Raw genomic sequence first — 70,633 nt, 5'->3', positions numbered from 1 at the left:
GTTTTGCAGTAACTCTGTGATTCCAGCAGGTATGCAAATTTTGATTCCATACCTCATGTTTTTATTTCGATGTAAATGAGATGTGGAACCAAAATTTTTAGCCCTGTTTGGCACCATATAACCTAAACTGTGTTGGTGCGCCGTAAAACCCAAATAAATAAATAGGGTTTTTATTATTTTTTTTTTTTAATATTTCTATATAAATGGTAACTCTCCAAAAACCAAAACTCTACTTCTGCTAATAAAATCTACATGTATCTATAACATATTTTAACGAAGAAAACTGTGAAAAGCCTCAATTGTAAAACTCTCGTGCATGCCTCTCTGGGATTTAACTTTTATAGTGTTCAACTGTAAAATTGTATATGGTAATTTCATAGGAACTTAAATGGAATCTCAAAAATTTAGTATAGGAGTTACTATATATTTTGATATATATATATAAAGATATGAGTTTCCTTCATCTTAACGACTTTCCTACAATTTCTTGTTTTCTTATTCTTATACTTATATTCGTAATTAGATTAACAGCTTCACAGATATGGTTAAACCAATAGAAATTTTAACGTCTATAATCACATTAACCCCACCCCACCCCCTTTAATGATGCAATATATGTCCAACTAACTAATTCAAAATTCAACCCGAAGGTGCTAACAATACGAAAAAACAGCCATGGTACTGAACATAACCACAATTTGATTGAAATCCCACCATTCGTTTGAGGGGAGTAGTCCGGACAAACTTTTGAGACAGAAAGACAGACAGACAGACAGACGGACGGACGGACAAGACAAAATCAACATATTTCCAGACATGTAGGATAACGTAAAATATGATAGTAATTGACTAAAAATCAAATTCTTAAGTCAGCAGTATTTCAAACCTGACAATACTTGGTATTAATTTAAATAATATAGGACTGACGATGACTGTAACGAATGTTGCCAGATAAATCAATGAATAAAAAATGCGATTAACAAGTAACCCAAAACTGTGAAATTATACTTTATTATAACACTAACTTGTGTGAAACCGGCCTTCTCCGAGCTCCCTGGTGCGTGCACGTCGCGGAGAGGGCACATATGGCGCTAACTGGGTCAGCGCCCTAACTAGGTCAACGCCTGATCTAGTTAGCGTCACATGACGAAAACCAGGGAGTGTGGCCGTAGAAAGGGGACATTCATCGGCTGAGCTTCATCTTGCCTACTTGCCTTCGTGTTGGACCTCTCTTCTACAACCGGGGTGCCGGGTCTGGTTGATCCCGGCCAACTCGATGCCGGATTACCATCTCTGAGGGATCTTCCGGTTTTGATACATTTCGGTTCGCCTATCGAAACGGTTGCTTGCCATTTAGCCGGAAAACTTCAGCTGGTTCATCGACGAGGTTGATGTTGGCTCAGAACCCCCGACTCGATGCCGGATTACCATCTCTGGGGCCTATCAATATTGACCACAGCTGGTTCATCGACAAGGTGGGACCTCTGGACCAGGCTTCCAGATGCGACACTTCGGGCAAGACAGTTAGTGGAGGCGACGTACAACGCGGGGACGACGGGCGAGATGGATAACAGCCGATCAGACCGTTAAAAACGTAGATGAAATAATAGCGATGACAACAACATTAAGAAGACACACACATAACAGATGCTACATAATCATGATGACACACATAACAGAAGAAACATAACAACGATGAAAATTAACTGATGTACTATAACGGGAGAGATGAAAAGACGATGTACGAGGAGGAGGAGAAGAATAATTGTAGATATGCTCGCCCATATGGTTTACCGGTGGCGAGGGTAAAGAAACTCAACACACACAAAATGAAACCGGCGATTTACTTATTTGCACGTTCTATAAAATAAGATCAACTCATCGTTTTTACCAATATAAACCGCCTATAGTAAATAAATTATTCAAATGCTTAGAAACGCGACGGATGATGGAAACCAGAAGTGATCAGTCACGGGGGTATACTATATAGTCTACAATACAGTCATTACTGAAAGAAGACAATTAATGAATATATTCATATACGTCAGTTTACAATGGGTCAATAATTTAATTTACCCAGGAGCATACTTTCTCGCAAGGTTTTGTATCACGTTTTTCGCATGTAACACGAACATGTCAATAGTCGACATTAAAGAACGAAACAAAAATATTTTTATTGACAGTATTATGTAGGATTTGAGCATTGTCCCTTTGCCACAAATTGCATAAAGAAACAATGTCAAGCAATAATAATTGACATCAAATGCATGATACAGGAGAGTGAGGTGTGAGGTGGGCCTCCGTGTCCGAGCAGTTAAGGTCGCTGATTTCGAACCACTTGTCGTCACCGATGTTGGTTTGAGCCTCGCTCGAGGCATTGAATTGTTGAAGTCTTCATGTGAGGAAGCCATTCAGCTGGCTTTAGGAGAGTCAGTGAATCTACCCAGGTGTTCGCTCGTGATGAAATAATGCACTAATAGGTACCTGGAGTCTTCCTTCACCACCATATTATAGCTAGACAGTCGCCATTGACCTATAATTGTGTCAGTGTGACGTTAACTCCTTCCCCCCCCCCCCCAACCCCCCCCCCCCCCCCCCCACCCAACAAAAAAAAAACCCATGAGAGTGAGAGAGTAATGCAATGTGCAGTAAAACATAAATGTGTAATTTATGGAAACGTTCGATGTTTATTTGTAATTCAAACGAAATTCAATGGAATGAACTTTTTGATCTTTCCCCTGTTCACCCAAAACTGAAATGCACATATAAGTATGTTGAATAAATAATGGCACTGGCACTGCAAATCATGCGGAAGTGCATGTCAATGCATTCCTTAACATTAAACTAACCTACGCATTTTAAGCGAAACATAATTTCTCTCAAAAATACATAAAAAGTGTGTACTCTCAAAGTGACTAGTGGTACAAACTTATTGACATAAGATATTACCCATATTTAAAAAAAGCATTTAACGTGTCAATATACATGTACAATACAATTAGCATAATTGGGAAAGTGTTTCTAAAAAAAAGCTTATTAGCTTACTTCTTGATCCTTTGCTTTTGTAAAATATTTTGTAATCACATGCTATTTGTTGAATAAAATATTGTTTAAACCAAATTTCCTGCATTTACACAAAAGTACATTCATTGTCTATAACGCTTTACCAATTAAATGCTCTTAGTTCAATACAAACTTTCCAGTATAATTAGAAATAGTACCAAGATAATAAAAATCATTAACTAGTTCGATTACTTGTCCATTATAGGTAAAAAAAAATCGGTAGATAGTAATCCTCCTCCTTTACGAAATTCGATAATTTTCGTATTTGATGTATTTACTTTAAGTCCTCAGTTATTACAATAAGAGTACAAAAGGTTTAAAAGTTCTTGTGTTTCACCTGGAGTTTTACCTATTATGGCCATATCACCTGCGAATTGCAAAAGTATTAAAACTATATCATCTAAAGAATGACCAGACTCGGCATCACTTAACATACTCCACAAAAAGAGAAAATGATAGAGGAGACAATATCTCCCATTGACGTAAACCGACAGCATATTGAAAATAATCAGAATAGGTAGAACCAGCTTTGACACAAGAATGCTCAAATGGAAGTTATACGGCAACAAAATGAAATACCATAATCCCTTTGAAATCGGTCATTTTCACTCTCTAGGATTTGTTCATAAGTCGAGCTACGCAATATTACAATTTATGGCTTATCAGTGATTGGTTTTGTGCAGAAATGGATACAAATATTTAGAGCAAATGGACATTTAAGCCGAGATCATCAATACATCGTTAGGACCAATATATTAGAAGAATATAAATTATTCAAATGTTCAGCTAGACATAGCGGAGTGATAAAAGCCAGGAATTAACAGCCACTAGAATAAACTATATATATATATGGCCTAGAACAGAATCCTTAATGAAAAAACATGACAATTAAATACATTAGTACAAAAGCTAAACAATATGGCTGACCCAGGGGTAAACGTTCTCGTATAAAATATCATCTTGAGCGGTAAAATGTTCTTTTTATGTCTGAAAAGAAACATTCATATATGAGCGCCTTTGTGCGGGCCTTCGTGGCTAAATATGGTTTCGAGCCTCTCTCTTGGCGTAGAATTCTTCATGTGAGAAAGGACTAAATTGACTTGCAGTCCAAAATAAGCTAAAGCATCAAAGTGTCAAATATCCATCTTTTCATTCTTCTTTCAGTATTAAATACCTTTAAAATGTCATGTACTTCAATAGATAAACTAAGAATGTACATATTTAATATGAAACTAAAGTGATATGTATAGACTGTTTCGATAAAAGAAAATCATTCAGAGTATTTTCTGACAATTGATACTTTCTTGCTATGTAATGCAGTCAAATGATATAATAACAAGTAAAAAAAAAAACTGTCACGCAAAGCCACAAAATTGCAGACTGTATTTAGTCAGACTGTATTTAGTTAGTATATTCAGTACTTTTGTAGATCTGATGAAAGCATTTATTATTAGAATTGATACAATCTGACCAGACTTGATAGATAACTTAATTGATGATATGCTGGATAGAAAGCAATTAATTACCAATGAATTACTAATTACTAAACCTGGGTTTCGCTGCTAGACACGCGATGCGAATATATTATACAAAATACATACCGGTGTTTGAAATCAAGGAGAGGATCTAAAAGGAATAGACATGAACCAAGGACAGAGTCCCTTTCCCACCCCATCCTAACTATCCCCACCCCATACACTAAAAACAAAAATATGAGTGGCATCGTGCGTAGTTCACAGGATAGTTTCACACAGAAAGTAATTTTTCTAACTGGTATCCTGAAGACATTTATGTTAATACTTTTTACATCTGAAAAAAAGTGTTTAACTTAACATTAGGTTTACAAACTGTCATGATTTTTCAGCAGCATGACATGATACTTAAACGTGACATGGTAGATAGATGTTTTATGCAATTGATTTTTTTCCCGATCCAGGTTCCTAAACCACAGACCCACCGCTCTCCTTAAGTAAAAGTGCCGGGAGTATTAATAACAATTGAGAGAAAAAATGGTAATTGTAGCAATTAATCACCATCTGGTTAATTACTTTCCTGTGAAATTGATCATTTACACTACAACAATAACTAAGTTGAACTTTCTAACATTATTGTACCTTGTCCTCAAGTATAAAAGGATACTAGGTCGGGCGACACAAAAGCATCATAGTTAATGAGTTATGTGACGTAACATATAGACAATTTTAGAACAAAAGGCATTGTGAGCAAGCAGAAAAAGAACATCATTGTAATCCTATAGTAGATAAATTATTCAAAATGTAGCTGGAAATGTGAGGTGTGATAAAGGCCAAGTGTAAGAAGCCACTGGGGGTAAACTAGAATCGTTAATGGAACAAGACCATTAAATAAATGTTAGAACAATAGCTAAATATTTTGGCTGTTTCTACGGTATAAATACCAAACTAAATGTTGCAGTTAACATAGTTCTCGTGCGTAAAAATGTTTTATCCTGAAATCCTATGAAAGTGATAGAGCAGGTATTGCGAGAGAAGCGACTTTTTAGATGGAATTATTGGAAGCTAGATTATTTAGCTACTAAAATGTATGTCACGGTAATTGTTTTAATTATTTGGCAAATGAAACCTTTCTGAAATTCATTACTGTCTAAATAAATTAAATCCGTTCAATTAACTTAATTGGCATCCGCTTCTGTTGCCATGAAAACAAAATGGATAATATTTTTGTTAAAGCTAGTAACTTCTTAATTTACGGGCAAGTTAGATAATTCTTGTATTAAAATACCTAGCACATATTTAACGGTATGTAAACAGACCGTCATCTTCCTAAATAGCGCTGTCTCGTATGTAAGGATCTGTGACGTCACTGACAATGTCTGCTATCTAAAAATAGCACAGGTCTCGATGTGCGGACAAACAACCGGTGCTTTTCCTGTATATTAGCATCAGTAATTCACAGATTTTGCATTTATCTCCTCGTGTATTTTAAAGTTGATGCATATCAAACGAATGTTTTTCACATAGCTTTCAATTTCTATATACTACGCCTAAATACTGAACAGTAAGAAATTCTTAAAAATGTTGACAGCACAGTTTTGAATTTTTTAAATCCACGTCAGTAATAACACATCGAATTGTCATCAGTATATGAAATGATGATGTTGTTCTACTATTTGTTTTACACATTCCAGTTACGGTCATATATCAATATAATTATATCCATTTGCTATTTACCTCATTCGCAAGTGTTCAAACATTTATCACTATTCTGCGTTTTTTGCAAAATGTAAATATATGATATCACATGATCACATCCTAGTAATCCGATTGAAATTTCGAAATGTCATGAACAATATGTATAACTGAAAGTCAGCAATATTTCATAACTTAGATCTATATATAGTTCTTCATTGAAACAATTAACATCTCTGTGAAATGCATCAGTATAATGATATGTTACAAATGACACTTTAGTGTGACATGTAGATATTTGACTTTTAGCAATGATATTTAGATGTGATCTGATAAAACATGGTGCTAATTTAATGCAGCACCATACAGTTCTACCTACGTCCTGTCATATTTTTTTTTCAATTATGAAGTATTTAATGGACCACGCTTTCAAGTACCTCGTATTGAGGCTCAGCGCGGTGTTGTGTGAACCAAATGTATGGAAAGAAGTACATGTGTTAATGATTGTGCTGATATATGCTTTGAAAATCATGAATCAAAATTATAATCTTGCACTTACTTTTTCGACCGCTGGTGTTTCGAATCCGAAAATATTGTATATTTGTGATAAAGATTTTAAGCCAGTCCTTCTGATGCTATACTTTATTGATGTAATTTGCAGAATATTGAGTAATTTGTATGCAATGTACTGTACTTTTAAAAAAAAATTATTTGAACACATCTTTTTAATGGCCCCGGTCTAACGAAACGCTAAAATAATATGTCTATTTATTTCCTACGTTTATTCAATATATATGCTTATTGATTCCTTTATTTAGCAGGTTTTCAAGGAATTTTGTGCAGGCAAAGTGAATTTTCCGTATTTTACTTTTTAAATTCTCTTCGAAGTTTACTGAAACGTTAATATAAAAATTTAGTACATATACGTTATATATAAACAACGGTCCCTTGTCCGCAATTCGCGCGTTGCATTATGGTATCTCTGCGGTGTGTTCTATTTATAGAATACGAGAGAGCGCTATTGCATGAAGAAACTAATAGATCAGTGCTAGCTTGTCTTGCAAATTGTTTGTTAGACTGTGATCAAAAGCACATCATTATGTAATTCTTATTTCTTCCGCGCCATATCACTTGAAGTATTTTACTTCCACTTTAATACGGAGATACTTTAAAAGTAACATGTGTCTGTCTTTTTTTCTGTTATCTACTCCAGAGTAAACACAATTACTGGGAGACTGACATGCTATATTGGACAATTGAATAATAAAATGATTAGTTTAAAGACACCAGTCAACCGTATTTAAAGCTTGGTGCAGTTTTTTGTGCTCTCCGTATATCCAGACGGTCAGATTAAGTTATATTTTACCTTGCTACCAAGATAAAGAGATTAGCTCTTACAATTTCTGTGTATAAAAAGGTACATTTACTTTTAAAGAGTTTATAAAGTTTAGAATTATCTTGTATAGTAGTAAATTACAAATGTATTTCAGTGAAACGTATCATTTAAATGAGCTGAAAAAAGTACAACTTCAGAGGCTCAAAATTAAATTCATCTAAAAAGTTTAAAGATACTAGTGCTTCAAACGAATTCTTCATACCATTGCAAATGAAGAAGTAAGTTTGTAGCTAATGCTAACTTGTTCTAAGCAGAACTGATTCAATGAAATACATGACTAATTTTTATACTCATTTTTCAGTGGATGCGCAGTTGTGCCTATATCTTACTGTTAATCTTTAATCATTCGTCATTTTTTCCACTTATAGTAAACATGTTACGTATAGTCAAGGTTAGCATCAATTTCTAACTTTTATATGTATAGGTACATTGTATATTGTTGAAATTTAGATGTGTTTCTTTGGATTTATTTCCATATGTGAAAAATAGACACTATTTGAATCTTTTACTTATTAGTTAACAGTTTCGTCTTTTTCAATATTATGAATGGCATTGTACTTTTTATGAATTTTGTATTTGAGCCGTGCCATGAGAAAACCAACATAGTGGGTGTGCGACCAGCATGGATCCAGACCAGCCTGCGCATCCGCACAGTCTGGTCAGGATCCATGCTGTTCGCTAACAGTTTCTCCAATTCCAATAGGCTTTAAAAGCGAACAGCATGGAGCCTGACCAGACTGCGCGGATGCGCAGGCTGGTCTGGATCCATGCTGGTCGCACACCCACTGTGTTGGTTTTCCCATGGCACGGCTCATTTGTATACGTGTGATTACATGCTGAATGATGAGAGTCGATTGATTATTGTTATAGTTGATTTTGAGATCTATAAACCTCGAGAGAGCGTCAAAAAAATTTTCATTGACAGAAAAAACGTTAGAAAATGCCGGCCGACCAATGTCTTTAAAGGTTAAAACCAGACTAAGATAATGAAGTAAACATGTGTTACTACGAAAGGAAAGCATCAATAATGCAATCAATTAGATCAAATCAATTATCTCACATCTATAGAAATTGTACAGTTTCCAACACTGACATAGCATAGGTTTTCTTTTGTTTCTTTTTTGTTAAATGAAGGTGTAGATACTTTTTTCCCCACAAAAACATGGCCAAGTGTCAGTAGAGATATGTGTAGTTAATTGCATCAAAGTTGACAAGCAGAAAAAGTATTTGTCATTTTCTGAAAAAAAAGCTGTCCGAGCCGAAAGAATGGTCAAGGGCAAACTATTTTGGAAAAATGGTGTTGAGTCGACTCCGCCTGAACTTTATTGAAGGCCATGGTGACAAGGTACTTCTCATCTCTTACCAACTCCAAAGTTTTACATCTCTCCCACTTACTTATATGTAATGATAATAATAATAATAATAATAAGAAGAAGAAGAAGAATATTTTGGTTAAACATTTTCAAATATTTGAGCGTGATGTGCTTCTGGCAGCACTTTTCCTTTTATCTATATTAACAGCCTATGGAAATTTCTTGTGGTTCAAGTTTCACCATAGCCTAAATGTATCCGTGACGACACGCCATCCTGACTATATCCGTGGCGGCATGCTGTGGCTAACGTCCGCTACAGAGATACTGCACGAGTTCTGCGTCAAGTTTGAAGAAGAACTGCAAAAAAAAATTAATTGGACCTTACACGGTTTGACAGACATGAAATGATCAGAATTATGGGAGACTCAAGCATCTGAGAAACCTTTTCTGAGCGACTAAATGTCGAAGTTATATTTTGAGACAGACTGCTCTTAGTATTTTATTTTTTTTTCAGACCATTGAAAGAAGCGCATGAGTGACAAAATACACAAACAATGCCACCAGAGATTCCTATCTGTAGAAATGTCAGGTTGATGTTAACAAATGAAAAATCTTTATTACCGACTTCGAATGTTTTCAGTCGAAATGCATCCTCTCATCCCAATTTTGAGAAACACTACTACACTGGTGTTAACAAAGTTTACTCAGGCAACTAAATGTATTTTCTTATAAATATTTGATTCTGGTTTGCTTTCGTTAGTTCTCATTGTTATTGAAATTTTCTTTATTTATTTAACAATTGAATTCGTTTTTGTTTTTATCGTTCAAAGTATTTTAAGAATAATAAATAAATTTCTATTTTTTTTTCTTCATGGAATTATTATAATTGAAACAGAAGAAAGTCGAAAAAACACAATAATTTTAATTCAACAGGACAGTGTTAGTATATATTTTCTTCTTTCATCTGGTCATTATTCCACCGGTAATTAGTTCATATAATACCTTGCAAAATTCAAATTCAATGTGTATACTGTCAAGAGACTGTTGAGAGACTTTCAACAAATCTAGATTATGAATATTCAGTATGAAGTTTACATAATGTTTTTGCAATCTTTCTTTTCATGGAAAAATGTTGCTTTTCATTTGAACCATTTTCAAGAACCTTGGTTTAATCAAATATAATTTTTATGATAAAAGCCATATGTTGCTTGTGTTATATTTTCTGGTCCTTTGGTATCATGGAATTTTGGCGGCTGTAAAGTCTCCCTGTACCCATTATATTTTATGGTCCTTTTTGCTCATGCCCTGCATTCAGATTAACAACAGGTAGCGTGAGTGGTTTTGCTCATTCCATTACCTCTCATGAACAGGCTCAACCATACGGAGTCTGCTATTATATTTGTTGCTTTATATTTTTCTAAAGGATCTTTTTATTTTCATAACTATCACAACAAAGTGCCATGTGACAGCTGTAAAAGATCTCCCCGTACATTAATTCAGTATTTTTTCCCTTTTCTGGTTCGTTTAAGCCGGTGCTAGGCGCCATCAGAGATACATGAACAGACTCAGTCAAATCGATGCTCTACTATTATTTTCCTTGTCTGTGTTCTTTGATTTCAAAGGATTTATTAGAAAAGATTTTAAGCATGCTAGACAGACCTCAATCTAAATAACACGAAGAACCTGTTTCGCAGACAGATTTTTCTTTTATTTATTGAATAAAAACTAACAGGGTAAAAAAGATGCTGACTACAAATATGTCACTTAATTCTATGGCAAAGCGTATCACAGGGAGATTCAGTGCCGAGCTCTGAGCCTCGACAACAGTCCATCCACAGCTACTGGGGATCCCTCCTTTCTATCCACAACATGTAAAGAGAAGAGGAGGAACATACCAAGGAGAAGAACCAATCAGCATCAGCCTTTCAGGTTGATGCATTGGACTGTGGAGGGTGTCTTCAACAAGAAGGCCGAAGTTGAGCATATATATCCACTGTTCAAGCTTCAACTTCACGAGTTTTGTTTTTTTCTAAATAAATGTAGCAAAATTTTAGTTTCATTACCTCCCGTCATCATGGTCATAAGCATTCCAGTTATATTTCTTCCGCTTTCAGGTATATGCCTTCAATCAGTGAATAAAGATTTTGATATTTTGAAACATTACAATTATCAGGTTGTGTTTCATTTAACTAATAACAAGCATGAAATAAAAGACAATAAAATCATAATTACATAACTTTTTACTTCTAGGGGTGTTTCTGATTCAAACTTCAGTATGATTTTTTAAGACTGACAAACAAACAAAAACTGTTCGTGTACCATCACGTGTTTTCGGGAATAGATTTATTTATTTTGAAACTTGGTAGGGGTTGTGTTTAGTAACAGATTTTAACACTTCATTGATGTTTGCCACTGCCCGCCCATGGTGTTCCTTCCTGTTCTCAGATGTATGTCTAGACTTGATAGAGAAAAAAATGCCGTATGATTTGTATTGACAGCAACTATTAGTTCAACATTCGTTTCCATGTTTACTACGTTTTGCTTTTCATTTTTCTAGCCATTACCGTCCCCATACTACTGCAATAATGTATACTGTTCATCAGTCGTATTCAGATGTTCTCAGACATCAGTAAATATTTAATATTATCATTTTGTCGAAGGTTTTCATTATTATCTACACATTTTCTTTGCGACTGCTGCTTACCACATCATACATAGTGGCATTACCTTTGTATAATTCTCTTATTATTTAACGTTATCTCATTTTTGTCATAATTTGTTTTTCAATTTGTTTTCTCAATCTATTTTTGATAGTTCAAGTATTTAAAGTTAAACAACTTTCGATTTCGCCTGCTTGAAAACATCAGTACTGGTGTCATATCATGAGACGGTGCTGTCGTGTCTTCCGGTTGAGTGGTGACACCTTAACCTTTAGCATGCTAGGTAAATTGTCGTCTGCTGCAAATGTTGTCTGCTCAAATTGTTAAGTTCATTCAATTTGCTCCAAAATTGAAAGATATATTGTCAGAGTAGCAAACAGCTTGGAACCTGATCAGACGCCGATTTAATCGGCGTCTGATCTGGTTCCAAGCTGTTTGCAAAGGCTGTTTAATTCGCCTGCAGCAGGCTAAGGGTTAACCTTTAGCCAGCTGTCGGCAAGTGAATCTGCCTTTGCAACCAGTGCAGACCAGGATGATTCTGAACATCGTGCAGGCTCATCTTGGTCTGTACTGTTCGCTATTCAGTCAGTAAAGTTTCAGTGAACACCCCTTCAAATAATAAATGGTACTGCCAAAATTGAATGATGGATCTGTCCATTTTAGAAATTTAGCAGGTTAAAGGTTAATCATTGTATCATTTGGGGGAAAATGAAGTAACAGGGCTGAAAGAATCAATAACATATGAAAAAACAGTTATGCTATTAGTAACAATTGATCATCAGCTGCCAACAAAACGCCACAGATACCATCGGTTATTTTCACTAACTTATGTTTCTTTTTTGTAATACAATCATCGCACTCTGCTCGCAGGAATAACTAAAAATACATCTTATCTAATCAGTAATGTGACTACAAACAAACAAGAGGGTCGTGGTGACCCTGAATCGCTCACCTGTGTAATATGAACCACATGTTTAAAATGGCAAACTGTTGCTAAAATATTAGAAAGTAGGTCAGTAGGTCACATTCATGGTCACTGAAATCAGTTTTAATATAGGTGTGCAAATCTGTACAAGTCATCCAAATTGTAATTCTGCCCAGTGGTTTTCAAGAAGAAGATTTTTTTAGAAAATGTTGACGGACGGACGGACGGAGGACGCACGACTGACGACAGACGACTGACGGCGGACATTGAACGGTCACAAAAGCTCACCATAAGCCTTTGGCTCAGGTGAGCTAATAAAAAACACCATAATACAAGCAGAAAAGAATATCAGCATAGTCCTAGAACAATGTTTTATTCAAATGTTTAGGCATAAATGTGCTGGGTGATAAGTTCACTAACTAATAGTTATTTTTGTAATAAGTTCACTGCATTCTGCTCGAAGGAATGACTCAAATTACATCTTAGCTAATCAGTATTTTGACTACAATTTTAAAACAAATAAAAAAAAGCAAAAGCATCATCAACCTAGTCCTATAATAAATAAATTATTCAAATGTTTAGCTAGAAACGTTCACTAACTAATTGGGGTTTTTTTGTAATAAATTCACTGCATTCTGCTCGAAGGAATGCCTCAAAATACATCTTAGCTAATCAGTATTGTGACTACAATTTTAATATAAATAGAAAAAAAAACATAATGCAAGCAGAAATGAACATCAACCTAGTCCTATAATAAATAAATTATTCAAATGTTTAGCTAGAAATGTGCTGGTTGGTAAGTTCACTAACTAATTTGTTCTTTTTGTAATAAAATCACTGCACTCTGCTTAAATACATCTTAGCTAATCAGTAATGTAACTACAATTTTAATACCATAATGCAAGCAGAAAGAACATCAACCTAGTCCTCTAACAAATAAATTATTCAAATGCTTAGCTAGAAATGTGCTGTGTGATAAAGTCCAGAAGCAATCAGTCACTAGGGTAAACTGTTTGATCCAGAATAGAATCGTTAATGAAACAAGGCCATTACGTGAATATACTGTTATACGTCTGTACAATAGCGGAATCATTTCGGCTGACCCAGGGGTAAACTTTCTCCGATAAAAATACCATAGTGAGTATTGTAGTCGTGCAGCCTAGTTAACAGGTCTTTGCGCAAAAAATATCAATACATATAATATCACCCTGAATTAATGACTTATATAGAAAATTAGGAAATATAACTTCATAATTTATGACAAAAACCAAAGAAGCCTTGCTTTCAAAACTCGGGTTGAACCAGTGAAATCATTGTTTTAATACCGTAACATGAATACTGTATATCGAATTTCATGTCTTCTTAATGTTTGAGATTTTCTTAAATTATTTTTTTAGTTGTTTTTGAGTTTATTGATGGATATTCAGTTGTACACAGGAAATTAGTCAAACATTTATTAGGTCATATAGCGACTTTTCAACCTGTAGAAGAAGACCCAGGTGCTTATCTGGGGATTTGTACTTAAATAGCTGAAAAAGTGGAAGAGACAACTGTAAATGAGGGAGGATATTCCTAGGAAACCACTTGTATCATACATAGAAATAAATTCCTCAGTGTGGTCAATAGATATAGCGTAGAAATATATAGACATGCAGATTTATTGATTAATCACAACATAACGTTGACAAACAACTGAAGGAAAACAAACCACATAAGGCAATAAATCTGTTCCTCATCCGCGGCACGAGTGAAACACACGTTTTTTCTTATTTTTTTTTTTTAATTTGTTTGTAACGGGATTTTACTTCTGTTGTTATTTTCCAATGTCAGAGACACTTTCTACATCAGATTATGGATATATGAAGATTTTTATAACACCAGCGAGCAGCTTTAAAATGAACTTTTATTAAATTGATACAAAGGTGTAGATACTTATTCTCTAATAATATACTCAAACACTTTACTTGACTTTCTAGCTACAACAAAATGATTCTGTTCTTGTATGTTTAATAATTTGTTTTTGTCTTAAAACAAATTTACCTTGTTTTTTAAGCTTTCCATAAATTCATGCGTCTTTGTTACTTTGTGGAAATGGCGTATGGTTGCAAATGACTAAAACTATCAAACGTCTTCAGTTCATTCATTGAAATTCCTTGACGACATTATTTTACAAATAAAATGAAATACTGGTCCCATGTTCTCAGCAAATATCACGAGACCTTCAAGGTTAAATACCGGTTTAGATTGACCACCAATACTGAATAGTCACTTGCAAAATCACCAATTTAACATGTACCCGTTAATTATCTGATATTGGAAGAAGTTTTAACATTGTAACATATTAAAACACATACAAACTACAAAGAATTTAAAGCAAATGCTTGTAACGCCCACGTCCGTCATTGTTCAATTGTATGGCATCCATGGTAAAAGTCCATAACTAACAAAAATGAAACGATTACTAGTAACAGGGCACGTTATACTTTGACTACACAAACAGTGTTTCCCACATTATAAATACCCTAGACTGGTAAACCATAGAACAACAACACCAGCCAACAAATCTCTTTGTTTGTATTCTTCCAAATCAAAATTAACTTGCCTAACCTAGGTCACCGTCACCTTACCCCTAAAAGAAACCTAAACTACATAATTCCACATTCCAGTACGCAATACTACTCCAATTCTTTCTTTACAAGACAGCCCCAGCATTCGTCTATATGCTGAGGGGATGGCTGCTGTACCCCTTATTTGCGGCAATTCTTTTGTTTTTATCCATAGCAATGTAGTCTTTTACTCTTTTAACCTTCCTCTTCGTGACATCTTTCTCAATTTTAACGACTGTTCCCATGAATAGTCTTAAAATCTTAATAGATTAATCATTCATATCGTAGTGAATTTTAATGGGACCCGCAAGTTAAGAATATCATTGAAAAGGTTAGAAGATACTGTTGAAGGTTAAAACGAAACATGTGCTAGTGTTAAATGGAAACATAAATAATGTAATCAATCAACTGGATGAAATCATATCACACATCTATAGGAATTGTACGATTTTAACACAGATGTCGCACAAGATTTCAGTAAAATGAACAGTAAACTCATTCAAGTGGTGAGATTTGTTTTCAATATTTATATACACACTTACAAAAAAATGGTAAAATAGTTTTATCATAAAATGCAGTCACTGTTACGGCATGAAATATGGGATAAAATTTAATGTATACTGAATTTTCAGATTTTGTAACATGAGTACCTTTTTCCTCAGTGAAATGCATATTGGGGTTTCAATTTTAGAAAAATGAAGTAACAGGGCTGGAAGAATTCATAAAAGATGTAAAAGCAGTTATACTATTAGTAACAATAGATCATCAGCTGCCAACAAAAGGCCACAGATACCATTATTTTCACTAACTAATGCTTCTTTTTGTAATACAATCATCGCACTCTGCTCGCAGGAATGACTCAAAATACATCTTAGCTAATCTGTAATGTGACTACAATTTTAAAACAAACAAGAGGGTCATGATGACCCTAAATCGCTCACCTGAGTAATATGAGCCACGTTTAAAATGGCAAAGTGATGCTAAAATGTTAGAAAGTAGGCCAGAAGGTCACATTCATGGTCACTGAAAGTCAGTTTTAATATAGGTGTGCAAAACTATACAAGTCATCCAAATTGTAATTCTGCCCAGTGGTTTTCAAGATTTTTTTTAGAAAATGTTGACGGACGACGCCCGACGCACGACTGACGACGGACATTGAACGGTCACAAAAGCTCACCATAAGCCTTTGGCTAAGGCGAGCTAATAAAAAAAAAACACCATAATACAAGCAGAAAAGTCAGCATAGTTCTATAACAAATAAATTATTAAAATGTTTAGGCAGAAATGTGCTGGGTGATAAGTTCACTAACTAATAGCTCGAAGGAATGACTCAAAATACATCTTAGCTAATCAGTATTTTGACTACAATTTTAAAACAAATAAAAAAGCATAATGCAAGCAAAAACGAACATCAACCTAGTCTTATAATAAATAAATTATTCAAATGTTCAGCTAGTAATGTTCACTAACTAATTGTTCTTTTTGTAATAAATTCACTGCATTCTGCTCGAAGGAATGCCTCAAAATACATCTTAGCTAATCAGTATTGTGACTACAATTTTAATATAAATAGAAAAAAACAACATAATGCAAGTAAAAACGAACACCAACCTAGTCCTATAATAAATAAATTATTCAAATGTTTAGCTAGAAATGTGCTGGGTGATAAGTTCACTAACTAATTTGTTCTTTTTGTAGTAAATTCACTGCATTCTGCTCGAAGGAATGCCTCAAAATACATCTTAGCTAATCAATATTGTGACTACAATTTTAATATTAATAGAAAAAACAACAACAACATAATGCAAGCAGAAACGAACATCAACCTAGTCCTATAATAAATAAATTATTCAAATGTTAAGCTAGAAATGTGCTAGGTGGTAAGTTCACTAACTAATTTGTTCTTTTTGTAATAAAATCACTGCACTCTGCTTAAATACCTTTTAGCTAATCAGTAAACTACAATTTTATACCATAATGCAAGCAGAAAAGAACACAAGACCATTACGTGAATATACTGATATATGTCTGTACAATAGCGAAATAATTTCGGCTGACCCAGGGGTAAACTTTCTCCGATAAAAATACCATAGTGAGTACTGTAGTCGTGCAGCCTAGTTAACAGGTCTTTGTGCAAAAAATATCAATACATATAATATCTACCCCTTTGCACAAGGTACACTGCCTTGCTAAAAAATAGCAAGTGTAACTAATGTGCATAATAACTGTTAATAAGGGATTAATAATTAACAGGCAATAAAACACTTGCAGATCAATGATCTCCTACTGGGTAGACTGTGGAAAGTTGTGAGACTGTTTACCCTTCTGTTCTTAATTAACTGCCACATCTATGTTAATTTGTATGTTTTCAGTTCTTACTGTGAATATATCAGGTATTTTTACAGTAAAACTTTATATTATAACTTTTACCCATTATTGTATGATCAAAACAGCATTCACTGGTTACATTATATAATTTTAAAATATTGCATCTGGCTGAACAGAACAGAGAACACACTTTATTTAGTTCAATCTTACAATGAAACAAAGAAATATTCTGTATAATTTATAATTAATATTGTACAAGTTATTTGAGCCACAAAGTAAAAGAATAATATATCTGTTGCACATTTGCTGTTCACCTTCCTCAGAATATCCAAGACACAATTCAGTATTTTTTATGAAATAAGAAAATGCCTAATCATCTTAATATCAAATGTATATAAGTGCTATTTAAGAAATGATATTTAGCAGAACCATTTTTAATATCTTTAAACTTGACTAAAAGGTTATACGCCCGTGGAATAATTCGCGACGACATATCTAGGGCTTTTTCTAGGGCTTTTTGGTGAAAAGGCCCTTGGTCAAAAATGGAAATTATTTACGCGGTGAATTTTCAAAATTGGGAAAAAAGTATCAAGTAAATGTGAGTTTTTAACATTCATTTATATTACTTTAAAACTTCAAGGTTTATAATAGGCATTCAAACGAATTACAAATTTAAAGTATCCTCTAGTGAAATTTAGAGAATTCATTTTTTGGCAAAAATATTAATCATTATTATACTTTTTCTTCGTTACATATTATTAAAACTCTTTGAACTTATCATATAATGTAAATAATTTTCTAACATGTCCCACAGATGTACTTTTTCTCCAGTATCAAAACTGCATGCCAGTATGCTATATAGATATGAAATGAGATATGTGACTGGTCAGCAATAACAAACTGATGTCTATAATCTACTGTACGGACCAAGTGGTACCAATTAACGGATGGCCCTTATTAATTAGATTTATCATAATCTTCTCAGTACTATGAAATCCTGATTTAAGGCTGGAAAAGGGATATTTTCAGGAACACTGTACCTTGTTCATAGGACTGTATCACCCTGAATTAATGACTTATATGGAAATATAGCTTCATAATTTATGACTAAAACCAAAGAGCCTTGCATTGAAAACTCTGTTTGAACCAGTCAAATCGTTGTTTTAATACCTTAACATGAATATATCGAATTTCATTTCTTCTTAATGTTTGAGATTTTCTTATATTATGTTTAGTTGTTTTTACGTGTATTGTTGGATTTTGAATTGTGAACATAAAGTGAGCCAGACAAAGACAATTATTAGGTCATATAGCGACTTTCAGCCTGCAGAGGCAGACATGGGTGCTCCTATGGGGATCTGCGCTTAAATAGCTGAAAAAGTGGAAGAGACAATTGTAAATGAGGGAAGATATTCCTAGAAAGAAACCACTGCTAACATACGTAATAGAAATAAATTCCACAGGGCGGCCAGTAAATACAGCGTAGAAATATATAGACATGCAGATTTACTTTTAAACACATTACGTGGACAAACAAACCAAACGAGAAACAAGTCAGTTTCCGCGGACATGAGTACAACACGCGCTTTCTTACGGGATTTTACTTCTATTGTTATTTTCCAATGTCAGAGACACTTTCTATCAGATTATAGATATATGAAAATTTTCATAACACTAATTGAATGTATGCGAGTAGCTTTAAATTAACTTTTATTAAATTGATACAAAGGTATAGATACTTATTCTCTAACAATACACTCAAAACACGTTACTTGACTTTCTAGCTACAACAAAATAATTGTGTTCTTATATGTTCTATAATTTGTTTTTGTGTTAAAACAAATTTACCTTGTTTTTAAAGCTTTCGATAAATTCGTGTGTCTTTGTTACTTTTTGGAAATAAGGTATGGTTGTAAATGATTAAAACTACCAAATGACTTCAGTTCATTTATTGAAATTCCTTGACGACATTATTATAGAAATGAAATACAGGCCCCATGTTCTCAGTAAAGTTTACTAGACCTTCAAGGTTAAATACTACTTTAGATTGACCATCAATACTGAATAGTCACTTGAAATTGACCACCAATACTGAATAGTCACTTGAAAAGTCATTCACTTCACACTTACCTGTAAATTATCTGAAACTAGAAGCCTGTTAATTATCTGAAATTGGAAGAAGTTTCAACACTGTAACATATACAAACTATAAAAAATTTAAAGCAAATACTTGTAACACCTACGTCCGCCCCCAGTCAGAATACTGTTCAGTTGTTTGGTATCCATGGTGAAAGTCCCTATTAAACTAACAAAATTAAAATGAGTACTAGTAACAGGGCACGCTGTATCAGTAACGACTTCGACTATACAAGCAGTGTTTTCCCACATGATAGATAGCCTAAACTGGCTTCGATTATATTCTACAAATTTTAAATCAAAATTAACCTGCTCCACCTAGGTCACCAGCACCTCACCCCTAAAAAAACCCTAATCTACATAAAATACACATTCCAGTATGCAATACTGTTGCAATTCTTTCTTTCCAAGAACAATTCGACTGTGGAATAACCTCCCCAGCAATGTACAGTCCAGCCCCGGCATTTGTCTATATGCCGAGGGAATGGCTATTGCACTCCTTAATTGCATCTTTTGTTTTTTGTTTATAACACTAGCACTTTTTTTCTTTGCTCTTCTTGACATTTTTCTCACTCTCAACAACTGTTCGTATGAGTAGCTCTTAAATCTATCTTAATAGTAAAACGATACTACATCATGTAGCTCTTCAACTTCGTAGTTAATTTTAACCGGAAACAGTCATAAAAGACCTAGAAGAATACCTTTGAAGGTTAAAACGACAGTAACAAAACAAAGTAAACATGTGTTAGTGTTAAATGAAAACATCAATAATAAAATCAGTTGGATTTCTCAGGTGAACTAAAGGGAAATCCCAAACAAAAAGTGAAAGTACTGTTTCTCAAGTGATCTGTGTAGTGTCTAATGCAACCCAATCCATGTTTTGGGCGCCATTGACGAAGGGCTTTGTACAAACCGTACAATTTCTATAGATGTGAGATATGATTGTACGGTTTGTACTCAGATGTCGCAAAATGAACAGTAAACTCATTCAAATGGTGATATTTGTTTTAAATATATATATACACACTTTAAAAAATGGTAAAATGGTTTTTCATAAAATGCAGTCACTGTTACGCACGAAATATGGTATAAAATCAAATCATTGTGTTTAATCTATACTGAATTTTCAGATTCAATAATAAGAGTACCTTTTTCATATTTTATCTTACAACAGTGAAATGATATTTGGGTTTCAATTAGATAAATGTCCCGTTACAATATTTAGAAAGCTTAGATCTGTAAAAGTTAAATTTTTGATAAAGATACAATTTGAATTGACACCGGCTTAAGCGGAATTCTGTTATATTAAAAACAAATGAATGTATTCCATGATCCAAAAGGGCTAGAAAATATAAGTCCAGGAACACGGTGCCAGTGCTCACGGGACTTATAATTGCTGTTGTGGTTTTTGCGGTTGTTAGCACAGAATGCAAAGAAGCAACGCAATGAGCAGACACAGTTTGATTGATTCTGTTCACGAGAGGTAATGAAAAGTACAACACAGCGGAACTACATGCTCGATGTTAATAATGTAAATAATTTTAAAAAGTAAAATTTCCAAAAAAATAAATAAATAAACATGCTTGCGTTAGAAGGTGTGCATTTTTACATTTAGAGAATTAGAACCGTGAGAAAGTGTAAGACTAACACTGTTGGTCCGAATTTAACTTAACCTTTGAAAAACGTAAAGCATCTTTAATTATGGGTAAATGTTATCCTGACAAGTGCGTTTTACCAACAGATTTTTCAAAAATAATTTTCGAAAAATGAGATATGATTTTCCAAAAAATCCCCTTTAATAATATTTTGTATAATAAAGTAATTCTATATCATTCAATACACTTATAGATAAAATTAGGAAGTGAACCATAAACATGTTGAATTTATTGGTTTATAGTGGTATTTTGATATAATACAAGTATACAAAATCAAATAGGGGAGACTATCTTTTATTGAAAATCAATGATTAGAATTTGCTGACTTAGGTATGTTTTTTTTTAACTGGTATACGTGCGAACTAAACTGCTCTAAATCGTTTGTCACGTTGGTCTATACTCTTTTATATTTACATGTTTGTACACTTTTAAAAGAATGTTTCAAGGAAATTTGAGGGACGATACTGTGCGGATTTATATTTGCGGACCACATAGCACGGGCAAAACGACACTTCTAAATGACCTTCGACCTTATTTAGGTAACATTAAAGTCGTCGAAGAGGTCGCACGCGATATCATTAAGAGTCATGGTTGGGCACGTAAGGATTTTCACCCTGAAAAACACCCGGATATATTCCAGCAATTAAATGCGGAAATTTTGGCAGCACAGATTGAAACGGATGTAAAGTATACAAGTATGAGACAAGGTACATGATCATATTACTTTATAAATAGACTTGTGATATAATCAGGACATATTATATCCTTGTAAAGATTTACGGGATATAAACTGGTCTTCTATATAATCTACGAGACAGATTTTCAGAAAATAAAAAGCAAAAACAAAATGAAGGTCAAGGTACATTTAATGGTCATAGGTCAAATAGGTTAATTTTATGTCCGCTCCATATCGTCTAACCGCTTAAAAGATTTTCATAAAACTAACATCAGTTGTAAACCTCCTCAAGACTACTTGAAGAGCACATGACTCGGGTCACTAAGTTCAAGGCCAAGTCAAAGTGTTCAGAAGTTCGTGTCAACTCCATATTTTCTTAACTGTTAACCTCATCCAGACGACATGTATACTCAAGATCACACTTAGAGGTCAAAGATCAAATACCTTAGATTTGTGTCCGCACCATATAGTGGACGCAACTTGACCCCGATGGCTGACCTTTGCATTATAATACATAATAAGGTACAACCTATTATTGAAAAGGAGTGTACGTAAAACACTTGTTGCACGAGAAAAGGGAAATATAAATGTGTGTAAATATAAATTAGTGTATTGAAAAGTTTTAACTGATCAAATGTAAGTATATATACTTTGATACTGCACTGTATACAAACTAATTCCATATAAATATACACGGCTACCCTAAGCACCCTTGATTTCTACAATGAAATAATTGATATGAATAATCAGCCTAAGGTCAACCATCGCGGTCAAGTTGCGACTACTATACTTTCTTAATCGTTGAAAGGATTCACAAATTGTAAACACCTTCAAGATGACTTGCAGAGTGTACAACAAAGGCCACTAGCTCCAAGGTCAAGGTCACACTTTAAGGTCAAAATTCATGGTCACGATGGTTCGCTTTTCCTGCATCAATCTGAGTCTCGGGGTATAAATAACCTTTAGTAATAGTTCTAGTTTTCGGGAAAATCATTTTAATGCATTAAACAGCAAAATAAAATGGAAGTGTGAACGTAAAGGAGATAAGTATATATGTATACCTTTTACCGATTTATAAATTCATCTTACTCGTATACAGTCATGTGTTTGATTTCCCTTTCCAGATTTTATATGTGATAGAGCACTAGACCCGATTATTTACTGTGGGTTCTACATTGATGAGAGGGCTAAAGAAGCAATGTATGAACTAGATGGCATTGACCAATGGTTCGAAAGGTGAAGGACTCACTTTTATCTTCTTGATCAATTAGAAAGGTTACCTTTTTTCAAAGCAAAATAAATATTTTTAAGACATGCCTATCTACAAAATAACATTTCTTTCGAGTGCATTTTCTTTTGAGAATCCATTTTGTTTCTTATGAGGCGGTGTCAATACTTTTGGTATCAGTTGTAGTTAAAGAAACTGTAAACAACAACAACAACAAAAAAACAAAAAAAAACAAAAATGCACTTTTTATTACACAGCAAGGAGCAGGTGTTGATTACATAGGAAAAATAGTTGAACGTTTGAAACTGACACTGTTTTAAAATCTTTCACATTGATTGATTGATTGAATGACACCTCTTCCTTTTATATCTTTATTTTCAGCTTAAGGAAATCTCTTGTGATTCTAGTTTCTCCCCATCTTGAATGTATCCGTGACGACACGGTGCGGCTAACATCTTCTTTAGAAGAACTGCAGGAGTTCTATGTCAAGTTTGAGGAGGAACTGCAGCGCAATAATATAAAATACATGAAACTCGCACAGCTTGACAGACAAGAAAGAGTCAACATCGTCCTTAATGAAATCAATATATTCAGACTTGGAAAATCACTGACAGATGTTGGAAGTAACATAGTGGTATAGATAATGTTTCGACACTGACTGAAATACAAAAGCAAAAGTTTAAAATTAAAAGAGTTTCTTAACGCTGGCATTTGATTGACCGGTTCTGAATGATTAATGGCAAGGGTGCATTCTGGGACTGGCCTGGAAACTAAGAAGTTTTCCATGTTATAGAAAAGTTGAGCATGAATGACAATGCGCAAACAATGCTATCGAAAGATTTCTATCACAATAGCTTTCGTGTTGTTAAGGTTCTCTTAGATGTTAAAAAACAGACTATTACTAGTAGGAGCGTGTCATTTAGAAACTTTAAAAAATTGAACGAATCAGAATTTTCCAGCGACCTAAGTGCAATAAACGTTGATTCACAGAATATAGACAAGCTTGTGAAAGAGTTTGAACCAGAAATAGAGGATGTCCTGAATAAGCACGCTCCCCTAAAAGAAAAACCTATAATTCAGAGAGCACCCAAACCGTTGTTCAATAAAAAAATAGCAACATCTAAAGCAACAAGTTAGAAAGTCTGAGCGTACATGGAGGCGTTATGGTAAAACAGATCAGTTTGAGTCGTATAAACAAGTAAGAAATGAATACAAGTTTGAAATCAAACGTCAAAAGAGAAACACACCCAGTGAGAAGATAGAAAACGCTAAAGGTGATTCCAAGACTCTGTATGAATTGGTATCTGAACTAACTGGTACCAAATCTGAAAACCCACTGCCTCAAGAAGAGTCTAATAATTCATCGGCCGAAAAATTGCTGACTTTTTCATGGCAGAAATCTCAAAAATACGTCAATCCCTAAGTGAATACCAAAACTTTGAGGGATATACAAAATTTAAACTAATTTACTGAATTGACTCAAGATGAAATGAAAAATCTCATCAATGAATTGAATACTACGTCTTCAGAGTTAGATATTTTGCCTACACGTATTCTGAAATCATATGTAGATGAACTTCTCTCTAGTATCACTAAATTGGTGAATCTCTCATTACAATAAGGTGTTTTCCCTGTAAAATACAAACAAGCAGTTGTTAGACCTCTGCTAAAAAAAAGCAGGTCTTGAGCTAGAACTTTCCAATTATCGTCCTGTGAGTAATTTATCATTTCTATTCAAACTTATTGAGAAAACTATTCTTTACAGATTAAACAAACATGTAAATCAAAACCGTCTGTTGCCTAAGAACCAGTCATGACCAGTCTGCAAATAGGAAATACCACTCCTGTGAATCTGCGCTATTTCGGTTGGTCAAAGATCTTCTAAGTGGTATGGAGAAAAAGGAAGTCACGGCCCTTATTGACTTAAGTGCGGCATTTGACACTGTCGACCATGACATTCTTCTAGATGTCCTAAAAGCACAATATGGCGTCTGTGATACAAGTCTTCAATGGGTAGACTCCTATTTAAGGCCTCGTACTTGTAAGATTAATATCAACAATGTATATTCATCAGACCGCCATCTTGAATGCAGTGTGCCCCAGGGCAGTTGCCTTGGACCTTGGTGTAACTCACCTATGCTAGAACTCCTATGATGTCATTCCAAAATCCATATCAGTCTACGGTTTTGCTGATGATCATATAGCAAATTAAAGCCTTCGTCCTACATCTGTTTCCGTAGAATCACAAGCGATCGGAGACCTTGCGCAGTTATAATCAATGACTGGATGAATAGAAACAAACTGAAAATGAACACTTCCAAAACTGAATTTATTATGGTTGGTAGCAGACCTAAATTGAACAAATGTTTTACAAATTCCATTAACATTGCTGGTGATGATGTCAAACGTGAAAGCACAACTAGATATCTCGGTGCATTTCTTGACGAAACTTTGAACTTTAAAGATCATGTAAATCGCAAATGTCGTACAGCCATGTTGAATTACCTACGAATTAAGAACATCCGAAAATACTTAACAGAAGCAGCCACTGAAATTTTAGTTTTGTCTCTAGTTATTTTACATCAGGATTATTGCAATGTCATACTGTATGGTGTAGCTAACTTTGAGGTGCGTAAGATGCAACGTATTGAAAACATGTGCGCAGAACTTGTCCTTAACAGGAGGAAATTTGACAGTTCTAAACAAGCATTGTATCACTTACATTGGCTGCCGGTGAAAGCAAGAATTGAGTACAAGATACTTTCTTTCATATATAGCTGTCACACTGGCAGAGCACCTCAGTATTTGACAGAATTGCTTACAGGGTATATTCCTAGTAGACAAGGTTTGAGGTCGTCTAAAAATTCTGAATGTCGTTATGTTGTTCCATACAACAAGTGCAAAACATTCAATGATATAATTAAGTTTCTGTACTACTGGTCCAAAACTTTGGAATGAACTGCCGTTAGAACTACGCAAAATAAATCATTGGACACATTCAAAAAAACTCTTAAGACACTGTATTTCAGAGATTTTGCGGCATTGTTTTGAATTTTTTATAACTGTTTATTATGCGAAAACAGCAGGTGATAGCTCTTAAATTTTTGTAAATGTTTTACATTTCAACATTTATATTTCCAAGGTTTGTTTAATTAAACGCATTTTTGGTAAGGCTCTATGGGTAAGGTAGTGTGTAGTATTTCTTTCTTAACCAGTATATGATGGCACCATTAACCGGAGGGTTTGAACCTCTATATGCAGCTCGTCTGGGCGTACCATGTGATGCTTTAAGCACTGGTATTCGCAATAGGGGCAAAATGACCTCAAGGGGAGGGGTGTGGTCATGACTGTTTGTTACAATAAGGCTGTTATTATTATTGTCATTATTAATATTGTTCTATAATAATAATAATTATTATTATTTACGACGCCATTGAATATATCATTGTATAAAAATAGGCGTTTAATCAAATTATTCAGTTTCAGTTTTTTTCTGTTGACGATAACTTGCCATTCCACTGCCGTCCACGAACAGGCATAATATCAAACCAAGTATGTAACATTTCATTTGTACGTGTTGGGCTCAACTTTTCCTATTTCATAAAAATACTTTTTAAAGATCATTTGTATGTAACATTAATAAATCTATTTATTTTACTTACTATCAGGTTGATGTTCGGAAATATGTTGTTTTTTTTCATTTGACTTTTAAAATCTACGCCGGATGTTCTAATTCCAGCTCCAGCCTCTAATGCCAACTTGGAGCACAGGAGTCTGAAATTCTATCAATAAGGCTCCAGAGGTCTATTTTTAGTTTTAAAAAAACATTTATATACATAAACACTCTGAAATTTTATCAGAAAGACTCCAGAAGTATATCTATAAAAAATAACCCTATATATAAATAAACACCATGCAGGAAACAAAAACCAAGGGTCACCTGAAAATACGAACGGAACACATGGTGATCGCAATCTAGCGAGTGTGCTCAGAAAGAACACCAAAATACAGCCGCAGACTCCTGTGCTTAGAGATACACTATTACACCAAAGATAACATACATGCTATTGTGGTATGAAGCAATATTTGCAGTTCCCACCAAAAACGTCACGGCCTTGTGAACCTTTCTTCTTCTATTTAACATATGAGCCGTGCCATGGGAAAACCAACATAGTGGGTTTGCGACCAGCATGGATCCAGACCAGCCTGCGCATCCGCGCAGTCTGGTCAGGATCCATGCTGTTCGCTTTTAAAGCCTATTGGAATTGGAGAAACTGTAAGCGAACAGCATGGATCCTGACCAGACTGTGCGGATGCGCAGGCTGGTCTGGATCCATGCTGGTCGCAAACCCACTATGTTGGTTTTCTCATGGCACGGCTCATATGGAACATTCTATTTCATGGATGGAACATTCTATTCCATGGATTGGATTTTTTTGAAACAGCAGACTAATCGAAGAAACAACAATAGTTGATTAATTAAAGTCAAGGTGGCAGTTGATAGAAATTATAGGAATTCAAGTATTGGCTGCACACAATTTCTTCTTTGATCAGGTCATTATTTATACATTAATTTACCCAATGAATCAATTTCATATAATACCCTGTGGGAATCTACTTTTGTAAATTCCTGGCGGACTTTGCACTCAATATCGATACGAAAAAAATGGTATAAAGCATGGCGCCAATATTATAAAGTCTATAAATCCGGATTTTGACAAAGCCGTAAGGGCATTCATTGTTGTAAATTATATATATTCAAATTGAATATTTGATCACGTTATATAGACGTGTCAGCACGCAAATTTGGAAAGGACTGAAGGACTAAACTGGCAGCTTGCGATTTGAACATGAACCCACGGTATATTAGCAAATGGTCATATCAACAGAAACTTACTTCACGTTAAAATGTCCAGCGAACCGTTATGACAAAATACTGCCGAGCACCCGCAGCCGCCAGAAAATGCATAACCACCGGTCGAGGTTCATGATCATCATCTTAACAGTAGATAGTAACACAGGTATTAATAGTATATTACTTTTTCTGAATGAACTTATACATTTTTTTTTGTCATAAAATGTAATAGATTTTGAACGTATTCAGTTCACATGCATGAGCTAGTCTATCTTGCGAGATTGGCGTTATAGGTAGATGGAGAGCAATGCAACAGATCGCGTATAGAGGGGCCCCTGGGTTCGTGTTCCCATGGTTCCGTCCAGGGTTGTATTCAACCGTAGTCTATGTAGCCGTAAAGTATTATCTACTAATCCCACTAGGGCTGTTATAATGTGTTGTCCTTCATGTAGAATAGATTTTTATTCCAAGTCTGGAGATAAGCGAGCATGGTCTCTGGTATGAGCCGCGCAATGGGAAAACCAACATAGTGGCTTTGCGACCAGCATGCATCCGCGCAGTCTGGTCAGGATCCATGCTGTTCGCTATCAATACCTATTGAAATTATAGAAACCGTTAACGAACAGCATGGATCCTGACCAGACTGCGCGATACGCAGGCTGGTCTGGATCCATGCTGGTCGCAAAGTCACTATGTTGGTTTTCCCATGGCGCGGCTCATATATTTAATCATTTTTCAGGTAACAGAAGTAATATAAAATCTACAGATGTTGTCAATTATCACATGCATCTAATGCGCATAGGAGAAAGATAATGTATCTGATATGAATGTAATGTCTGCCAGATTTATGTATCGGCACGAAATTAGTGTTGCCACTATCTATAATCTGTATAGCTGCTTTAAAGGTTTCACTGACATAGCCCACAACTGGGGCAATTCGATATCTTTCTTCATTTTCTAACTTTTAAGACTGAATATCAACCACTATGTTGGACATGAACTCAGTATACTTGATGAATTTGTTTGTCTTAATAATAATTAGGGCTCAAATCAATGGGGCAGCTCATGTCATCGTATGGCGACCTTTCAATCTTTAAAGCTTCACGACCCCGGGTGAATTTCAGATATGATTAAGTCCACTAGGTAGAACCGTCGACCTGCTGCATGCCACCTTGATTGCTCCGCCATTTTCGACCCCAGCAAAGCTCGAACTAAAAACCCAACTGAAGTGATCCGAAGACAGCGACTTAACCTCTAACGGAAGAGAAATCTGTCCTAACATAAATTTAATATAATGGCACAGACCTTATATTTTTATAAATCAAATCAATCTCAAAGAGCACTAAATGATCTGGATGTTTACTTGTTTTATTTAGACTTTCGCCCGGTCACCGCAAAACAATCAAGAATAACCACTCTCGGAAAGGTCCGTTACAATGTAAGTCATGTCTCAACGACAACATGTGACTACATCTTAACGACGATTTCTATTGACCTGACTAACTTTAGTTTCATGAATAGTAATTACATGGATAACTTTTATTTGTCCCCTTGATTATCACCAGCCTATATTCACAGAAGCGTCCTCGTTCCCGCTTGTACATGTGTAAAATTAAATAGATTTCAAGACTTGTTATCTCCTATTTAGACTTAGTAACTCCTAATTGGTTCTACACATGATGATATTGTGCATAAGGTCCGTCTAAGGCTTGGCATTTTTCATTTTTGCTGACCTTAGCAGAAAGTGCTCGTAGGTCCTGCTATTTTGATAACCTTCTTGCCGTCGTTCACCGGTCTGTCTCTTAATCTTTACTTGTTTACACCATAACATTTTTGTTATATGGATAAACACTTTGATGTATCTTCACGAAACGCATGCCCTCATTAACAAAGAGTGAACCGACGACGGCAGTTTCAACGACGATAAAACCTATGACGTTGATTACAAACGACGGCGAAATGGACATAACTCACACGGACAAAGACAATTCCAACAAAACTGACTTTAAAGACACTGACGATCTTTCACACAACTGGGCGGTGATAGTGCGTCTTATCTATGGGTAGGAGTTACAAAGTTATTCTGACCTCATGGGGAGTTACGGGGTTGCTATTTACAAAAGGGAGATACTAAGTCATAGCTCTAAGATACTTGGTTCAATGTATGCCATAAATATGGCACTAGGACTTAGATAAGCATCGATCAGTAAATAATGTTTGTTCGTTTGTTTCTGGGAGGTCTGAGGAGTCTTCAACCTTTTTTCAAACAAAAAATCTTCATTTCCTGAAATCAGGGTTTTAACTGAAGCGCTTAATGTTATTTGATGAAAAGAATATTTTGACTTATTTAACGGAATATCTTCTACCCTTTACGTAAATGCATTGTAACATGAATACCAACAGTGAAAAATCTGATTAGACCAACAAGCTGTGTTCTAACTTAGTATTCAAACTTGAAAACGTAATTTGTTCGTAATGTCAAAACGTAATTGCGAAAACAACATTAAAACGTAGTTTACGAAACTCTGCACCTCTAAATATCACAACCTTGAATTCTATTTGTTTCTTGTTCTCTACAGAATGAAAAAAAGCATACACATAATCTTTTTGTACAGACTTCGAGTGTAAAAAGTAACGTTTCTTTTGAATAACCTAATACTTTTATGAACCCCTCTGCATTGTATCTAGCACTAAATACGTTTTAATTTAAGCTAAAATAGAATAATCACTATAGATAGGAAATTTTAATATTATTCTATGCGCACCTCACGAATTTGTATTCAAACTCTGCGCATTGCGATAAAGTAGGGCAACTGCTCAGATTGCGAACCACCGCCAAACCCACGGGACTTTTCGGTGTCGTCGACACGGGGAAATCGCTCGATTCAGGTAACATTTTTGCCTATCTTTTCGGTATTACTTGACAGATTTTAATAAAATAAAAAGCGTCCAAGACAAGATAATGTGTGCTGTCCTCGCCACAAAGCGTTTTCCAGTTTTCTTTCACTGACTAAATGTGTAGACAAGGTACTCATTTGGGTGAAGTGTTTGAAGACAGTATTAACCCTTACCATGCCGGACATGATTGATTCTGCCTTTGCGATCCGTGTAGATCATGATCAGTCTGCACATTCGTGCAGTCTGATCAAGATCTGCACTGTTCACCATTCAGTCAGTATCTTTTTGGTAAGCACCCCTTTTAACAGTTAATGGTACTGTCAAAATTAAAAGGTGGACAAGTTCATTATAGAAATTTAGCAGGGTAAGGGTTAAGAGTGGCAGACGTTTTGTGCCGAGGAAAGCACTCGTTTTTCAGTCTTTGACGCTTGCTTTTTTTTTCTTAATTAAAATCCATCATGTTACAAGAATGTTACATGAATGGAGTGATTTCCTCGTGTATACGATACCAAAAAGTCACTTGGGTTGGCCACCCTGTTAATGCTCGAGATGATTTTTTGTGTAAAAAGGAATTGAAAATACATATTTTTTACTATTTCGAATAAAAGTTATGGTGTTGTGCCTGTGTACCACTGAGTGTGAGACGCTGCCAAATATTTCCCGTTATCTTGCGTATTTGTAATATTTGTGTAATGTTTGTATCAAAGTATTTCGAGAAACTGCAGCTCTAAATATTGATTTGGCAAAAGTGTTGGTACATTATATACGAAATGTACAACAGTTACTATCAACGTTATATAACACATAACTATTTAAGCAGCGAGGTCAGATGGAGTGACACAATTCTGATGTTGTGTCATGCTACCAAATTATTTAGAAAGGGACATAATTTTGTTAAATATAGGTCAAAGTTGTGTAAAAGTTACAAAAACCATAATTATATGTCAGTGGCATATCAAGCCGAAGACTTTCGAAGTCCGGGCGGTTATTTCTGGGAAAAAATCAACATGCTTGCATGCAAAACTTATGCCGTCGGCGGCGTTGAAACTAGCACACAAATACACACGCACGCACGCAAGCATACAAGAAACAGCTAGTGGGTCTAAAAACGTTTAAAGGATTTAAATACTTCTAGCAAAAATTATTGTTTCTAAAAAATTTATTTTCAGTTTTAAAATGTTTGGTAACCACTAACCAACAAAATCATAATAACCTCTTAACAATTTTATATATACACTATCATTAACCATGTTAATATATGCACAGGGCGGCAGTAAAACATCATAAACCAACCACAAATGGGAGAAAATATCCATATTTACGCAACAGTTTAAAGTTCCGTATAAATTGTGTTTGTTTCATAGAAATTGTATTCTCGTAAAGCTATTATGTTCTAATAAAACTACTGTTGTAGCCTCGTATAGTCAATACAGTATAGTCCATAAATTTATTACTTGTACTATACCTGAACTCTCAAGTGATTATTTATACACTGGCAGATAACTGACAGTTACTAAGAGAACATTAAGAGCCTTGAATAAATAAACATGACTAACTAATGATATCTAATAATAATGGCACTTGAGATATATTCTGAATATAGCGTGGATATAGTTCACATAACCGACAGCTTAGTAAAAAGCGCGTCAAATCCCATGATGGTACTTATGATTACATTGATGACACTCAAGCTAAGGAAAATCCATCTAAAGTATGCATAAAATAGAAGACACCAAACAGTTACTGCTGAAATAAATGCCCAGAATAGTAAAGCACCGATCGAGTACAGAGTTAGATCTCTTTCTATTTCTAAATTTTGATTAAAATCATAATCGTTGGTGCCTGTTTGTTTATTTTCATAAAATGACTTTAGGAAGGCCTCCTTTTCGCGCCATCGGTCCTCCAGCCACCCCGCTAACGCGGTTTCACTGCTTTCCGGAAGTTCCTCGGCACTGTAAGTTTTCACCGTGAATACAATTTCTCTAGGAATGTTTCCATTGAGTAGATCTGTTTCGTTCTGTAGAATATTTTGAGGGTAGGCTATTGTAACATCAACCACTTGTTTTAAATTGTTATATGATTTCATGTAACCAAAGACGGAAGTAAATCCCGTGGTCCGAGGGTGAAGTACGTACTCGTATTCCGGAAGGTCGTTCTTTTTAGCATATTGTCTACTCTTGTTACGTGTGTACGGCGTAAAATCTGTTCCTTCCGGAAAAAATAACAACTGCGGGTAATAGTTAACACACTGGAAATGTTTCAAAGAGTTTTCAATTCGAGCTCTATCAAGATCCCAGTTTCTTTTTAAAAAAAGAAATTGTTTTGCTTGCATAGCCCAGCCTGCACCTGGTGCATGACGTAATTCGTCTTTTAAAGAAATTTTGAATCTCCTTAAGGAGCTGTATCTGGCTTGTACGGCAAAATAGAACAGCCAATCCATTCTAGTTCTATGATTCATTATAACCAGAGAGCTACAGCATTTGTCTATATTAGAAACATCACCTTGCACGGAAATTTTAACACCGTACAAGAGTTCAAACGCGCCCACGGCTAAAGCAAACCACGTGCTGATTATAGTATCCACAATCCAGCGCGCGCATGGTAGCTTTAGAAAAAATACGGTAATGAAGACTGGTGAAAACACAACAAATCCCAAAAATGCGGTTAAAGATAAAATTAGCACAAATGACACTCCCCGACATCTTTGTTTCAGCCCTGACAGAGAATCCATTGCTTGTTCTATCAAACTCATTTTAGTAAATAACACTGATTACTGAATTTTATATCCGAAACACTAGCCAAGTTTTATCACTAAACTGTATATTGTGTTGTGATGCGAAGTTAATTAAGCGTATCGCCGGTTGTCTACACACTTGATACATATCAGTGCACCTCTAGTAATGTGTACTGCAGTAGTTTGTTTATGTAGTGAATTAATTAAATCTGTGACACACTCCTAAGGCGATATGTAAACACAGAACATCCCGTATGATGTATTTATAACATCCTTTTGATACGTGTACAAGGTATCAGTGAACAAGTATCTATAATATCTAACACAGGTCGTGGCGTATAGAGATAATGGGACGCTTTTTTCTCTCTCTACATTGAACAGGTTGTCTAGCGAGAGTTCTCATTTTCATTATTTACTAAAATTTCAATAGTCGTATCCGTGTCGGCACACCCTTAACGCGGCTACACAAACTTTATATTTGGGTTATGCCATCTCTTCTTTATGATATTAATAAGTACATGATAAAGCATATTTATTCATACTGTATTCATACTTCTTGTTAATTTAAGTTAAAACGACTCAGAGTTTGACCATAGCCCCGTGTGAGTTTGTCCATATCCCCATGTAAAATACAAATATGTACAGAATCAACATTGACAATATTTATATGAAGTATCCATAAAAATTCATATTAGATGAAAAACATGATTCAATTAATTCAGCTTTTGGTGTCATGTTTTCATATTAAATTCCTGGTATATGCACTAAACAACGACCCTTTATTCATTTATCATAGTGAACACGTGTCAGCTCACGGAAACTGGCGCTCCGTACTTTGTTGGTTTTTTTTTAATACAAGGCAAGGGAATTAAATCTAGATATTTGTTTCTAAGTAATTTGCTTTGTTGGTCTCGCTTGCAATACAGTGATATTCCTCGAGCCGATAATCGCCATTATTTCTAAACACATTTTGAAAATACTAAATATTACGCATCCTTTTCTGCAAAAGGATTATCATGTGTTCAATATTTAAATTTGTTCATCAAATGTTTAAAAAAAATAACAACAACTTGACTTTTATTTTAACTGAAGTCTACAGCCAGTCCAAAAAAATTCGTATCTTTTTTTCATATTTGACGGGACAACTCTTCCGGTTCCTTATAAACAGCCATTTGGAATTACTTCCGAAAATGCCACGTAAGTTTCTTAATTTTGGACGAAACATAAAGTGTAAGCACTCAGTTTCTTAGCTAGAACGTTTCCTATCTGATGATTATGATTCATGAAAAATTGTTTTCGATTTTTTTAACACTGGGGGTTAATTTTACGTATGTATATGTGTTGTTGTTTGTCATTTAAAATGCGCGAACTTTCGTTTGTAGATCTACGTCTATCTTTTTTATGGTGTGAAATAAAGAAGTAGATCTATATATCTAATTTAACAGTCTTGAGTACACAGAGAATTCAGTTGGACTTGAACACAGCATTGTCGGCAGAGCGCAGAATGAAGTAATATGAAATAAGGCACTGCCTCAATCGGGAATCGATCAGACTTCAACTCATCCCTTTAACATTTAAAAAAACTGTTTACTAGGGTGTTTAATAACAGGCAAATTGTTGAGAAGCACAATGAAAGACTTAATGAGATCACAACAGCTCACACTGTGCTTCAGGTGAGCTAAAAATCATACAAACTGAAAAATTACTAGATTGCAACTCACTGTTAACAAGACTTAACAGACAGACACACATTAACAATCTATTTGCACCACGGCAGGCTCAGTCTAGGGAGACAGATTAGCATTCTTGTGCAGGCTTGGTTTCTTTTTATTTGTGTTAATTGTAATTCTGAAATTACTCGTAAAACAAATCCTAATTTTGTTTTTATATACACATCACAAAGACTTGCATTACACTTTATTTATTGAATAAACTGTTCACATGTTTAAGTTTTATCTGTATACACATTTATAATGATCACAGATCAAATAACTTGTTTTATCCATACATGAAATATAGCTGAACTGTGAATAACAACTTTTAATAACAGTACTGGATGCTTTTGTCAGGCTTTGAAATAAGTATTGTCAAAATAGAGAAAATGAAACTTGCTGTAATTTGTATTCTAGAATGTACAATTTCTCTTACAACAAGAACAAATAAACAAGATGGGCCATGATGGTCCTGTATCACTCGCCTGACATATTGACATAAAGATCATCAAGATCAACATTCTGACCAAGTTACATTAAGATATGATCATAAATGTAGCCTCTAAAGAGTTAACTAGCTTATCCTTTGATCTGACTTGGTGACCTAGTTTTTGACCCCACATGACCTAGATTCAAACCTGACTGAAAGATCATCAAGATTAACATTCTGATTAAGTTTCATGAAGATGCAGTCATAAATGTGGCCTCTGGAGTGTTAACAAGCTGTTCCTTTGATTTGACCTAGTGACCTAATTTTTAATCCCACCTGAACTAGATTTAACTTGGCCTATAGATCATCAAGATTAAAATTCTGACAAAGTTTCATTAAGATATGGTCATAAATGTGGCCACTACAGTGTTAACAAGCTTTTCCTTTGATTTGACCTGGTGACCTAGTTATTGAACCTAGACGACCCAATATCAAACTTGTCCAATATTTTATTGAGGGTAACATTCTGACCAAGTTTCATTAAGATTGGGCCAAAATTGTGACCTCCAGAGTGTTAACAAGCTTTTCCCTTATTTTAACCTGGTGACCTAGTTTTTGACCCCACTTGACCCAGATTTGAATCTGATATATGGATCATTAAGATTAACATTTTGACCAAGTTTCATTAAGATATGGTCATAAATTTGGCTTCTAGAATGTAAACTAGCTTTTCCTTTGATTTGTCCTATCGACCTGTTTTTGACCCTACATAACCCAAATTCAGACTAGACCTTGAGATCATCAAGATTAACATTCTGGCCAAGTTTCATGAAGATATAGTCTTAAATGTGACCTCTACGGTGTTAACAAGCTTTTCCTTTGATTTGACTTGGTGACCTAGTTTTTGATCCAAGATAACCCAACATCAAATGTGTCCAAGATTTTTTTTAGGGTAACATTCTGACCAAGTTTCATAAAGATTAGGTCAAAATGTGTTAACAGTAAAATTGTTGACGACGGACGGACACAGGGTGATCACATAAGCTCACCTTGAGCACCTTGTGCTCAGGTGAGCTAAACGCTAGAGTTGTCACAGAAGTGATGAATTATACCCCTACAATATGGCCTTATCACAGAACTAAGCCAATATCAAAGTAGCATTTTCTTGAGCTATGACCTAATGACCTCAAATTCAATCTCCATAGTTTCATGATCCTCCGCCCAAGTGTTCTCAAGTTGTTGTATGGAAAAGGTTTAAATGTTCCGGGTCATCCTGACCTTTGGAACTATAAATCAATACAGGTAATCTGCTGGTCAAGACCAACCTTGTACTAAATTTTGTGTTTCTCATCCCAAGCATCCTGAAGTTATTGTCCAAAAACCGTTTTAAAGAACTGTATTTATTTTGTTGAACATAACATCACACCGACACTGGGATAGGTCATATGGCGACTTTCCAGTTTTAGTGGTGGAGGAAGACCCCAGGTGCCCCTCCATGCATCATTTTAAAGAGCCGGGTCAGTGTGACCTTGACCTGTGACCTACTGACCTCAACATCATTAGGGGTCACCTGCTGGTCATAATTAACCTCCCTAACAATTTTCATTATCCTAGGCTCAAGCATTCTCAAGTTATAATCTGAAAAACATTTCACTGTTTTGCCTTATTGTGACCTTGACCTACTGACCTCAAAGTAAAACTTGACCTGTATTTCATGATGTGACACCTGTGTACCAAACTTTATCATCCTAGGCTCAAGGTCCAAAGTTATCATTCGGAAACGGTTCAACTGTTCAAGGTCACTGTGACCTTGACCTCTGATCTATTGACCTCAAATTCAAACAACCTGTATTTTATCATGTTACACCTGTGTTGCAAAAGCTATGATCCCACGCCAAAACGTTTGCAAGTTATCTTGACCTTTGACCTACTGACCCCAAAGTCGAACTTGACCTGTAACTATGTACCAAAAAATATTTAAATCAGACAGACAAGCTTACTACACGAGGGTATAACAGAACATTCTCTTTAAAATCTCATGAAAAATATGAGAACTAGATGACCACAGGCAATATGTCAAGCCCGCCAGCTGTCAAAAGGACTGGGAGTTGTGCATGACACTCCTTGTCTCATTGAGGCAAACATTTATGCCAAATAAAAGAGACTGCAAAAAGTTACAATATAAGTTATTTACAGTAACAACAAAGGAACGTAAAATTAAAAAAAAAAAAAATTAAAAAAAATTAAAAAAAAAAAATATAAAAAAAATTCTAAGTCCACACAAAAATCCGCACCAGCAGAGATAGGTCAAAATACACCTGAAAATTGGATGTAACATGCATGTTGTACTACAGAAAAGTGGTCTTGATTTTTCCCTACGACCAGTAATAAAAAAGTTACAAATGTAAGCTATTTATAGTAACAACAAAGGGAAGTAATTCTAGGACCTTATGCATGACACTCCGTCGCATGATGATGAACAATTGCGCCAAGTTAAATCAAAATCCCTCTATGCATCAAAAAGAAATGCTCCAGACAAAGTCATTCTTGTATCTGACTTTTGACCTTAAGTGTGACCTTGACCTTAGACCAAGGGACCTGGTTCTTCCGCACGACACTCCGCCTCATGGTGGTGAACATTTATGCCAAGTTACATCAAAGTCCCTCCATGCATGAAGAAGAAATGCTCCAGACAAAGTTGTCATTCTTGTATCCTTTGACCTCTAAGTGTGACCTTGACCTTAGACCTAGGGACCTGGTTCTTGCGCATGACACTCCATCTCATGATGGTGAACAATTGTGCCAAGTTACATCAAAATCCCTCCATGCATGAAGAAGAAATCCTCTGGACAAAGTTGTCATTCTTGTATCCTTTGACCTCTAAGTGTGACCTTGACCTTAGACCTAGGGACCTGGTTCTTGCGCATGACACTCCATCTCATGATGGTGAACAATTGTGCCAAGTTACATCAAAATCCCTCCATGCATGAAGAAGAAATCCTCTGGACAAAGTCATTTTTGAATTTGACCTTTGACCTGTAAGTGTGATCTTGACCTTTGAGATAGGAACCTGGGGCTTGCGCATGACACTCCGTCTCACTGAGGTTAACATTCATACCATATATAAACAAGATTGCTCCATGCATGTCCAAATTATGGTCCGGACAAATAAATCCGGACGGATGCACGCACATACACCGAATAGACATTTGGAAAACTATGTCTTCGCTTCTGCAAGCGGGCTCGACAATAACAAAACCAATGTGATAATACATTATCTCTTAAAGTAACAGAGCTTAGTCAAACACTGCTGTTCTCAAAATAAATTTAGTTTCTAAGTAAATCCTGAATTCCTATCCTTAAAAGTTTTGTTTTTTTATTAAAGTTCCCTTGTTCTTCTGTCTTTTTATATTTTCTGGTGTTTCTTTCTTGCTTTTCAAGTATACTGGATTTGTTGACCTTCCATTTTGTAGCTGCCTGCTCTCAAGAAGTGAACCTGTAAAACAGAAATCAAATATTGTAAATTGATAAAAAGAGACCCCAACCAACTTTCATAAAGATCCCATAAAAAATGTGACCTATAGAGTGGTCACAAGCAAAAGTTTACCGACGCACGGACGGACGACGGATGCCACACTATCACAAAAGCTCACCTTGTCACTATTGACAGGTGAGCTAAAAAATCAATATCTGAGAACCGCTTCCTCCAGTAACACTAAAATGTAAATAAAATTAAACCATTTGCTGATGTGATTTTTGGGAAATGTTACCTTGCATGGAAAAATGCAATATTTTTTTATTGGGAAGTGGCCGAATATAGGCCTCTGTCATATAAGGATGAAAAGCCCTGCCGGCTAACAATTTCTGACAAGCAAACATTTTCAAAGTTTTTCTTTTCGGTGAGTTCTATATGGAATTAAATTCTATGGGTAATTTTGAAAGAGGACCACCCCATGATCATTCTGTGAAGTTTGGTGTAAATCTGCCCAGTGGTTCTGAAGAAGATTTTTTACAAACTGTTGGAACATGACGGACATCAACTCATGTTGTCACCCTGTGACAGGTGATCGAGCTAATAATTGTTTAAATTTGCAAACATGCATGTATTATATTTTATGGTTTTGTCCAGAAATGCTTTATCATCAAGAAATTATTAAGGTCTAAAAAAAAAATTTGTTTCCGGTAAAATGTTAAAAAAAATTAGGGTAGGTAGGTTGGAAAAACTTTTTCTCTGGATTTTTTAAAATTATTTTTAGGGAGACTTTTTGGAAATTATTTTTGTGTCAAAAAATGAATACAAATAGTGGGGTTAATGCCTCTAGAGCATCAGTAAGTTGATTTATAACATCACTGTCCATGTTTAAAGCATAAAAAGTGCAGTTTTGCAACTTTTTGTCAAAAAGTTGAAAAAAATGTTCTCCAAGACAAAGGCGGACGCACCGTCCATTTAGGGTCGGGCCAAAAATTGATGGTAGGTCAGGATACAGGAAACAGACAATTTTTTTTACGCCTAATTTCCTTGGTATTTGATTCTACGCACTGACTCAATCGCAAAAATCTGTTCACACAAATACTAATTTGTATATAGTATATCTGATCATGCTTTTTGAATGATTGAAACTGCTTCCCACAGCTGCAACTATATAATAAAGAAACAGAAAGATAGAAATACCTTATGAGCCGCAAGCAAGTGGTTTCAGTCTGTCAACAAGCACTTTGGAGCAGTACAACAATACTCTGTATAATAGACCAAGATGCCTGAAAATAGTTAAAAGTGAGCAAATTAAGAAAACATGGACAACCAGCTGTTTTGAAATTTCAAAGGTCTAAGAGCTAACATCCTTTTTGCAGTTTATCAATTTTCATGCCAATAAGATGACCCCAATTATATCATTGGCATGGCGGGAGAAATTTGTTAAATAAAACTTTTTTTAATGAAAATAATACAGTAGCAAATTTTGTCAAAATGTATAATGAAACGAAGTAAATGCAGTTAAAAATTTCAGTTTTGAAAAAAGAAAAGTCACTGTATGAGTTGGTTTGTTTACACGACTAACCAGCCAGAACAGCCAAACATTCATAGCTGTCAAGGCTCCACAAAGGCCACGAGTGTGATCAAAGTTCGAAGGGAAGGTTTCCCTCGTGAGGGTCTGGAGGGCGAAGATCCTTAAAAGCCGGAAACGCCCTCACATAGAAAATTTAGACTTTTAACACACAATAGATCTGGTTTTGAATAGTCTCCCTCCATGTTTACTTTTTGTGATGTTTATTCATGCGGTAGAAATAACATGTTGCACCGGTGAATGTAAAAGCTGTATTATACGGTATAAAAACACTGTGTCAACGTCACCTTGCATGTTTGATTCAATAATTTTCTACGAAAAAAACAATTGATTGCTTTATTTCTTTAACATGCGTGTGACCTTGAATAGTAGGCGTGTGAGCATGATCTAAGGCCGAAATGCGTGTGGCACACGCGCAATGCGTGTGTTTTGACAGGTATGAACATTACTTTAACCCAGTGAATTCCAGGTAACCTTTTTGACTTGGTGGTCTATGACCTTCACTTTGCTCGGTATCATGAAAAGGCAAAAACAGACTGGTAAAGCAGCTAGAGGAATCTGTTCTGCCTTCCTCAGTTTAGTATGAACACAGGAGCCGACAAAATGCAAAAATTGTTTATTGGTATCTGACGTTCATGATTCATAAACGTATAACTTCAAACGTATTTGAGTATGTGTGCAGTGTACAAAATTCAGATTTCAACTAACCATGCTGGCAACCAGATAGAAAATTTTCCAAGCCTGACACCAATTTCACATGCCCGAACTTAAAGCTGAACTTTGAACCATAAAACAACTGGTCTAGCTGATACCCTCAAAATACTTCATCATATTGTTTGGGACATGCTCGACTGGGGATTCCTAGGAGAACAGGAACTGAATGCATCGAACCAAAAAGTAATGTGAGCGGCTTCAGTTTGCATTTGCAGAGCTCAAATTTAACTTTTTTGACCAATGTACTGCAAATTTTAGCATGTAGCTTTTTTTTCTTGTTGCTTAATCTATAATCTACTTGCAAATTTAGACTTTCAATTAAGAATGTTAGAATATCCTAAAAAAAATGCTAGAACATCAATATTACTTGCACGGTTTTCCTTGGTGTACAATTTTGTGCGTTATAACTCAAAATGACCTTCAAAGTAATTCGGAACGCATCATTGATGGCGTATCTTAACTACTGGCTGAAACTACGGCAAGGCAAATTTTCGTACCTAATATTATAAATAGCAATTCAACTGTATACATGTACGAATTAGTAAGATAGCCTGCATTCTAGATTTAATTATAAGATAGACCTCTACATTTCTTCATAATCAGTAATCCATCAGGGCTTTTTCAGTTCGGTCCCATTCCCAATGGCAAATATGCATATTTTTTCCCAATAGCTGTTCAAAAATTCCCAATCAAACCAAAAAAAAAAAAATTTTTTTTTTTTTTTTTTAAAAGACCTATTTTGTTGCAAATTATAGTGGTGCAACCATTGTATTGTAGATTTTATTGAATTTGCAGCTTGAATTTGAATATAAAGCAGTTTTCTTTTATGAATATTAGCAGTAGAAATCACAGAAATATACGTAAAGAAATAAAAAAGACTGATTTTCATGGAAATACTTTCCTAATTTGGATGTTTAACCGATACATATATTTCACAATATGGCAGTATTCGCGAGTCGAAAATTCCCAAAAAGCACAGGGGCCTTTTTCCCAAAATGGTCAGAAAAAGCCCTGTCCATTCAACAAAAAATGGCTAACCAAAAAAGATGTTGTGTTTTCTGTTATCCTCAAATGAAAGCGAATCTACAAACATTAACAAAAAAACGCAACAATTTTGACTATTATTTGTATTTACAAAATAAATTGTGTGAAATTTTTATCTTAACTTCCATTCCATGAAATTGACTTGCATTTAGCGAGTCCAAAATTTGAGTCCTGTGATTTCGGAAAGTAATTACATCTTCTGCATGATTATGGTTCTGACTAACTCTTAAACTCTTGCATTTATGGAACAGTTTGAATTCAATTCCTTCATAATTCTGACCAACTAATCGAGCATGCTTCAGAACTCCAGATAAGGGCTGTATTTTTGTAATTACGAACTTGTTAGGGATCAGATATGACTTTATTTTAAAATGTGGATGTATCAATACGAATTTATTTTAAAATGTGGTTGTATCAGTACGACATGTAAACAGTATTACATATATTCCAAAGAAAGATCGAGCCGAATTGCATGTCTGCGCCAAGTTGCGCTTATCAACGCTATCTCGACTGTTGACAATTTGTACGGTGTCAAATGAGTGTGGAATATACGAAACAAACACCAATAGCATAATGTAATGCATTAACACATAATTTTTTGGACTTCAAAAATTATGCGTCATAAAAATCTGAAAAGGGGAAATAATTCTACCAAAACTGAAGGCAACCAAGTTATTTTTTATTTTAATTTGTGTCATATGAACAGATGAACCAAGTTTGAAAGAAATATCTTTACTATTTTTCAAAAAAATGTTAGTTTTTTGTCGAAAGCCCGATCGGGCAATGTTACCAGCCTGTTTAAAATCTATATTTTTTTCTAGAAGCCGATCTGATTCCCTATAATGCTATATTTAGGCCGAGCACAGCTTATCGGCAGAATCATAAGCTCAACTTAATTACTGTGTATACATGCAGTGAGCCTTAAGAAATAATAATCTAAAAGGCCCATTTCAAATTGATGAATAAATAAAAATGTAAAAAATATGGAATTTCTATGCTTTTTATCAGGCTGGTAACATTGCCCGATCGAGCTTATGACACAAAAAGTAATATTTCTTGAAAAATAATGAAGATATTTCTTTCAAACTTGGTCCATTTGTTAAGCATAACAAATGATACAAATTAGAATAAAAATAACTTGGTTGCCTTCAGTTTTGGTAGAATTATTTCCCCTTTTCAGATTTTTATGACGCATAATCTTTGAAGTCCAAAAAAACAATGTTCGAATGCTAAGTTTAAAACAAAAAAGGGTTAAATGGCTTTCTAATGCTCTAAATTATTGCGCTAGTACATGAATGTAAACATTTTACTCTGCTTTCACTTACAACATTATAGAGAAATGTTAGTCCTAAAAAAATTGCTCATACATCTGCACTAGAAACAAAGTATTTACCCTAAATATATAGAATAAAGGTATTGGCGCACAAGTTTGGAGCACTAGAAAGCCATTGATCCCTTTTCTGTTTTAAACATTGCATTAAAACATAATATTTTTGGACTTCAAAAATTATGCATCATAAAAATCTGAAAAATGGAAGTAATTCTAACTAAACTGAAGGCAACAAAGTTATTTCTATCTTGATAAGCATTATATGTAATGCTTAATAAATAGAACCAAGTCTGAAAGAAATATCTTCATTATTTGTCAAGAAATATTACTTTTTGTGTCATAAGCCCGATCGGGCAATGTTACCAGCCTGTTTATGGGTGGGGTGTTTGTTTACATTATTATTATACAATGGAAAATTAGTTACTCACGTTTCTAAAAATGTCAACAGGTCCAACCATGCACATGCTGTAATGGAGTGGCGTCCATATTCTATATAAAAGTAAAATAATTCCATTAATCAGTCATGCCTGCAAGTATCACGGATTTCTTAATTTTAAAAATTCAATATAGGCTTAGTAACAAAGATGTTCAAAGAAACTAAAGTACCGGAAAGGAATTAAATACGATCTGAAAAGTGACACAAAGGTGAATCTATTCTTTCATTCCCCGAGCTGAAGAACTCGTTGGAGAATGTTTTTGTTTCCTCAAATTTTCAAAATGTCGGCGCCAGTGTAACGTGTATCCACTTTCACTCTAAATATAAAAATGTTCAAAATGTCGCCGTTTAAAAATGCTACTCAGTATTGAATAAAGCATGTTTGTATCACAAATTATATCAGTGCACAGTAGTCACGTTACCGGCTGATAAGCTTCTGACGCAACAAAATTAACAGCTTACTTTGAATATTCTTTCGAGTCGCAGACATCTTATTGTGCGGATATTGCGTTTCGCCTACTGATCTGACGGACGCTTATTAACATTAACGAAGACCGTGATATCCCGAATTTCATCGGGGTCGTCGCACGCCCATGGTCTAAACCGGAACTCCATATTTTTTTATTTGGATAGACTGGTGCCCGTGTTTACTCTCTACGTTCCATAAACGACTGTTTGGAGAGAATGATTCTCGATATACAGTCGGGTACCAGGCTATTATTTGGATAGTATGTGTTGTTTGGATACCCTCGTATGTTACCGTAGTGGGATTCGATCCCGATTTTCGTCGCTTCGCGACGAAAATCGGTAAGATCGATTCCCTATTAAATTGATATGTTTTTTTTCCCGTAGCTTTTGTAAAATTAAAACACGACAAAAATCTTGATTTTCAAATTTGTCTCAAAATTATATATTTAATGATATATTTTTTGCCAAGTTTGTATTGACGTTACATGTTTGAAGATATACAGCAACCGAAATGAAGGGTAATAGAGGAATGGACAAAATAGCAGTCTGTTAATTGGAAATATCGTCGGTTTTAATCTGTGAAAACAAACTGAAAGCAGTGAGGTGGGTTCTAGCTTTAACATGACTTTTTCCAGATTTCTGCGGGAAAGCCATGCTGAGTTGATTACCGAAATAAGGACGACAGATTGAGCTTTAAAAGAAACTATTTTATTATGTATCAAGTTTCTAATTAGTCCCAATCAAACTCCAACGCAGTGATCTCCCTTGCCGCTACGCTTATTGAGCGACGCGGTAAGGGAGATCACTGCGTTGGAGTTTGAGTCCCAATGCGTGACTCTAGTTTAGTTTAATAATATTTTATTGTATTTGTTATTAGGCATATGTACAATAGTATGAACACAAAAGTAACATATACAAATGGATTGGGCCACGAGTTATATCAACATCAGCAAACGGCCCGTTCCACAACGTGACTCTAGTTACCTCCCCTGATGGTTCGTCCACAGACTGAAATGAAATGAAAATGATAATTACGTCACGAGTTGGACTATCTGAAAGTGAGTTGGACTAGTTGTACATGGGTCATGTAACACTTGTTAATCGAAGACAGAAAAAAAGGGTGCTTTCCTCGGAACATTTTTTATCTCTCATTCTATAATTAAAGGCTTAGATTCACTACTATATAAGTGTTTCCCCACCCCCCCCCCCACCCCCCCAAATCCAATATATAACTCCCATCTTATCTGCTGCTTATCAGCGATTATGTAATAGCAACTGATTAGAGGGCAATTAGCACAGCAGGGACCCTAACTAGACCATGAAGATGTGTGTAGTGGAGTTGAAAGAAGTTAATTTTTCTTCATAATAATTATAATAATTATTATTTTGATATTTTGTAGATGAAAATAACTATCACTTTAATGTTATAATAATGAAAATAATAATAATAGAAATAATCATAATAATTATTATTATATTATCATTAGTATATTATTATTATTATTATTATTATATTACATATAGGATGATAAAAGATACAGTAATAATATTGAAAATAATAATGATAATAAAACACAAGTACAGTGAAAACTTCCTGAGTTCTTTGTGCTGATAAACAATATTTTTCGATTTGGAAATTGATTTTCATGTATTCATGTAATCAACATTATTTGAATATAAAATTGTGTTCCATCTATACTCGATTTTCATTTTCAGTATGTTGCCTAAAGGGACTTTTATCATGCTTTGCTTTGTAACTTTGAAATTCACATTCTGTTTTCAGTTTATACAAATGTTATTTACAGTATTCTGCAAGCTTTAGATGAGTGAAAGTCACATTTTTCAGAAATATCACAATTCTCCAGACAGAATTTGAAAAAATAAAACTTGCATGTTTCTTTAAGTAAGTTTCTCATTATTTCATTATTGTGAAAATAAGTTTCTGATTATTTTATAATTGTGTTTGGTCAACAAATATTTTTCTTTACATAGAAATGCCAAAAAAACTAGTATAACTTTAAAAGTTATCAATTATTCATTAATTTACAATAAATTACATCTTTTCCCCTTTTCACTAATAGATACACTTGTTATGGTAGACTGACTCTCCAATAAACAATGACCCTTGTTTATTGGAGTCATACTGTGATAGTCATTAGCCCCCAACTGTGCTGGTGAAGACAAAAATCCCTTGGCCCACTGCCAAAATCTAGGCCTTTAAAGACACTGATTCTGGTATGCCTGGTATGTGGCCTATGGGGATGATAAGGTCTGCGTATTGGCAGTAAGGGCCAATACACAAGTCTTGACCATTGATAGCCTTGCTTCTGTTTATCATAATAAGCTACTGTATAGCTACTGTGCAGTAAATAAATTGCAGGTGATATTTCTCACCTTTATAGCAAATCAGTTCTCACCTTTATAACGAGTTTAGAAAGCTTGATTGAATTAGGGCTAAATAAACAAAGTGATAAGATACAACAGTGTTTTTATCATATTTTTAATAAATCAAGTTTTTTAACAATTACATCTCATTATTGCTGGTTTTTTTTATCAAAAATATAAAAAATGCATTCAGGCACATAGCTTTTAGAAATAACAAATTATGTGTATTTTGAACAATGATATATCTTTATTGCTGGATTTTATTAAACATAAAAGAAACGTTATTTATACAACACAAGGGGAATTATGCATTTTAATATATAAAATCCTTCTGTCCATATTCCTTTTATATCTATTAAAAGTGCAACTGAACGCTTCTTTAATTTCTAATAAAATCCAGCAATTATCATTTTTTTCTGGTTTTATTTTGTTATCTTTGATAAGAAGATCATAATCATTGAATAAACAAACTTGTAATTTCTCTTATTGAGTTTTTGAGTTTTAAATAATTATTTTATTGTTAAGGAGTGAGAATTGCTTTGCTATAAGAGTTATAATTTAATTGGCCAGGACATTACTCAATCAACATGACTGAGCAATCAAAATTAGTATATTATCAATTAGAATAATTTTGTGTATATTCTGAAAAAAAAAAAAAAACAGCAATTCAATCAATAAAATGCAAAACACAGGAAATAACCAATTTATCTGTAGGCAATAAAATTTATGATTCTCTGACAATAATAAGGCTACATGTCAAGTCTACAGGGGTTTTATGGACCCTTATCAGACTGGACCAGACAGGATCTTGTATATTGGGGATTAAAAAGTCTGGTATTTGGGGGGGGGGGGGGGGGGGGGTCACTTATATAGGAAATTTTCTTTGCCTTTAAAGCATGACGTCACCTATTCCGCCAGTACGACAGTATAAAAGCGCTACTTTTCCCTACGTTTGTTAATTTTTTTAATATCTTGGTAAAAGTTGTGAACATATGCCTGCGATTATGTAATGACAACTTTTGAATGACAAGCAGTGATGAGAAAATCCATCGATTTTTCCGCATTGAAATTGTATGATATGTGCACTCAATGGAAGGGAAGTAACCATGTTCGGAAAAATGCTATAATAAACGTTATCAAAATTGTTAATATAGAATTTTACCAAAAACATTGTAAGCTTCATTTTTTTCTTCTTAAAAAAAGTTTTATAAATTGTAGAGATTGAATATGCGCAAATAAAATGAAGTAATGTTGGTAATTTGAATTAATACACATGCTTTATATTGGGATAAGTGATATGCTATTTTTATACCTTATCTTGTAAAATAACCTGGTTGATTTATAAACCTCCAGTTATCTCTAGAAAGCATACTTACCTGGTACAGGGAACACCGTGATCAGCAAGGCGGTTTCCCCAGGAAGAGGCCCTTCCATTGCACTTCGGTTGGGCTGACGCCTGCGATAGCCCCAAATGTGGGTTACTCGGGTACGCAATTTATTGGTGTGGGGACTGCGTTCGCGCTATCCCTGTAACAAATAGATGGTAGAATTTTAGTTGATGAACAACTTTCTCATATATCAGAACTCCCTCACACTTTATTTAATGGTATTTTAATCCGATGTCTACAATATAACCCCGTTAAGATGAGAGGGAGGGTTACTCATTCAACACAATCGAAAAGATTTCGTTTTTGGCAGACATTTATACGGTGCACGTACTAGTACAAAAACATCAGCGCACATAGTACGTACGCACACAGTATAAAATCATCTCCATAATGTAATACATGTGCAGCTACATATCTTTTAAGATGTGCTGTAAGAAACTTTTAAAATTCATTCTACAGTTTCAGAATTTTACTGATTCAAAAAGAATCCTTTAAATAAAATAAACATATTATTGTAAATAAATATTTTGCAAGATGACCCATCAAGATTTCCAAAGTAGCAAAATAGTTTATTCTAGACGAGAAGGGTTCTACGGTTACCACTATTAAAAATCACCTAGGTAAACAGATTTATGGTCAGCAGGGTAACATGAGGTACGGTAATTTAATATCATCTCGGATTGTACTAGACTGATAATTTTAACATCATTCCTCAGTGAAAATATCTAAAATAGACTGGCCTTTGTCTCAAGAAATGGAACTAGACAAAAAAGGGGAAATGTAGAAACATATTTATAATCAGTCTTTAGTCTAGTAATATATTTGCTATGCTAAATAAATATTTTAATGAAGTATGTATACGCTTATAGTGCTATTCGATATTTTTACGTAGCTACAAATTTACATACGGCTGACAGAAAATCAGGATGAACCGAAAAACATTCTGATTTAAATTAAATTCGCTTTTCTGACAGTCCAATCATTGTATTCCAATAGGGTTTTAATCTTCTATTGCTGGTCATAGAAACGTTTATATCAGTCTATCTCTCTGATCATTACAATGTTCTTTGAACGAACTGTCTTGATATGAAAAAATAATAAGAAATATAATCAAACAAAACATTCTAGAAAATGACTTTCAACAAAAGATAGACTTTGTAATATTGTAATATTATGATGAATGACTGAGAAAGTAATTGTTTAATGTTTTATCTTCAGTCAATGACACGCCCCCGGATCCAGGGCCGGACCGAAGGGGCTACCCCCCTTTTATACCTATATTTCAAAAAAATCCAGGGAGAGAGCCCCCTGATATCAAGAGGGGAGTAACCCCTCCATTACCTAAACATTTATACCTAAAAATGCACCAGAGATCACCATTTTTTACCCGTATTTTGAAAATTTCCAGGGAAGAGATCTCCCTGACCCTCCTAACATGGGCAGACGTCTCCGCTCCCGTACCTACCCGTTGTCGGCGCTATGCGCCTCGGCGGTGACGTCTTCGTTCTGGACTGGTGACACCCCCCCCCCCCATCCCAGTCAAATATTTCTGGACCCGGGCCTGAATGAATCAGATTTATGCAGAAACATCATGTTAACACATTTTGTACAAATGCACACACCAAATTTCAATGCCTTCAACTATCCGGCTTTAAGTCCGTTATCTGTATCAGAAGGTTACGGAGTCTACTATTAAATCAATGTTATAGTATGTAATCATAACGTAGTCAGCGCAGTGCTGACATTTCTTATTTGTACGTTTTAATTGATTAAATATGTGTTAGGTATATTGGCACAAAATTCAAAAAAAAAATCAACAAAAAGGGTATACTATATAAAATGAATTCTGCATGCATTATGTGCTCTGACACGGTAAAGAACTAAAACCATGCGGTGCTGCTGTTATTTTCTGGTTTAGCGAGTGCAAATCATTTTCTATTAAAAATATGTTACTTTTAGTGTTACCACCGAAACTTGACAGGATGTTAATAAAGTTATGTTATGTTATGTTGTGTTGTGTTGTGTTGTGTTAGGCTAGGCTAGGCTAGGCTAGGCTAGGCTAGGCTAGGCTAGGCTATGCTACGCTACGTTATGTTATGTTAATAATACCATGTTTCAGTTGGTAATCCATCATTAAAAGATTATAATAATGTTATACAAAGTGATTCGCTCTAATTTTCATGTACCGATCATGCGGCCACGACAAGTACGAATAACAAAGTCAGTGGACAAGCAGCCACAAGGACTAGGGAACCATACAGCCGAACACATGAAGCCACAAGAAAAATGAAGAAAAAAAGTCGCCGAACAAGTAGCAACAAGGACCAGCGAACCATGCTGTAACCGAACATGCAGCCACAAGAAAAAGAGAACAAAGTAATTAGACAAGCAGTCAAGAGGCCCAGGGAATCGTGTCACCGAACATGCAGCCACGGAGCAAAGGGAACCATGTAACCAGAAAAATTAGCCATGAAAATCAGGAAACCATGTTACCGAACATACAGAAAAATCGTTCAATCAGACATGCAGCCACGATTTAGAAGTAACCACGCATATAGTCAAGTGGCATATGGCATAATGTAACAGGACATGCAACTTTCAGGAAAGGAAAACCATCTAAACGGACAATTTAGCAACGAAGAATAGGAAACGGACATTATGCTGGCATGTAGCCATGAGGCATAGATAACCAAGTAATAGGACATGCAGCCACAGGGAATATAAAACCCGGTAACCGGACATGCAGCAAGGAGGAACAAGGGGCCTTGAAAATCGGCCATATATCCATATCCATTAGAAACGCACAACCATGCAACCGCATATGCAGCCACCTGGGCATGTGATCATGAGTAATAGGGAGACGTGTAATAGTACGAGCAGCCACAATGAATTATTTAACTGGACATACATGAAAACTCTTAACTTCTCCGATTGTCGTTCCATGCGCATAATTATAGGTTATCTAGTTGTTACATAATCATACATATCATAAATATTACATTTCGTAATTCGTGATTATCATCGTTTATATTTAGGCCACTAACGTCAACTGTAACCGAAATGCCGTTGACCTTATATGAACAAAATTTGGTTAAGTATAAATAAGAATACGCAATATTACTTAACAAAAGTCGCAGAAAACGGGCTACAGCGACCGAGTTGTATTAAAAGGTCATTTAATCCCTCATCGCACGAAACCCAGCAAGAGAAATAATGTAACGCCGGTGGTTGAATCCAGGTTCCTGCTCGTGCATGAATAACTTATGCCCGAAAGGGGCACCAGGGGCCTGTCTGTGTCATTTAAAGCAAAACCCAATAATGACATAATGTTATATGATATAAATATAGCGCGCGCGCACACACGCATGCATGAACGTGCTAGTACATATATATATATACTCTGCGACCTCGTCAAGCGAAAACGTTTAAATGTCCTGGTGCGAAGCGAAAACTCGAATTAGAGGGACTGCATGGCAAAATCTTGCTTAAATTAAGATTTTAGAACCCAAACGGCGGTGTCGCGCAGCAAAAGCTGGACGTAAACAGAATACTTATCTTTTCTCTCCACGAATTCAACAGTATCTCGCCTTTCTGCCTAGTGGCCCCGTAAATTAGCGTGTTTTCGTCCCGCGACCTTCTGTTTAGTGAGTTTCGCCCCGCGTTCCCACCTCTTTTTTCATAAATCTCGACTATCGCCCCCGCGATTTAAACGTCTTAAATTTTGTTATTCCTATGGTATTCCGGATAACCCCATAGAGCCCAAACACCACGACATTAAAATAGTCTAATATTAAGTGGCGGGAGCGCGCTGCGAAATCACAATTATTATAGAGGTCGCAGAAAAGAACGCGAATTAGCGTCTTTTTGCGAATTAGTGTCTTTTTTTGCTCCGCGAACTTGGAATAGTGTAGGGAAACGAATATTTTTCTTAGTATAACCTCTGCAAAATCGCGAGATATTGGTTGGTACCCGACTCTGATAGGGCGAGAGTATCAACGTCAGGGATTCTGGCTATGCTGTATTTAATTGTATATTACAAGCGATCATATGCATAAGTCAGTTTAGGATTTAGTAAGGATGTTAATGAAAATTTTAAAAAAATCCCTGGAAAACAAGAAAAAAAAATTATATATTATATTCTATGTCCCGTGGTACATATGTACTTTGTAATGCGACCTGGATAGTTGACATATAATGATTAGTCCTATTAAATGAGATAACATTATAGAACAATTTGATTAGGCCAACAGTTATCTGCATCCTTTTTAATTTACCTTTATTATTAGTAGTAGTATTATCATTATTATTATTATCGTTTTTATTATTTTTATAATTTTCAAACTAATTTTAACGCTAGTATGGATGGATGGTTACAGAAAAAAACACCTCCTTAGATAGCGGCTACTGCGCATCTCTTTGTGCTAATGAATCGTTAGAAAGAGGACAGGCAAAAGTCGAGATTAAAGACGGTAGGGTGCAGGGCGAAAACTTGCAAAACAGCGTGGGTGCGGGACGAACACACGCTGATTACCGGAAGTGCGTCCGAAAGTCGAAACCTAAGAGACATAATGACGGGGTCTCTGAGCGAACTATTTTCGTCTAGTTTTCGCCATGTTCGCTGCCCCACCTCACTAATCATCGAGTTTTCGAGCTCGACTCCACATTTTAAACGAGGTTATTATTGCGTAGGGCGTGCGGCGAAGTTCCAGATTCGTGAAATAAAAATGAGGGGGGGGGGGGGGGGGGGGGGGTGCGGGGAGCACTGGAACCAGACCAGAAAGAAATTGCCGTTCCACATGTTATACCCTACCTCTGAGAACCATTATATTAAACGACAAAATACCTTCTACGCGCAATTCGGCAATTGGATACAATTGATAATTTGTCTTCCATCATATACCAAATACATTTTCTCAAAGTTCCTTATTGCAGAAAGACTGCGAGTATTTTATGTTTTCGTCACGTTTTAGAAAAACTTGGATAAACTTCCCTGTTGAACTTCTGATCCGAACTTTCTTGAAGTTTGTGACGGAAATAATAAAAGTACAGAATACTGGTTACTGTTGGTGTTTGATAACCGTGATGTTTTATGACCCCAACACTTAAGCTCTGATCTACACATAAATACTTACTTCACAATATTGAAGTGGCCTTTGTATTCATCACAGCTGATTAACAGTTATTGTTACACGATCTATATGTTGTGTACAAACAACATAGAACAAATATAGAGGATAGTTGTTTAATATCACTAGAAGCTGGCGTAATCACGAGAGAAACTGTAAGAATATGATAATCGGTGAAAAATTCTGTTAAACAAGCATTTTTGTATTATTTCTGGTTTTAACTATGTTGCACCAATTTAATAGTTTCTTGCCATTGAAATTGACTGCTTCACTGTGAAAATACCAGATGCACTTCTCTATGATATATATAACAAATTGAAAAACATGTAACCTAATATATATATATAGGAAAAAAGATGTGGAGAAAGATGCTCAAGTCTTTACATTTTAATATTGTCTATAAACATTTAAAAATCAATAAAAACAAAGAAATAAATAACCGGTTTCACCCGTTCAACGCGGGAGATCTATTTATTTATTTATAGTATACAGAAAACATTACGTAGAATGATTTTGTCAAATTAATTCAATGTAACATTTCAACAGTAATACAGATACATTCGACTACAAGAGTAAACGAAGCCGACCCAATTAAAGAAAGCAAAGTATAAAAGCAATTTGATAAATATCTCTAAATTCCCTTATAACAATGTTGTAGACATTAGACCAGAACGTCCAACTATATGTTGCTGAACAGTGTATCAAACCCTACACAAGTGCTCAGAAGTATACACATCATAAATGTTGTCCCATATACCATACGAAAACCGTACGAAAACATTAAATAATATAACGTAAAAACAATAAGTAATGCCCAGAATAAAATTGCACCGACCAAATACAATTTTGTGTCCCTTTCTATTTCGATATTTTGTTCTTTTGTGTATCCGTTACTGTCGCTGTATTCCTTGTTTTCATAGAAACACCTCAAGAATTCTTCTTTCTCCTGCCAGCGGTCCTCCAACCATCTGATCAACTTCGGCTCATTTTCGGTCGGCACTTGATCTAAGTCATAGCAATGTATGGTGAAGACAACTTCTCGCGGTATTTTCCCCGTGACGAGCTCTGTCTCATTCTGCAGCATGGTGCGAGGGTAAGACACAGTGGCATCTACAATCTGATCAAGGTTGTTGTACTCTTTCATGTTATTAACAACTGAAGTGAACCCTAGCGTCCTAGGATGAAGTACATATTCATAGTCCTCTAGTTCATTCTTCTTTGCGTAATCTCTGCTCTTCTGGCGACTCATTCCCCTGAAATCCGTACCTTCTGGAAAGAACAGTAGCTGAGGTGGTAAAGAATTCTGTTTGAACTTTTTCAAGGTAATGTCTACACGGTTTTTGTCAATTTGCCATTTCCTCTTCAGGAACAGAAACTGGGTTGCTTGCATTGCCCACCCTGCCCCAGGCACGTGCCGAATCTCGTCCTTGAGAGCTATTTTAAACCGTCTCAGAGATCCGTATCTCGCCTGTACAGAGAAATATAATAACCAGTCTAGCCGTGTCCGGTGATTCATGATGATTAAAGAACATCTGTTTTTACTAAGTTTTCTAACGTCCCCTTGAATCACGATTTTCACACCATAAATAAGTTCATATATGCCAACAGCGAAGGCAAACCAAAAGCTGGTAAGCGTATCAAAGATCCACTGGGCAGACGGGAGCCCAAACAAGAAACCCGGTAAATACAATACACTGAGTAAGATAAATCCACTCTGGGAGGTAAACCACAACGTTGACACGAACAAAATACCTCCCATCCAACGCCTGCACTTCCTCAGAGTAGGTGTCCACTGTTCCATGGTGTGAGTTAAGATGTTAGTTGAGAGTATATTGCATTGTTTAAGCGTATAACAACTCTCTAGTCATGTATATATGCATGTTATAACAAACAAAATTACATTGATGATTTCGCATTCAGTATTGTCTATTGACTTATGTCGCGTTAATGAATCATATAAACTTAATCACAATATATAGGAGTGAATGATGTTATCATATTTAATTCAAGTTATTTTATCAACATTATCTGACACATCAGTTAACGGATTATAACACATTTTCACCGGGGTTACATGGACCTGATATTTTTACATAATTGAGCCGCACCATGAGAAAACCAACATAGTGCAATTGCGACCAGCATCCGCGCAGTCTGGTCAGGATCCATGCTGTTCGCTTTCAAAGCCTATTGCAAGAGAAACCGTTAGCGAACAGCATGGATCCTGACCAGAATGCGCGGAGGCGCAGGCTGGTCTGGATCCATGCTGGTAGGAAACGCACTATGTTGGTTTTCTCATGGTGCGGCTCATATATCGAATAACAAAAAGGCAAAAAGTCATAGCGGAGATGCTGCTGTCTGGTGAATAAATAAAGAAGTCATTATGTAATAGTATGAACTTAATTCAAACTAATCGTAACAGTATTATATGGTTCCGAATTAAATGTGTTATAGAGACTTGCAATTCTTATGATAAGAAGTCAAACGATTGTTGTCTGTGTAGCTAAAAGTACAGACTGCTATAGGCATTACTCATTTTAGATATTTGAGTAGTTAACTGTATCGAAGTATGCTGCATGAAAAAGAAAAAATAATTAAAAGATCATTTTTGTACAAAGTTATCTGAGCCAAAACAAAAGGGGATCCTGGTTCACATACTTATATTAACCTTTAGCCTGCTGTCGGCAAGTGATTCCTCCGTGCAGTCTGATCATGGTCTGCACTGTCCGCTATTCAGTCAGTAAATTTTTAGTGAACACCCCTTCAAATAGTAAATGGTACTGCCCAAATTGAATGATGGATTTGTCATGCATTTTAGAAACTTAGCAGGGTAAAGGTTAAGGAAAATGAAGACAGCTCCAAAAATCTTTATTGTGTGCCTAGATGAGCAGATACTTAAACCTTCTGCAAACTGTGCACTCGATTCCATGTCCGAATAAGGTAACGTTTTAGCTCTAAACGCGTACACGGTTGGTTGCAAAATGTTTTAATCCTAAAAAAGGCACCAACTGCCACAAGAAAGTCACCATTTTGTGACTTTTCATTTCAGGTAACTGTCACGACTTAACGAATGTCCAGTTGTTGTAAAGTTTATTTTCAACTAGCCTCAAAATAATATTAATTAACTTAAATTCTTCAGAAAGTCGAAGAAAAACCGAAACTTATGATATAAACAGAAATTCCCAAGACAAAATTCAGAGTAAAGTTGATAGATACAGAACACGCACACACACACTTGCACGCACGTACGCAAACGCATTCACTTCGTAGAGACCCATCACAAGAAAGTATTTACATAAATTCGATACTGAATCTAAACATGAAATAGAAATTCAATGCAGAGGAGACTGAAATCTATAAATAAAGGTCCTATGTATGATTTCATCGTTAATATCAGATTTTTTTCATTGATTCAAAAAAAAAGATATAACACTTAATATCGTTTTTCCAAGCTTAGAATTTGATGTAAACATCATTTGATATAATGGTTGAACCGATTTTATTATATTGCTAAGAAATATGGGGAAAATGTGACACATTAAATTCACACGAATTGCTGTAAAATGATTCTATTGCTCAACACCAGACTATAGGGTATTGAATTTATATTGGATAGAATGATATCTCTTGTATTAACTGTGCAAATAGAGGATGCTGAAATGTTGATTAAATGACGTTATGAATGCCAAATGTTTAAATATGTATCAAATATTTTCTATGCAATGTAATGATACTGATTTTTCAAAATTTCCTAAATGGTCACATCATGTCAACAATCCAGTCCAAAAGGATTTGTAATGTAAAAAAAAAATCCCTTCTTTACACTTAATTCAACAAACCATCGCAGGCAAATCTCTGTGAGGTAACTAAAACTACAAATCAATATAATTTCTTTATTCACAAGCATGTATCACATATAACAGTTTCAAAAAGAAAGATAAAACAGTATATTTTGCAGCTCTTAACTGTTTGTGTGTTTAATGAAAGTATTGATGTTTTCAAATATCTCACACATTTGTATTAATATTGTGGATCCATTCTTCACGAATCTTACGCAAATTGTTTCATCTTATTATGTAAGTTATTCATCGACTTTCCGCTTTAATTACGTCTCGCAGGATAAGTGTTCGAATTCTTGAAAATGTGTACATTCTTCTTTAATGGGCTAAGTGACTGAAGAAAAAAGAATTGAGAATGTGTGGCACGGACGCATTGTGCCGAGAAAAGCACTCGTTTTCCTGTTTTCGGCTCTTTTGCCCTTATTAAAATCTAGTCATAGCATCTATGCCGTCTAAACAGCTGATCGCTGATACACACTAAAAATTTATGTTGGTTAAGGGGACGCATACTTTGAAATTAGAAAAAAGTGGGTGTGGTATGATAAAATTTACCTGCAAAAAAGTACAAGGTTTTGGTACATGAAATGGATACTGTTTCAACTGTTATAAGTACACAAAGGATTGCTCACAAAAATAAAAATGAGAAAACTGAAACAAGAAAGTTATTGTTGAATTACATAAGACTTATTGTGTACATTCAAAGTCAACAATTAAGACTTTTTGGTGCGAAAATAATAGTGCTTCACCTTGTCCAAACATTTATCAGTGTCCTACAGATTCTAATTTAAAGAAAGAATGTGAAATATGGTCACTGTCTTGCTTTTCATTTCGCATATGTAAGCTAAAACACATTATTTAGTTTGTTTACAAAGTAGTGCATAAGAAAAGATACGGTGGTCAAGGAATGCCACATTCCAAAACTAAAAGAATATATTCCCCTTAATACATTAAACATTTATCGTTACAGAAGTCTAGTGGCTTACAATAAGGGCCTAGAAATGTTGCCATTATTAATTTTTAACTTGGTATTCATGAACTACAATGCACTTAAATATCAAAACACATTCAACAAACTTTTGAAAATGTATTGTCTTAAAAATCCCTAAAATAAGGTATGAAATTTGGTTGAGAGGCCCAATCAATGTGTATATGTGCAAAAGTAGCATTCTAATCTTGTTCACAAAAGTTACTAATACACAGCAGGCATGTCAATGATCAAAACTGGACGAAAACTGGACGAATATACAGTTATCCTCACTTTAATGTCATTTATAATTTGTCCTTAAATTCTCCACCATACTTTTCATAACTCTGTTTGCACGAGTTGCACGAGAATGCTGTCATTCACGTAAAAAGATGGGGTCAAATAAGTTGTAAATGCAATATCATCTAAACGTAATTAATGGATTATGCAGTTCAAGATAAACTTTATCTCATAACGTAACGAACATGTATAATGTTGTAACAACAACTTTACTTACACTGATTTAAGTAGCAGTCGGTTTATAAGTGACTTTATTGATTCATTTTGTGTTTTGTTATTGTTGTCAAAAAGTATAACGGAATTGCCTCACAACTGAAGCGGAAACCAGTTTGATGCGCAAAGTAGTCCAATGTAAGTAATATTTTTTGACAAATGTCCACAGAAATTAATGATTTTCTAATATTAAAGACGAATATCTGAATAGGATTCATTATTTGATATGAAATTATAATCATCGACATGTTTTTTTTTTTAAATCGTACACGTGCTGACACCTAAGTTGTCTCCCGTTTTTTATCAGAGTTACCTTTCGTCCGGCGCAGTAATACATTTGCAGTGAATCGCCGAGAAGTCGTGGGAAAATTAAAAACCATGTAAATAAACTAAAATTAACCACCTTTTCAAGATGAATTTCAAGTGATCGCCATTATGCATTTAACCCGCCTGTCCTGTGTAGCATTTTAGATATCTGTCCTAAGGTATTCATTGTGTAGAATGTCATGTTATGCCCTTGCAATGCTAATCCCACTCTGATTTTTTTTGTTTACATTTTTATCAATGAGAAATATGGCGTCCATCCCGAGCTGAAATGACGCGGCGTTAAATTTTTACATGTTTAAGCAAACCTGGTGTGTTAGAAAGAAAATCTCATCCCTTCAACATTATTTGGAACACTGTTATTGTAAAAAAACCTGTTTTTTCCTTATACAAAAGCTTAATATTTTGTGTTGAATGTACTTTCACAAAGACCTCTGTTTTCCTATTACATTCATAGTACCACATCCTTATCCACAAAATACTGAATATTACAGGTGTCCATCAGTATTATATCAGTTTAGGAATATGTTTTTTATTTTCCCACCATCGATTTCTTGAATATGCACCCCTTCCGTATTTCTGTATGAACTGTGAATGTAGCAATATGCGTCCCCTTAAAGCTAAAATGATATTGTTCGCAATGCCTGCTTTTCACTTCGTGTCCTTTGGGGGAAAATGCATTTCCGAAATCAATAAGATGAATCGGGTATCTAAATTACGACTTTGCTTAGTTAACTAAAATCCGTTGGGACTGTATCGCTTTTTCAATCTGCTGCGAATGTTCATTACAAGCCATTTTCTTTAAATATATTTGAAAAGAAGGATTCAATTGAAGGATTTAATCAAGACATGTACGGTCAGAGAGTATTACCTACCATACATATTTTGATTAACATTAGAGATCGCCGCCTTTCTATTAATTTATGGCTTAACTAGTAATTAAGTAATTGATATTTAGGTCTACAGAGGTTCAACCTTTAAAACAAATTACTTTAGCTTTAAGGCTATTGATAACGGCGCGAAAGTACTTTCGTAAATTGAAAGTTCGTTTACACGAAAAACTTATGAAACCAGGTCCTTTGAGGCAAACCTAGAGTATAAGCATAATTCTGTGTAACAGATATCATAATGTATGTTCGCTGTTTGAGAATTAAGATATACCTGCGTACTTACATCTTTTCACAAAAATATACGCGAATCCGTTTTCTAGAATCATAATTTGCTGACGAAACGAGGTAAGTGGCTTCTATTTTACCTTTTTTCAAGATTGATTTCACATTTGTCTTTAATGTTGTGCAGTTTCTTGGGTAAAAATAGTTTTATATCAAAATGAAAGATGTCTAAGAATATCTAAATTTTTAGCTCGACTATTCATAGAATAGTAGAGCTATTGGACTCGCCAATGCGTCGGCGTCCGCGTCCGCGTCCGCGTCCGCGTCGGCGCTGGCGTCCCAATTTGGTTAAGGTTTTGTATGTAAGCTGGTATCTCAGTAACCACTTGTGGGAAGGATTGAAACTTCACACACTTATTCACTGTGATAAACTGACTTACATTGCACAGGTTCCATAACTCTATTTTGCTTTTTTACAAAATTATGCTCCTTTTTCGACTTAGAAATTTTTGGTTAAGGTTTTGTATGTAAGCTGGTATCTCAGCATTCACTAATGGGAATGGATTGAAACTTCACACACTTATTCACTGTGATAAACTGACTTACACTGCACAGGTTTCATAACTCTATTTTGCTTTTTTACAAAAGTATGCCCCTTTTTCGACTTAGAAATTTTTGGTTAAGGTTTTGTATGCAAGCTGGTATTTCAGTACTCACTAATGGGAATGGATTGAAACTTCACACACTTGTTCACTGTCATAATCTGACATGCACAAAGCAGGTCCTATAACTCTATTTGAGCCGTGCCATGAGAAAACCAACATAGTGGGTTTGCGACCTGCATGGATCCAGACCAGCCTGCGCATCCGCGCAGTCTGGTCAGGCTCCATGCTGTTCGCTTTTAAAGCCTATTGGAATTGGAGAAACTGTTAGCGAACAGCATGGAGCCTGACCAGACTGCGCGGATGCGCAGGCTGGTCTGGATCCATGCTGGTCGCAAACCCACTATGTTGGTTTTCTCATGGCACGGCTCATTTGTTTGGGTTTTTTTTTTCAAAATTATGTCCCCTTTTCGACTTAGCCGTTTTGGTTAAGTTTTTGTATGTAAGCTGGTATCTCAGTATCCACTAGTGGGAAAGGATTGAAACTTCCCACACTTGTTCACTGTTATGATCTGACGTGCAGTGCAAAGGGTCAATAACTCTACTTCACATTTTACAAAATAAAATTATGCCCCTTTTTCAACTTCGAAGTTTTTGGTTAAATTCTTATATATAAGCTGGTATCTCGGTACCCACTAATGGGAATGGATTGAAACTTCACACACCTGTCCACTGTCATGACCTGATAAGCACTATGCAGGTTTCATAACCCTGTTTTGCTTTTATACTAAATTATGCACCTTTTTCGACTTTTGTATTCTTTCAATTGACAAGGCTGTTGAATAGTCGAGCGTTGCTGTCCTCCGACAGCTCTTGTTATACAATCAAATAACGCGCTGTTTATATGTTGCAATCGCACTTTCTGATTGTTGTCTCCGTTCTGTGTATACAGTAAAGAGAAATGGCCGGTACAAGTCAAATCAGTCCCACCGATTTACAGCAGTTCCTGTCCACCTCAAAATCTAAAGGACCGGTCACATGGGACGATGCTACATGGATACTAACCAGCTCGTTTATCATTTTCACAATGCAATCAGGTGAGAATTTTCTTTTTTATTTGCTTTATATTATTTTGATGTAAAAAAACTTATATGTCTGCTTTCTATGAAGTTTATAGCACCAGCTCGAGTTCATTTTTAAAATAAAAAGAATCATTCCGGCAGAAGATAAAATTCGGCAATAGAAAAATATCTTTGGACATGCCGATATGAATTTTTACCAGCGAATTCTGGACAAGGAAATCTTTGAAGTCATAAACCGAACAGTTGAACTAAAATAATAAATGTACTTCTGAAGATAACATCTTTATTTTCTGAAGGTTTATACATACTAAGTGTACAAACGCAAATATCATACAACGTATTTCCAGTAATTCAAGGCATTCAGTTAAATTTCACATACATTCATACATTTGCACAATCATACAGTCAATTTATAATCATATTTATACAAAAATACACACATCAGAACTATTCAAATGTTTCTTCGACACACACGTCTCGAATTATAGAAGTCTTAAAAGGCATAATATACAAAAACTTAAGTATAACGGTAACCATGTTTTAAAAGAAGTCTAGAATTTGATTATACAATCCCCGCATACGGGAATTTGAGGCTCTAGAATTTGATTATTACAATCCCCGCATACGGGAATTTGAGGCTGCAGAATTTGATTATCACAATGCCCGCATACGGGAATTTGAGGCTCTAGAATTTGATTATCACAATGCCCGCATACGGGAATTTGAGGCTCTAGAATTTGATTATCACAATGCCCGCCCGCATACGGGAATTTGAGGCTCTAGAATTTGATTATCACAATCCCCGCATACGGGAATTTGAGGCTCTAGAATTTGATTATCACAATCCCCGCATACGGGACATTAGGTTTTACATTAAAAATACATATGTAACAATACCTGCATGTATATAACAGAAAAAGTTGACATAATTTGTAACAACATAAGCTGGATAAGGTTATTCAAATGAGAACAAACATTCGGGCTTTAAAAATTCAAACCTTTGCGACATATTTCATGAAAATCTACCATACATTGCAAATATGGCGCAAAACTACCACGCGTCACAAAGATTAATTCACACCAATTAAGACGTGCAAAAAAAGAATGTCCCTCCCATGAAATAATATACATGTTTAGAATTGGATTATAAGATAATACAATTATTTTTATTATTGATACTAGTAACCGATTTGTTTAGCATTCACGCTCATTTGAAAACAAATAACATTAAATGCAACAAAAGTCTTGTTATTCCATATGTGTGCAGCTTTGTAACTAAACGTTTGTTTCAGGTAGTTCGTTTTAGGATTAACAAAAAATAGATCATTGTTTTCGGATGAACGCAGGCTGTATTGATAATGATTATGAGCAAAAGTTAGTAAATCTGGAAATGTATATAAGAAAATCTCCTTTTTTACATGTGTACACTAGTAACGAAATATGATATTTGCATATGTGTTTAAAAGATAGAAGTTTTGAATTTTTAATATATCATCAGATTCGATAGACTTTGATTTTATAATTATCTTTATATCACGTCTTTGCAAAGATGTAATTTTTTATCAGTGTCCGATTTATGACAAAGTCCCCAGACATTGCAACAATATATTGCAACAATATTCCATGGTTGACGTGATATATGCATTGTAATAAATAGTTTCATTTTGTATGTTAAGAAAAAAGCAATTCTTCTAAGTAATGCAATTTTTTATTAAGTTTATTGGCCACGGTACTTATATGAAATTGCCAAGACAGAGTTTCATCGATGTATACAAGTAGAACTTTCTGACACTTAACGTTTTCTATGACCGAACAATCTAAAATTAACTCGAGTTTTTTTAGTATGTTTTATTTTGACTCTAGATAGTGCTTAATACCACACATTTTGTTTATGTAGGATGACGTGACATTTATTTTACACCAATTATAGACATTACTCAAGCTATATTGGAGTTCAGACTAAATTTTTGTAATACTTTGGGTGGATTTGTGTAAGGCGGAGTCATCGGCATCAACTGCCAATGAAATCAGAATCAACAAAATTATCGCTATTGAATATAGTTTTACCTTGACTGTAGCAGCAATTTCTCAGAACTCCAAATGCTTTCCGATTCCAGATAGATTTTGGCTTATTAACGCGTAAAAATTTTTTGTCTGCTTTAGTATGTCAGTGCAATTTTCATTGTCAGTAGATCTATAGTAAAACTACTCTGAATGCATCCTCTGTTTGCTATTTTAGACTGTCAATATGTTCTGTTATTATCCGAAAATGATAGCTGAGACAACAGTAAAATTCTTGGCATATATGAACAATCCATAGTCTCATTTACCTGTTGTTATTTCATAGTCTCATTTACCTGTTGTTATTTCATAGTTGTTATTTCATAGTCTCATTTACCTGCTGTTATTTCACAGTCTCATTTACCTGTTGTTATTTCATAGTCTCATTTACCTGCTGTTATTTCATAGTCTCATTTACCTGCTGTTATTTCATACCTGTTATTTCATAGTCTCATTTACCTGCTGTTATTTCATAGTCTTATTTACCTGCTGTTATTTCATAACTGTTATTTCATAGTCTCATTTACCTGCTGTTATTTCATAGTCTCATTTACCTGTTGTTATTTCATAGTCTCATTTACCTGTTGTTATGGTCTATGTGGATCCACTTACAGTGACGTTTTTTAAGGAATAAAGGTTGTTTCTGTCCGTTTTAGACGGAAATAAATATAATTGGGGCTTCCTGCAAAACCATGAATCGCGATAATGATTCTTAAATGACTTGCGAGAAGTTTCCAATGTGATTTTATATCCGCCTAAACGAGCAAAAAAGCCAGTCGTTCTTGATATTAAACTTTTTTTACAGTTATATGCTACAAACATAAGTATTTTTCCTTCCCTGGATTCCAGAAATTCAAAATAAATGTCAGGTTATCGATCTTTTCAACATCGAAGTTGAACAGCAAAGAAGACCCGCCCATGTGGAATTGTAAGTCGCCGTCCGATAGAAATACAGTGTCTGATTTTTATTTAAGATATTTATAACCATGTCGATTCAGTTTTGATCTTTACCATAAGAAAATAATGTTCTTTTTGAAATTCTGGTGTCGGATTCTGAAAGTTTATTTTTCGAACGATGCCATTTTGTTAATTTCTTTCTATACAAAACACACAGAGAATGTAAATATTGATACACAAACGCATTGCAAGAAATCCTTGAAGTCTTGTACGAAGAGTCAGCCCTTTTTGAATAATTAATGTATGCTGTTGGCAAGGTTATTCAGCATTAGCAATTAATCAAAATACCTTTTGCAGACTTTCATGCTCTATATAGGACCCAAGTCCTCTAAATCACTATAGAAACACACTATTATGGAACCTCTTGTAATCTGAAATGTTAGGTTATCCTAATGACATGCTACCTATAGAGATAACCTGTATATCCTTGCTCATGATTATAATAATCGTGTTGTATACAGAATCAGTTGTAATGCTTTATAAAGTGTTCATTTTATGTCATGAAACATCCTGTGCAGTCTTGTCAAGTTGCTCCATGCTCCCTTTCACGGCCTGTCATCTCATGTTGATGAAATAGATGATGTCTGTGAAATACTTCTACTCCTGTTCGTCTACAAGTAGACTATGTTTCCTTCAAGTTTAGTCGATTGTGTTGAAAGCTTGAAACTTTTCTGACAACTTTCGAGTCTGCTTCATAGAAAAACTATTGTCTAATGCCATAGGAGAAGGTGTTGTGGTAGCGCTAGTTTGGTCCGAACTCAGAATCTCTAGGCTGAGCAGCCGGTATCTTAACCCTTTTCCTGTTGGGTTTCTTGTGAGTTTACGCCCGAAGGTTGAACAGACTGAGACAGTATTATATATATGTAATGTTTGTAACCTAGAGGTTTTGACATGTCCATTTGTAACCGAACTTAGGAAATGAACTTACTTATCAATTGTGGTGTAATTCTAATGGTAGGAATAATGTGTTAAGTAAGTAATCATGCCGAGCATCAAAGACACCGCATGTAAAATCATAATGCTGGTAAAAGATATATTTCATTAAAATACGTTTTGCTCAACATTTTTAAAGTTGAATATGTCTGTCAACAATATTCAAACTGCTAACAGCAAAACAAAAATGGCATCAATGTAATATGTGTACAATTCCTTAGCTATATTCTTCATAACTGATGTGTATAGTGCCTATGCTATTTAACATTATATTTGATTCACTACGTCATTTATTGAAGTAAATGCGCTATTTTGTAGATTTGTCTCCACAACTGCATGACTTGAATACGAGTGAATATTTTTGTTTGATTACCAAACATATCTTAATCATAAGTGGGAAGTCAGTTTAAACAAGAAATATCTTTAAAAATGATGGTCGGCGAATTGTAATAAGGAAAGAAGTTAATGAATTTTTCATCTAATATTCATCTTTCATCTAACATTTTTTTTCAAATTACAAAACTAAACACCGCACTTTAACAATTTAAATGGTTCTCTTTTAATTTTTCGCAAAGGTTTCGTAGGGTTGCAATTTTGTTTCGTTTATCCTTAGACGAATAATTACAGCAGTAGTTTGATGAAGATTCATGAAGCGGTTCATGAGAAGAGGTCATTAAACGTGTTTATATTTTTAGCTAAAATGGTCCCTATCCCCATTTGTAACAAAATAGCAGGAGACCTTACGATATTGTTACACATCGAGTTTGATAAAAAATACATTACATTTTAGTGGTTAATGCGAAGAAAGGCATATCTACTTTTAGCTATAGTGGTCCCTAATAGGGCCCAAGTTCCTATATAAATAAATTTGGAAGAGGACCTTATAATGATGCTCCAGACCAAGTATGAAAAAGATCCGCCAAGCTGTTCATGAGACGCTGTATAAAGGCATTTCTAGTTTTAGCTCTAGCAGCCCCTAAAAGGGGTTAAATGTCCCAGCTGAACAAAGTTGGCTGCGGGCCTAATAAAGATGCTACAAATCAAGTTTGATTAGAATACATGAGAAAAAGTCAATTAAAGGATTTTTTTATTTATTATTTTTATTTCTAAAATAGGCCAACTGATCCCGCTTTAACAAATGCATATTCGCTATTCATGAATCTTTGGACAATGACGTCACACCTATAAAAAAGTGAAGGTCAAGCAAAACATACAATTGTAATTATTTCAATATTTCTGTTTCATAAGCAAAGTTTGACCGTAGTCATATCACATAGCTAAACTGTATGCAGCGTACCTTCATTTCAATGTAATGAGATTCAGTCATTATATAGTATATATATAATAAAACAGATTTCAACTGAGTTCAATATTTGCATACCATACTAAAGAAAAATATTCATATATAATAAATCAGTTAAATAATTTATAACAAATATATCAAAGCAAACAAGTACTCATTTTAATATGCAATCTGAATAAGTCACAAAAGCAAGAAACCTTTTCATATACAGACGACAATTGTAACAAGGAAAATCTTTTAAAAAACACTTCTCTACATAAAAGACTCTTATCACACCCTTATTCATGTGATACGCAGACCGTATTCAGCTCTTTCTTTAATTTGATATATGTTGGTATTTGAACAGGTTTTTATCATATTTATTAAACTTACTTCAGTAGTGTCATTTTGAGATATATCAATATTCTTGCTAAATATACTGAGCCAAAGTTAGCTTTAAAACTGTGAACAGCGTCGTTTAGGATAAACGCTTTGTCTACATTTCACTCAGCGTAGCACAATCAACAGAGCGAAAGAAATTGACACTCTCGTCCAATCAGGAAGAGTGTGCATAAATCTTCCATTTTGATAAATCTTCTATAATGCGTTATCAAGTAGTTTGATTTGCAAACTGAAGTCACGTGGCATAGGTAACGAAAACGAATTTAGACGGCGTCGCCGAAAAAATGTTAAAAAAAAAAACACACAACTGAAACAAACCATTGGTGAAGCCTTGACAGGACTAAGTTTCATTTGGCATTTCATTATTTGCAAGAACATACTTAACTCATTCGTGTAAATATGATTTGAAACGAAGCAGTGATTCGTAAGTTATGCTCCAGTCATAGTGAAATATAAGACTTTGGCCTGAAATGGTACACCATACTATGCTAACATTTCATTTAAATGAAGTAATTTAAATTGTTATAACGTGACCATTTAATGATTTATGTTTAGTTACCACGGTTTTTGCACTTAATACTCTGAAAAGACTAAAGAAGATTACTCGAGTTCTTGCTTCTATTACATTATTAAGTAAGCTTATCATACAATAATCATTAGACACACTTTGCAACATTGCCCGCGAGCAACTAATAGAGGTAACGAGGTAATTCACAATTCTTTTATTAACAGCGCACGAATGAACTCCATATTACGTGTTGATAGCGATATCTATTGCGGATTTTAGCAGCGAAAGCTGTTAATGAAATTTTCATTAATTTCAATATCATTACGATTGAATAAAAAGTTTAATACGAATAGGTGAATATTCATCGAAAAAAATTCAGCATATTCATTTAAGTATATATGGCATTTTGAAAAATTAACTAGACCTCGACAACTGTGATGACGGAAAAAACTGGATATAAAAACAGCGCAGACATAACCTGGGACGATGCAACTTGGATTCTCTCATGTTCGTTCATGATATTTACGATGCAAACTGGTCAGTATTGCTTAAAATTTATTTTCTAAAATAGCTTCTCGGTGAATAAAATGTACAGTTTAGGTAGTAAAAAGCGCTTGATAAAACATGAAATATAACCTTTCAAATTTGGCCGCCAATTGTACTTATAGTGTGCGTATGAATATAATACCAATATCAGCTATCTTAACGTACTACAACACGGTCCATAAACACTGGGGATGGTTGAAGAAAGAACCAATGATACGTCCGAGGTCGAGCTAATAAGCACACAAAGTAAACAAAGAGGGTGTGTTGATTTTATACATTTTTAAAAAAAAAACTTTATTTCAATAAACGGCAATGTAGTTTCTCTAAAAATGATTCTGACATACAATCGAATTGCTGAGTTACTTAGAATTTTGAAAGTGGTGAAATATGATCGATTCAAAGCGGAAGTTAGCATTTGGCCACACATTCCACATATTACACAGACAATGTTCCGACTTTGTTAGAAAAGATTACTTTGTTACAAAATAAAATATTTCACTTGGTGACAGTTTTCTTTCGTCTGTACGCTTTTTTGACATAAGAGTGCAGTCAACGCAGTGGAGGTGGCGCTCAGAGTCGGGGCTGGAGCTAAACGCACATTTGATATTATTAGGATTTCGGAAATAACTAACAGTATTTTAAACTAATATAATCAACATGCAATCACTTAAATAGAACTGCGCTTCTCTTCTCAGTTAGAACATGTTATATCCATTGGAAACGAAAAAATATATATTCTGCTTTATGCAGATGACATTGTTTTGTTATCTGAAAATGAAGAAGACTTACAATTTATGTTGAATATCTTAAATAACTGGTGTATGTCGAATAGCATGGTTATTAACACATCCAAAAGTCAAATTGTTCACTTTAGAACACAGTCTGTCATCAGAACTTTCAGTTTCAGGTGTGGTGACCATAGGCTGGAAGTAGTGGATAAATACACATACCTTTGGTTACTGTTAAATGAACACTTGGATTATAGCATAACTGCCAAATGTGTGGCTCAGAGTTCCGGCGGAGCTCTGGGGCTGTTAATTGCTAAATGTAAATCTATCGGTGGTATGCCGTATGAAGTATTCAAGTTATGAATGTACTGTTTGGCCTATAATTTCATATGGTGCGGCTATATGGGGAACAAAGTCACATTCCTGCATTAATACTGTTGAATGCAGAGCAATGCGGTTGTTTTTTGACACTGCTCGATATACACCAAATAGTGGTTTTTATGGAGAATATGCATGGCTGCCACCACACGTGAAACAATGGAGGTCTGTTGCACACCAGTGACATAGAATTTGTAAATAGGAAAACCATAACAGAATCAACTATAAGATATTTAGTCATTTTGACAGTAAGAGTAATACCCGTTGTAAAAACTGGCAATTTGAGTTTAAGAACCATATGAATAAAACTGGATTGTCAGTACTGGTCGACAGAGATATTACTTCTTGAAATGTCCATTGCATCAGTTTATTCCAGAATGGAAAGATAATATTAACAGAGATGTTGGCACATCAGGACATGGGCGTAATAAGCTTAGGACATATAAACTGTTTAAACAAGATTATGTTACTGAAAATTATGTCAAATATCAAATACCTCTGAAACATAGATCAGCCCTTGCAAAGTTTAGATGTGGGGTAGCCCCAATTAGATTAGAGACTGGCAGATATGAAACTAGAAATAACTTGCTGTACAAATGAAAATGTTTATTTTATTAGCTCGACTTTCGGAAGAAAAAGTGGAGCTATTGCACTCGCCCCAGCGTC

At 34.9% G+C, this 70,633-nt stretch overlaps 3 protein-coding genes, 1 long non-coding RNA gene and 1 other non-coding gene across 7 annotated transcripts; 2 read left to right on the top strand and 3 right to left on the bottom strand.

The window, feature by feature from the left end:
- The first annotated feature begins 21,469 nt into the window (after positions 1-21,469).
- On the top strand, positions 21,470-24,589 carry LOC123565739 (uncharacterized). Its single transcript, XM_045359534.2, has 3 exons — positions 21,470-21,956; positions 23,050-23,161; positions 23,535-24,589. The coding sequence occupies exons 1-3, from the start codon at positions 21,686-21,688 to the stop codon at positions 23,791-23,793; spliced, it is 642 nt and encodes a 213-aa protein (XP_045215469.1). The 5' UTR covers positions 21,470-21,685; the 3' UTR covers positions 23,794-24,589.
- Positions 24,590-32,521: 7,932 nt separating this feature from the next.
- LOC128558885 (lysocardiolipin acyltransferase 1-like) lies at positions 32,522-33,658 on the bottom strand. Its single transcript, XM_053549148.1, has one exon. It carries the CDS (start codon positions 33,656-33,658, stop codon positions 32,522-32,524), a length of 1,137 nt encoding a protein of 378 aa, XP_053405123.1.
- A 1,884-nt stretch (positions 33,659-35,542) lies between these two features.
- On the bottom strand, positions 35,543-44,823 carry LOC128559040 (uncharacterized). 3 transcript variants are annotated; one of them, XR_008372051.1, is made up of 4 exons: positions 44,362-44,823; positions 40,455-40,540; positions 38,504-39,278; positions 35,543-38,347 (listed from the first exon to the last, which is right to left on the bottom strand). It is a non-coding gene; the product is annotated as an uncharacterized LOC128559040 (long non-coding RNA). The 3 variants fall into 3 exon arrangements; XR_008372052.1 differs by having other exon boundaries at positions 35,543-39,278; positions 44,362-44,422; positions 44,540-44,819; XR_008372050.1 differs by having other exon boundaries at positions 35,543-39,278; positions 44,362-44,810.
- A 3,767-nt stretch (positions 44,824-48,590) lies between these two features.
- LOC123523274 (U1 spliceosomal RNA) lies at positions 48,591-48,753 on the top strand. Its single transcript, XR_006681068.2, has one exon. It is a non-coding gene; the product is annotated as a U1 spliceosomal RNA (small nuclear RNA).
- A 5,662-nt stretch (positions 48,754-54,415) lies between these two features.
- LOC123565350 (lysocardiolipin acyltransferase 1-like) lies at positions 54,416-55,537 on the bottom strand. The gene has a single exon (XM_045359216.2). The coding sequence runs from the start codon at positions 55,535-55,537 to the stop codon at positions 54,416-54,418; it is 1,122 nt and encodes a 373-aa protein (XP_045215151.2).
- Between the last annotated feature and the right edge of the window lie 15,096 nt (positions 55,538-70,633).

Source organism: Mercenaria mercenaria, chromosome 8 (genome assembly GCF_021730395.1).
Source record: "Mercenaria mercenaria strain notata chromosome 8, MADL_Memer_1, whole genome shotgun sequence".
NCBI lineage: Eukaryota > Metazoa > Mollusca > Bivalvia > Venerida > Veneridae > Mercenaria > Mercenaria mercenaria.
The sequence above is the reverse complement of the archived record's forward strand: the minus strand, read 5'-3'. Positions and strand labels throughout refer to the sequence as shown.

What these genes read in the sequence shown, in the direction of transcription:
- LOC123565739 (XM_045359534.2), top strand. Translation starts at nt 21,686, where the DNA reads ATGTTTCAAGGAAATTTGAGGGACGATACTGTGCGGATTTATATTTGC. An exon ending in GTATACAAGTATGAGACAAG is followed by an intron (nt 21,957 to 23,049) that starts GTACATGATCAT and finishes TTCCCTTTCCAG; the next exon opens with ATTTTATATGTGATAGAGCA. An exon ending in ATTGACCAATGGTTCGAAAG is followed by an intron (nt 23,162 to 23,534) that starts GTGAAGGACTCA and finishes CTTTATTTTCAG; the next exon opens with CTTAAGGAAATCTCTTGTGA.
- LOC123565350 (XM_045359216.2), bottom strand. Translation starts at nt 55,537, where the DNA reads ATGGAACAGTGGACACCTACTCTGAGGAAGTGCAGGCGTTGGATGGGA.
- LOC128558885 (XM_053549148.1), bottom strand. Translation starts at nt 33,658, where the DNA reads ATGAGTTTGATAGAACAAGCAATGGATTCTCTGTCAGGGCTGAAACAA.